This window comes from Carassius gibelio, chromosome A2, assembly GCF_023724105.1.
Source record: "Carassius gibelio isolate Cgi1373 ecotype wild population from Czech Republic chromosome A2, carGib1.2-hapl.c, whole genome shotgun sequence".
Classification (NCBI taxonomy): domain Eukaryota; kingdom Metazoa; phylum Chordata; class Actinopteri; order Cypriniformes; family Cyprinidae; genus Carassius; species Carassius gibelio.
This window is the reverse complement of record NC_068372.1, coordinates 8,587,148-8,648,095: the sequence shown is the minus strand read 5'-3', so window position 1 is coordinate 8,648,095 and position 60,948 is coordinate 8,587,148. Positions and strand designations below refer to the sequence as shown.

Below are 60,948 nucleotides of genomic sequence, written 5' to 3'. Positions count from 1 at the left end.
AGTTTGTCATTAGAAATTGTTATTTGAAAAAAACAAAAAAAAAACAGGACATTTTGGGGAAAGGTGTAAATCAAAAGAGATAACATCTTTAGATTATAATTTTTTTTAGCTCCTCCACAATTGTTCCCAAGCTGGTCACCATCTTTTTTTCAAAGGACCTTCTCCGCCTCTCCTTAAGTCGCCGCCATCTCTCCAGATCTGGCCTTACTAGGGACTCAAGCACAGCAGTCCTTCTCTCTGCATGCTCTTCATAAGCGTCCAGGAATTGTAAGGGTTGTGGTTGTCTTTGCCTTCTTGTGATGTTTGCATTTTGTATGGTAGCAGTTCCTGGCTGTTCATCCATACTAGCACCTACCAGCTGGTCTTGAAGAGAAGACGTTGTGGGCCTGCTTGTGGAAGAGGTCTCTTCCAAACCCAGAGGTGTGGAGTGAATGGTGCCAGGTGGTGCAGTACCGATCCCCGATGACCCAAATAACTCATCCATTAGCTGGTGGGGGTGGATGTAAAATAAAAATGACCAGTCTTTCAGTCTTGTAACATGACAATGTTATTTCAGAAACAAAGTAAAGCAGTCTTCAACTTACTGTATAGTACTCCCAGGTGATCTTCCCTTCCCAAGTTGCACGGCGCCTGGCTTTCACACTCTTATAAGTAGTTAACATGTTTGCTAGTTTTTTCTTCTTCGAATTTTCTCACTTGACAAGTTGTAGCCCTTTAGTGAGAATAAGTTTTGTATTTTTTTATAGAATGCCATTTTGGCACTGGCTGGTGGAGGTGGTACAAGGGGCCTAGTGGTAGTAATGGGACACTGGCTGGTGGCTGGTGTAGGTGATACAGGGAGCCTAGTGGTAGTAATGGGACACTGGCTAGTGGATGGTGGAGGTGGTACAATGGGCCTAGTGGTAGTAATGGGACACTGGCTGGTGGATGGTGGAGGTGGTACAGGGGGCCTAGTGGTAGTAATGGGGCACTGGCTGGTGGATGGTGGTTTCACAAAACTGAGGTTTAGGGGTGCCGGCGACCTAGTGGAAGTAGTGGGACATGGAATAGGAGGTTGGAGAAGCTTTGCAGCACAAGCTGGGCCACTGAGGAGAGCTGTTTGGAGAGAAGATTGTAGATGTGGTCAGTGTCACTCAAGAATTATTTCCTGTATATTCTTGTTCATTAAGTAAATGTGTACCTTTTGTTTCAACAGCTGATACTTTCTCCATGACAGAGGAAAGGAACATTTGATCTGGGGGAATAAATGATAAACAAAACACTTGCACAAATCATTGGTGACTTGTAATTATTTCACAGTCATGTGGTTTACTTACCATTTTGCATCCTTTCAGCGATGTCCTTGGAAATCGTTAGCATGACAACATTGCCTTTGCCGTCTAACACATTAATGGTTACGTTGTCCATTTTGTTTTGTGTTACACACACTGTAAAAAATCCAACTTACATTTTGTATTGCAAACTCAGTTTTTAAAGTTAATTCAACAACTTAACATAAAAAGTTGAGATAACACAGAAATGTAAGTTGAATAGAAATTTAGATCAATTTGTTACACCAAATTAATATTTCAAGTTAGAACAACTAACAACTTTAAGTTGGTTATTAGTATTGCCCATAAAAGGCTGATGAGCATGCGCAGTTCGAATGCTTTTTTATAAACAATGCCATTTTAATTTCTCCTGTTTAATTTTCGAGTCACCTTAAGCGGCCTCTGTTTATTCCCTCATTGTGATTGCTCTGGTAAGTGTAGTTCTATGTGTATCAATACACGATATGATTTAAATGAAGTTTATTCACAATATGCGCTTTTGTACAAATTTTCCCGCCTGGTCTTATTGTTGCCTCAGGTCAGACGTCGCCTATTTTTTCTGCCTGACAGTGTAAATTAATCTCTCCGGTAGGTGCTGTTCTCTATATAATATTTACCATAAGAGTTGAAATATGTTTGTTCAAAATATGTGCTTTTGTATGCCGTTTTAGAGTTGCCTCAGGCGGCGCCCAGTTAACGTTGGTCCGTCATTGTTATCACTCCGGTAAGTGGTGGTCCTTTGTGTATCAATTTAAGCGATGATTTAAATGAAATTTGTTCACAATATGCCCATCTTTACAACGGTGTAGGTGGCAGCAAGTTAGTCATTTCAGTTTTCCTGCTTCGTCTTCGAGTTGCATGAGAAGGGTCAGACGAGCGCGAGTTTTTTTTTTTTCTCGACAGTGCAATCGCTCCGGCAGGTAATGTTCTATGCAGGCTATGAGAATAATTAACAATAAGGTCTGAATGGTATCATGTCTTAGGTAAGCACTGTTTTATATATATTAAGTAAATGGATTTCATTATTGTTAAGGATATAGAGTTTTCTTTATTTGTTTATAATATGTACAGTTGTGTGGATGCCTTTGAGTTTTGAATAAGGTTATTTAAGTTATAAGTGTATTAATAAAAAAAGTTAAAACAAATGTAACCGAATAAGATAAGCTTGTGTGTTTTCATCTCAAAGATGTATTTTCTTCTTTTAACTTCTTTTAAATTTATGTGTTTATATTTGCTAGGCGTGCTATAATTTTTTTGTTTAGTTGACTTAGTCATAAGTTTGGCCAACTCCTGTTCCATTCATTATTACTTATAGTTAGCAACAATTGCAATTACCATTTTAAGTCCACTTTCAGTTTTGGCTCAACATTTGTATCAGTGATTTCCATTGTTTTCATGATTTAGTGATTAAGTAACTCTATGTATTAATGGTATTAACATTAAGATGTGTGTATAAGTGGTGTTTTGGAAGGGTGTCTTCCAAAAAAAGATAACATATTGGATATATACTTTAGCAGTATGATATGGGTGTTTCTGCTAATACAAAATGATAAAAGTAACCTATAAAAAAAATGTTTTTTAAGAAGGTTTCAGCAACAAGATTTACAGTACCCTCCAGCTGAGCTCTTTTTTTAAACATAACACCATTGATTTTCATATACAGAAAAGCACAATTCTGCTGGATTTATATTGTGATTTAGACCAACTATTTGAAAGTGAACAGAATGTTGTCAAGTTGTTAAGTTGAAGTTACAGCAAGTTGTTAGCAGTTTGCTAACCACATGCAGGTGAAGTATAAACACAGCAAAATAAACTAGAGCATATGAAGAAACCAAACAAATGGAGGAACATAATGTATTATGTATCATTTGTATAGGAGCATACATTTATGACCACATTAGATTGAATGTTTTTAAGATTAACATTTTAGTTATTAAAAATGCTTATTTGAATAGGTTATGCTGCTGAATACTGTAAAAGGTCTGTATAAAAAAGAAAGTCATGCAAGATAAACATACACAAACTCTATATTAACAATAAAGCAAATACAGTAAAACAATATTTAATAAATATGATTTAGAGAGATGAAGACGACATAAAAACGTATTGAACTGTTTTAAAAGTCCATATGAGAATTTCTGAAACTGAAGTCGCCGCAATAAACTTGAAACGCACATCATCGGTGTCATCAGTGAATCCAGCCAATCGTGGATCAGTTGTGTCGTCATCAAAACCTGTGCAGCCACTCTTCAGAAGCTGTGCTGGCTGAGTTCTCCGGCTACTCTCGAATTGCTCTCGCTGTACTTTGATGGCACATGTCACAGTCACGTGGCGTCAGCGCTGTATCAAGTCGGACAAAATTTCTAACCGGCATGCACTGCTTCAAGTCAGCCGACGATCGGTCTGCGCAGAGCTGCATGAAGTCGAACAAGCCTTGAGTTTTGAGGAAAACAGAACTATCATTTATGAGGAAAACAGAATATTCCAAAAGAAAAAAATGTAAGACTGATTTTATCCGGAACTGATAGGTAGATTTCAAATGAGAAATAGTCACACACTGTGAAATTTGTAAATGTAAAGTCACATTAAATATAAAGTAAGAAATATGAGAAATAGTCACCTTGTAAAAAACACTGACAGGCTGTGAAATATAAAGTCACAAAAATGAGAAATGGAACCATATTGAGAGATAAAAAGTCACATTGTTAGATATAAAGTTGAAATACAAGAAATAAAGTCACATTGTGAAAAAGTAAAGTAACAAATAAGAGAAAAAGCCTCCTTGCGAAATATACAGTAGTCACATTATTTATAAGCGATGTAAAAGACTATGCACGCTAAACATAACGTTACCGTAGTAAACATGGTAAATATGACCGGTTGGATAAATCAGACCTCAGCTTCTTATTCTTTATCACAATTGTGTATTCATTAAGTAACATTTTATCTGGTGTCTCGTTTTCGTGAGTTTAGCTCCACGTTGCATATCATCAAAATATAATGATTTTTGTTCGGGAGCTTTTATAAAAATAGAGAGTCTGCGCTGCGGATCATTTCAGAAAGATAAAAGCTTTAACACCAGCATTAAACACTTTTTTTTTTTATATAGGGCTTGGGCGTCGTGACGTCATTACTTGGCATGGCCGCCGTGTTGATGGCCTCCTTTACTGCCACTCAGACTACTGCTTAATGTTTAGACGTACTCCCTCACATCCGTGTGTCTTAATTTGATTAATTTTAAATCTATTTCAACCATGGTAAACCGTTGCTGTTTTGTGGGGTGTAACAGCGCAACATATAATCGCCATGGGGAAAATAAAATGAGAATGGCTTGGAGGCGCGACCACGAAGACCATTTTTTATCTGTATATTCATTTATATAGCTTAAGTCAACATTGAAAATAAGGGAAATTTCAACATTCATCTTTCTGTTGCTTTCCCTCTGCTGGCATAAAAAATTCATACTACAATACTGCTGAATTAACTAACGTTAAGCGATTTGTGAAGCTAGGTCTGACATGACTGCTTACAGATTGGCGTGAAATCGTGCTCTCACAACAACCACGCTATCTTAAAAAGCCCAACATCATGCTAAGGTTGCTTTCAAGTAAGCAAAACGATGCTTTGAAAACATTTGTTCACTGGAATGGCAAGGAGTAGCAACAGGACAACAGCACAGAGACTTGACAGGTCTGTCAAAAAATAGTAAAACAGGAAGACAACGGGAAAAAAGCTCAAACACATGAGAACCCTGGGAAAAAACGGGAGGGTTGACAGCTACTAACTACACTTTTGAAACACAGTTAAAAGTCCATGTGTGAATGGTTTTTAGCACTAAAAGTTGTCCAGATTACTGTATAGTGTTTGCTGGTATGATCTGCAGCTCCTGAACCCATCCATTTGTGAACTGTACATGAGACTCCAATGACTTATAGCTTCGGAACTATTCTGAAGTGTAGGTGCTCACAAAACAAACAAGGTAGCTGAAGTTATCTGTAATGCAAAAGTGCGGCAGCAAGTCTCCGTCGGTACTCCACTATTTGTTGGGAATTTCATATGGATCCAAACCGTTAATAGTGCCGATTTTGTCCACATACCGGTCTCTGGCATCCCTATTTAGCGTATCCCTATAAATCCCACAATTTTAACATCTTTTTACTTTCTCCCAACTCTGCTTCTTCTCGTTCAACTTGCTGTATGTTTACATTCGCGAGGCTATCAACATGGCTGCCACGTCCCAGAATGCAATGCGGCGACCAAGCCCTATTGCAGATGTAACATGTTTTGCGACCTGTATTTAATCTCTTAAGTCTCTGACATTAAACACGTTAAATAATTCTGACTTGTCCTTCAGTTTTTGAGAACTTACATTTACAATAAATCTATCTGACCAGACACTTGTTTAAAAACTAAATATCTTAATCAAATGTATTTTAATATTATATTGTTTTTTTCATATTTGAGTTGATTAATATACTAGGTATAACACCATGTAATTCAGTTCTGCATCTTTGAGGAAGAAACCCTCTTGCTCCTCTGGAGCCGGCTGTAAACTTCCAAGCTGGGAGAAATAGTGGTAACAGGGCTGTTGGATGTATTTGGTTTGATCAATAATGGAGGACTCATCTGCTGATGGAGGCGCTGAGAGACCTAGACAGCCTCTAATGAAAGGGCTTGATTGATGTTGTGCTCTGATGTTTCTGTGACAGCAGCCAAGGCCCTCACCTCATGCAACTCCAACTCACCACTGTTCACACTCACACACATAAACACACACACACACACACACAACAAGCCACAGTCCACTGTTCATAGGTGTCAGACACTTGTTTCTGTATCCTACCTCCATACGTTTAGAGCAACTGCTCCCTTAAAGTTAATTATTAAAGCATTGAGTTGGTGTAGTAGTTTAATATGCTGTGTCTCATCATTAGGATCTTCAATTTGTATCCTAGTGCTCACAGACTGAGGGGCACTAGGATACAAATTAATTGTGAGCTGCATCTTCTGATTAATCTTCTGATTCAAATTATAGGTCTATTATTGACTGTGGTGTAGCCTAGTAGTTCTTGGTTTGCAACCAAAAGGTTTCATTGGTGAACTATGACTTTCTTAATTCTGTATCTGAAGTTAATGAGGCCAATATATAAACATTAAAATGTATAACCACAAAATGTATACAATACCCATGTTAACATTTTAGTGTGAAAATTCGAAGAAGTAACATTTTATTGACAGTGTTTTATTATATAAAAAATTAAAGATTTAAGCAATGTCAGTGGAGCAGAGGTGTTATTTCCAGATAGCAGCAGATTTGGCCACAACATGATTGAGAAATTGAAAGGCAATAAACAACAGGAACAGAAGTTCACTAAATAAGGAGTTAATTCTGAGTTCTTACACTTTAGACAGTTGGCTATCCATGCTGAACCACACTGCTAGAGAGCATGTAGTGGTATCAGCACTCAGGATGGCCAAACATGCTATTTCTGTGAAATAAACTGACATATCTGATCATCTTGAATGACACATTTGCATTACGAACTCTGATATCAGACCTGCAGTGGAAAATGAAACTGTACCTGTACCAGTTCACATAATTACGAAATAGAATAGTTAAAAGAGCCACACAGATGGGAAATCAAAAATTACCTGTATTACAGTGTATGATGTAGCTGTCCATCAGTGTAAACAATGTGCAAAGTAATTAAACCAAAAAGTACACAATTTATAAAGTTATTAGCTTCTAAAGTAAGGAGTCGACTCTGAATCGCTGAAACGAGTCGAGGAACACTTTGCATAATAATCTCTGCCTACCGTCTTGGGAGAAACGGAACTCTGACCTGCCTCACCCCCCCCCCACACAGACGCTCTGGTTGGTGTGATAGCATCATGTCGAGGAGACAGTGTGTTTTTAATTGTAAAGGCAAGTTTGTTTTATTTTCACTGCCAAAGAATGAAGATCAGAAGAACCAATGGCTAAAATTCATTTTTACCACAATACCAGAGCAGTACAACACATCCCTTTTGTTGTGTTCACAACATTTCACTGATGACTGCTTTTCTAATCTCGTGAGTACAAGGCGGGATTTTCAAAGCGTTTGGCCATAAAAGAGGGTTCATTACCAACTTTATTTAGACCAACAAGCATTTCCGAATCACAACGCGAAGTATGATTATGAAGTTATGTGTTTGTTTTCTCCCGAGCATCTTATCAGTATGTGTGCTGTCTGCAGCCTGTCTGCGCTGATCTTCATTTACAAGCACGTCATTACAATGAAGTGTAACTCCGTGAATACTCAACGAAGATACATGAGAGAGATATTTATAGAAAGCTTGACATGTCTACTTTAAAACTAAACAAGTGCTGCCGAAAATATTCTGTGATAAAGTAATCCATATGAAAACAACGCGAAAAAAACTCCCTTCATTATATCTAATGTGACCAAGCACACGCGTGAACGCGCTATTCAGATTCAAACTGAAGCGCGCGGCTTGAATACACCCACACAGAAGAAAAAGCAGCGAGACTGTTCAAGTTTTTTATTTTACTGTTTGCTTCGCGATGAGAGGAATAAGACATAATTCACCCCAAAAAGATGCTAACGCATTGTTTACAATGAAGTTGTGTGCGGAACAACCAATCAAAACTATGTTAGTTGACCAATCAGAACACAGTATGCTAACGAAAGGTGGGGTTTAAGGAAACTGAATCTTTTGAACAGCTTCGCACGAACCGTTTGGGAATTTGTGAGAATTGAGGTAATTTTAAAATGATATTTTGACAAAATGACAATGTTTTTTAACCTCGGATGGATTTTAACCTATTGTACAGGACTCATAAACAGTGATAGGAAGCTTAGAATTTTCATCTTACTGGCTCTTTAAGCAACAAGAACAGTTTGGCTCGATGGTGGAAAAAGAGCTAATGACTCACTTATTAAAAAAAAAAAAAAAGTCACTTGTTGCCATCTACCAGCAAAACGATGTTAACTGCAAAAAAGAAGTCACTGAAAAATCCCCACCACCAATGCAAGCAGCCTGTCTGGAATGGGCAAACACAGACAAGAGAGTGATACAAACACTCAGGCACACGCTTATTATTAGTCACAGGTGAGTGACGTGACATACCTGACATCCTAACACTATATCGCATTTTATATAGAGAGAAGAAGACTATCCTTAACTAGTGTGCAGCTTCTACCTGGATGATGCAATGTCTGTCACAGTGCATCACACACCAGCTGCCAGTCGAGAGGGGACAGAATGATGTAGCCAGTTCATGGAGGGTGCTTGTGATAGAGGCCTTCTTATTTCGAGGAACACCCTGTGATTTCTAATGATTATAGAGTGAACAACAACATTTCCCCTTTTCAGTCTACTGATTTTACATACATTTAGCCAAATACCCTTGTCAAAAGAAGTGAGCGTAATTGTACTGAATGTGCATTTGTAGTGTACTTCAAATCTAAAAAGTATGTAAAAAAAAAATTAAATAAAAAAAAATCGTACTTGCAGTGCAGATAACATATTAAATTTAAGGTCATTTAGCTGTGCATATTCATGTTTCTTAACACTTTTTAAATTTTTTTATTAATCAGTTATTATAATGCACAAAAACGTACAGGTACAGTCTCAGCTATACAATGTAAAACAATGAGAGGCATACAATCAGGTAGAACGGTTAATACAGTCAGGTTAGAAGCTATGTACCGTGGAGAAGAAGACCAAGAGAGGTTGTTAATGTAGCACCAAAGAGGTATCCATATCTGCCAAAAATGGAAGCAATGTAGATATTTTAGACCACCACATTTTAAAACGTTTTTACCTGAGGAAATGACCACAGTAACAATAGCAATTTCTTTGCTGCCGAGAGAGCAGCTAACAGTAAAAATCTTTGTTGGATGGACAAGGTGAGGTCCCAAAAGTCATTTATAAAAAATAACTCAATGCTCAAGGAGAAAGAGATAACTGAAGAAGAGAAGAGACATTCCTCAGAGGGAAGGGTGTGTGCAAAGGATGAACAGGCAGTTGAGAGTTCAAAGGCACCCCAAATGCCAGATCTAATGCGCAAATACATAAAAAAGGAGGTGCCTGCAGATTATATTGAGTTTTTGGATTCTGAAATTATTTTAAACCAATATCATCATACATATCTTCCAGCGCGTTAATTATGAGTCCATTGAAGACAATGAAATGGGGTATTGCCTGACAAAAGATTATTATGGAAATAGGAGAGTACCAATGCCATATTGTAACTAGTTGTGAATATCTTTCAACATCCCTCCATGTGGAAAGTAGGTGGGTTACAATGGGACCAAACCAAGATTTACACCATCTAAACGGAAACACGAGGATGTTTCCCATCCCATATACAGTTGCAATCAAAATTACTCAACCCCCTAGAGACTGCAGTACTTTACAAATACAAGCTTTTCTGAAGATCCAGGATAAAATAAAAATTGTATCTATAACAGTTCACTGGCATATTAAAAGTCATATTGTCAATATATAATGTAATACTTTTGAGTTATAAGATTTGTTTATAATACTGCTATGTCATAATTATTCAACCCCTATTCAACATTGCTGTTTTTAATCACTTATTTGCATGGTGGAGAATAATACAGTCTCAAAACACAATTAAGCTTTTAGAAACTCTATTATAAACAGAATTATCTTGAGCCGTTACACATACAGTTAGCCCATGCATGTGTTGAAGTTGAGCAGCAAAAATGTCAACAGAGATCTCACAAAAGCTAAAGAGAGTAAATATCGTAGTACTTTAGAAAGGCTAAGACTATATGAAGATTTCCAAGACATTGAAAGTTCCTAGAGACACAGCTCTCAGCCTTATTCCTTGGCTTAAAGCAACACTCCGACTTTTTGGGACTTTAGCTTATTCACAGTATCCCCGAGAGTTAGATAAGTCCATACATGCCTTTTTCATTTCTGTGCATTCTGTAAGTGTTATTTGACGCACCCACCGCTAGCCTAGCTTAGCATAAAGACTGGATGTAAACGAATACTGCACTCTAAAAACTGCTGGGTTGAAAACAACCCAATTTGGGTTATTTTGACAACCCAGCGCTGGGTCAAAAAGGGACGAACCCAGCGCTGGGTTGTTTTAACCCAACGAGTTGGGTTATCATATTTAACCCAGCCTGCTGGGTTGCCTTTTTTATAGTTTAAAATGACTATATTGCAGGGTTTAAAAAAACAGAGCGGGTGTTTTTTATCAGTGTATTTCAGAAGGAAAACTACTGTATTTAGAAAATGTTCGATATCATTTCGCATGTGCTTGATAAGGCAGCGTTTGTGAGCTCAGCACCGCTCTGCAGCCGTTACCGGAGAAACCTACCTCTCCCGCTCTTAGCGCCTCCTGCTGGCAGAAAATAAACTCGCAGAGTGCAGCCATGTGGGGAAACGATGCATTTCTACGTTAAAATTAACCCAAATTGAGCTAGGCATTAAACCTACAAATGTTGTTCATTTTAAATATCACTTTTACACACAAATAATAATTACCAAAAGGAAAATATTTATTAAAAAACAAGAGAAAAGTCAAAAAGTAACATGTTAGAAGAAAGCATTGAACATTTGATGAATATAACTTAAAATCAAATTGGACTTTGTTCAATTGTATATATTGTATAAAAATATACGAAAACACATACAATAAATTTACAATTAGTTAGGTTTTTTTTCCAACTATTCTGGCATGACAGTACACAAATCACAACATTAACTTTGATATTATAACATTTAACAGACGCATGTGTGTGAAAGAATGTGAGCAGGTGTATGAATGACAGAGTGTAAACTCTTCTACTAAACAACACAGAAAAAGCATTTAACTTTTTTTTTTAAACAAATTATACACTTACAGTTTGTTTCATAGTCCATGAATACAGATCATGCATCACAGTCAATTTTCATGATCTCTTTAGCATAACTGATGTAATCATGAAGAAACCCCATCTGCACAGCATGTGACATCTACATCATCCAGGGCAGCGTCCTTCTTTAAAACCACTGCTGTTTAGGGGAAAGAAGATTCTCCTCTCTGACCAGGATTCATCCCAGTCACTGCCTGTTCTTCATCAGTGGCCTAAGAGAAACACATGTGAAAAAATTAAACATTTAATTAAACTATCCATTTTCAGGTAGAGGTGTATTCACATCCGTAAGGATAGGTAAATAATCGGTTTTAAAGTTTCAACACTTTGTGCGGTTGTTTAATGTCTCAGTCCACCACAGCGCTCCAGAATGCTTTCAGAAAGCTTCTTTACTGAAACATTAAAACAGACATGACATTCACATACCTCACAATATTCACGTACATGGAGGGCTGCTCTTCAAACCGTTAGTTCACCAAATAATTAAAATGTTTATAATTTACTCTCCTCATGTTTTTCCAGACTCATACAAAATCTGATCATTTTTTGGAAAAAATATGAATATATTTAATATTCTCTTTTTGTGTCCTCCATTGCTGGTCTGGGAGACCAGTATTTTATTTTGAACATACATGTTTGCTATCATATAATTTAAGATGTATTCATATATAAATATCAGAATTTACTTCTACAATAACTCTATATTTATGAAGCTTGAAAATACTGATTATCTAAACTATAAATGGATTAACAAATATTATGAGACAACTAAAAATATATTAATTTATGTTGTAAAGACAGACAAAAGTCTTATAGGTTTGGAATGACTTGAGGGCAAGTAAATGATTTTTTGTGTGAACTTTACCTCTAAGAGCGAAGACCAAGAATAATGACTCTCCAAATCAGACAACTCCAAAGTTGGTTTGAGTTCTGCAATAAAAAACACAGACATCAATGGTCTTAATGAAATGAGCACGTAATCACACTGTTGTTGCATCAAAATGTGAAGTAAACCGGCAGGAGTTTACAGAAAAATTTATTTTCTAAAAATAACTTACATAAAATCTCAAAGGAATGATGCTCTCCCATGTCTCTTGCTTTTAACATCTACAAAAACAAAAAACAAACATTATTTTACTCTTAGTAAAACACAACAACAACTGATAACATGAAATTATGAAGTTTACTTGCCTTATACGATCTTTCCCTCTCTTCAGAAGAAGCTGAGAAAACCACCTCCTCACACAAGCAGACTTGTGTGTCCTTAACTCCAGTTAGTTTGAGTTCTGCAAAGAGGGACATCAATGGTTTCAATAAAATATTAACATATACATACATACATATATAAAATCACACTGTTTTTGCATCAAAATGTGAAGTTAACAGGCAGGACACAACAGAAACATTAGTTTTCTAAAAAAAAAAGTAATAATAATTTAACTCACATCAGTCTCAAAAGAATGAAGTTATCTTGTCTCTGGATTTCAACATCTAAAAAAACCACACATTATTTTAGTCTTAGTAAAAATAAAGATAACTTGATGTTATTCTGAAGTTTACTCTCCTTAAACCGTCTGTCCCACTCTTCAGAAGAACACCTCCTCCTCATCCTCACACAGGTCTGTGACTCCTCACACAAACAGCTTCTGTGTCTTTAACTCTCAGCGCGAGGACAATGAAGACAGGAGCTGGACAAGTCTGAAATATTACATGTAAAACATACTTTTAACAGTTACCACTTCAACAGCCTCAAAATAATTATGCTAGTCTTTACTACACAATGCCGTTTCCTTTAGGAGACAAACATACATTCAGTTTAACCGCGAAAAAAAAAGACAAATTCACATGAGCGTAACCGTGACCATAACCGTCTGTTAACGCCTCAAAGAGAACAGATAATGTAAAATCTTATGTAAATATGACAAAATACATTCACAGACGTTATATTAAAAGTACATCCTCCGTTCAGTAACGTTACATGAGGCAGTTAAGACCTCCGTGTCCGAGGCGAAAACCGCGTCCGTTTTTTTTTATATATAACGTATATAACGTTAAGCTCCTTTGTTTCCGCCTTTCATACAAACGGGTAAACAATAAAAGATAACTTTACATTTTGAATATTCAACGTTACTTATCATAGTCTTTCACTCGCTTCTCGCTTCTATCACGCTGAGAAAATGGCGGCTGCTCGCACTGGAGACGTACGATTTTGACGTGACGTGCGTGCTCTCCTTCACGTCCGCGTCCTCAACCCACCCCGCTGGGTTAAAAAAGAAAGTTATTTTCAACCCAAACTTGGGTTAAAACATCCCAAAGTCCTATTAAACGGCCTCAACCCAGCAGTTGGGTTGAAAAAACAACCCAGCGTTTTTTAGAGTGTGTTAGCATAGTAATCCCAATAAGTGACAAAATAATGCAAACATTTTCCTATTTACATGTTGTGATCTGTATAGTCACAGCGTGTACAAATAACAAGGCTATATGAGACAGAGGCCATTTTTAATTGTATAAATACTGGGAACTATACCCTCACTAGGCGTAGGAGCAAAGCTAACGTTACTTGGGCGGAGTGGCTACTTGGGCAGTGTGTTGTCTTTATGTGATGTTAAGTTGGATAAGTGCTGGCTTCTTTTAGAACAGTGACTTGATGACATCATCAATGTTAGACCAGCTTCAGCCTGCCGCATGGAAGATAGCTGTCCTTTAGTGTACACTAATCCTTAGCAATCTGTTACATTTCTTGTCTTTCGGGAGTTATCGTTGGTATGTACATTTATGTTAAGGAATGATTCAACTATGTTTGATTGTATTGTATGTTAAAACTTCATTATGATCCTTATACATATGTGTTCTGTGCATTTACCATGCGTTAACTATCAGGCACACACATGTTATCTGTGCTGCTATGTTTATTTATTGTTAATCACTCATTTTGATATAATTGGAAGTGAGGTAGTATACAGTTTGAGATGTCAGTTTATTTCACATCCATGTATGCAGTCCTATTCACTGTTATTTCATATGTGCCATTGTATACTAGCAATTTGTGTTAAATTCCTGTATACTTAAATTCATACGTTTATTGTATCATATTTTCTTTTCAGTTTTACCTACTTCCAGTCATCCATTAAACGAAGTGAACTGGGTATCTGCTTCAGTGTGGTGATTGGCAGAGGAGTTATCTGTCTGTCAACATATGCAAGGTGCATTGGGGTGGCAGAACAGGCGGAGTGATTAGCGCAGCACACGAGACGTGCTGTTGATGGTTCTGTAAACAAAATAAGTGACTAGCTAGACGTGACTCGTGATCATGGCTGACTTTGAGGAATTGTCAGACTCAGAGGAATTTTACTGTGTATCAAACCAAGATCCAGAACCATATAGTTTTGAGCCAGAATACACAGACGAGGAGTTACAAACTTTGTAAGCTGTAAGACAATATGTCGAAGGGAGAATCAGAACGAACACAGACTGGTGCTGTAAATGTGGAACATGCCAACCTATACCGACAGAACCGAGTGCCTTTGTTGTAATGAATGGGACCGGGTATTGCCATCAATGTCAAGGCTTGATGACGATCAAAATATTTGCGTCACTACCATGGAAGATTTCTCTGCCCTAATACACCCGGCAGTTGTCGCTTTTTTCCCCATTGTGACAAGATCAACTGGAAGAAACGCCCCATGCCGAGTGAACCTAATGGTCAGCTGTCCACCAAGTAAGTGATTTGTTATAATGATCATGAGCAGTGTGTTCATGACAACACAATAATAACAATAAAGGGGATACACGGAGCCCTTATTCACGTAATAGTGTCACTACTAAGGTTACATTACATTAGCATGGCACTGTTACAGTATGGCTAATGTTAGTCATCTCAAAACATGACGGAACACTTACCGAAGCAACAGGTGATCCAATTTGTCCTGTCTTTATTATCGATGGGATGGCTGTGTCCTTTAGCACAGGTTTCATGGTCCGTGTGGCAACTTGCATTTTTTCAAAATAGTCGTCCACAGTAAAATGTTTAGAGCAAACGAAATACTTTGTGATGGTGTTTACAGGTGTGTTTGGATCTATTTCCAGAGCAAGTAACGTTAGCCATCGATTCATCAGGTCAGCGTTTTGGGTTGGAATTCTATGAAACATCATGGTATTACCTGGTCTCCCCTGTTTATTATCGCAGCTCTTTACAATACAGCGAACACCCATGATTGTACACTATAAATTTACTATCTAGTGATTGCTGACTCTATTACTCCAACTCTGAGCGAACACTCTGCTCATCACCACGGCGCGTCTTCTGTGCTGCACTATCGCTTCGCCCAAGTAACATTAGCTGTGCTCCTACGCCTAGTGAGAATATAGTTCCCAGTATTTATACGATTAAAAATGGTCTCTGTCTCATATAGCCTTGTTATTTGTACACGCTGTGACTATACAGATCACAACATGTAAATAGGAAAATGTTTGCATTATTGTCGTCACTTATTGGGATTACTATGCTAACAGTATCCATTTACATCCAGTCTTTGTGCTAAGCTAGGCTAGCGGTGGGTGCCTCAAATAACACTTACAGAACGCACAGAAATGAAAAAAGGTATGTATGGACTTATCTAACTCTGGGGGATAATGTGAATAAGCTAAAGTCCCAAAAAGGCGGAGTGTTCCTTTAAAGTGTGTTTTACCAGAAAATCTTTGAGGTTGTGGAAGAAAAAGCACAATATCATAAATTGTTTAATCAGAGCAACTGAGAAAAATCTGCAATGTTAAGCCAAAGACTTGCAAGATGACCCGATAAAAGGAGTATTAGACAAGTATTGCCTTTATGTTGAGACATCTTGTAGAATACCACTCTTGATCAAGAAGAACAAAGGACAACTTGAACTTGATAAAATACATTTGTGTAGACTTGTGGAGCTCTGGAGGAATGTTATATAGAGTGATGTGAACAAACTGGAACTTTTTGGACCCATGGATCAGCGGTATGTCTGCTGCAAAAAAGGCAAAGCTCATAAGCAGAAGAACACCATCTCCATCCTCAAACTTGGAGGTGATCAGTCCTGTTATGGGGTTTCTTTACTGTAGAAGGAAGTGGAAATCATGACTGTATGAAGGACATCATGGATTCTTTAAAGTGTCAGACCATTTTGACAAGAAATGTGATGCCTTTGGTGCAAAAACTGAAGCTGATGATCAATGGACTTTCCTGCAGGCCAGTCATACCAAAGTACACATCCAAATCTACTTCTGCTTGGTTCAGGGATCAGTCATAGAATGTACTTGAGTGACCTGCTCAGTCTCCAGGCTTAATTCTCATTTCAAATATCTGGTTGAAATTTTAAAAAGCAGTGGCAATGTGAAAACCAAAGATTATCAGTGATCTGAAAGCTTTTTCAGGTGTGGAATGGGCCAAAACTGTAGTAGAGAGGTGACAGAAGCTTCTAAACACTTACAGACAGCATTTATTGGGGATTTTTAAAGAATAAAAGATTGTGCACAAAGGGGGTTGAATAATTTTGAGCATGAATGTTTAGAGCCAATTCAAATTTTATCATGATTCATCAATGTTCCATTCTCAGAATCACTCAAAAGTGTATTTACAAACTTTCTCTAATACTTTCCCAACTTTAGGGAAGTCGTGGCCTAATGGTTAGAGAGTCGGACTCCCAATCGAAATGTTGTGAGTTCGAGTCCTGGGCCGGCAGGAATTGTGGGTGGGGGGAGTGCATGTACAGTTCTCTCTCCACCTTCAATACCACGACTTAGTTGCCCTTGAGCAAGGCATCGAACCCCCAACTGCTCCCTGGGCGCCGCAGCATAAATGGCTGCCCACTGCTCCGGGTGTGTGTTCACAGTGTGTGTGCACTTCAGATGGGTTTAATGCAGAGCACAAATTCTGAGTATGGGTCACCATACTTGGCTGAATGTCACGTCACTTTCACTGTCACTTTATTGATGCCTTTGTAAAATTGATTTCATAAAATGTTATCCTCCACAGCAAATTGTCTTGCAAGTTAAGGGGGTTGAATAATTTTGATTGCAACTGTATACCGTGAAACACATGCATCAAGTTTGTTCCAGTAGCCAACCAGTGGAGAAAGAGGAATCATGGAAGAAAAAAAATTTAAACATGGAAGAACAATCTTTTTAATCCCCGATATACAAGCCAGAACAGAAGTAGGAAGACAAGATACATTTTCCAAATCTGAAGATACTTTGGCTAGAATACTATTATAGTTTCCTGAAACGATTTCCTGAAGTGAAGGTAAAACATCTATCCCCAAGTACTTAAAGTTTTGAACCAATGAAATAGATATAGAAAGGGGCATGGGATCAATTTTAAAATTGAGGGGAAGTAAACATGACTTTCATTTTTTCATTTTAACCTGTTAACCAGACCCCCCATTATGGGACTCACAGTTAGTGCCCTACCTAACTTTAAATTGTAACAGTTCCTTACTTTAGTTTGTTACACACATAATTTTGGCCCTTTGGGCTTTTTAATCAACCAGAGTTGTTAAATGCTCAAAAATATTAAAAGTTACAGACACTGAACTGCTTTAAAAATATTTTTACCACACTGAATAGTTTTTTTATTTGATATGCAAATACATTAAATCAGTCCTGGAGCAATCTAGAAAAGTAATGGATTGAAAGTCACATGTCTCATGAGATTCTATTTCAAATCTGAAGAAGATATCATGAAAAATGAGATTCCTGCAACCATTTTTTCTGAGACTATGTCTAGTCCCCCCCCCCCCACCCCCAAATATAAAAAATATTTACCAACTCTATTGAAGGGTTCTACAAATTATTTTAGTCATTAAACATAACACTGCATATTTGTTTCAATTATTAAACTACAGACATAAATTTAGACATCATATAAGTGATTTATTTGAGCACTAGAAAATGCAATAAGAATAATTTGAGTAAGAAAAATAAATAAAATAAAAATATTTAACTTTGTATGCCAATTACAGTACATCATGAGATTGCTAGAAATGCAGTATTTACAATTATTTCTGTTCAGTCAATTTATTATAACATCTTGATGTGCTGATGGCCAGTTAAAGAAATGCTAATCATAGATTAGCATTATTTCATGCGCCATAAGTCACTCTTTTCATATAGACGGCGTTCACAAGTGCTGGGTTCAAAACCGCTCCCTATACACTATATAGTGCACTTTTTCGGGTGTCAGCCATTTTATAGTGCTGTCCGAATTCTGAGTGAATGACTTAATTCCCTACATTCGTTCACTACTTTTTACCCACAGTACATTCTGATTTCGAATTTACAAACGACGTACACTCGCTGAAGCACCATTTCCCACAATCCAATGCGGAAAAATAATACATAATTATGAAAGTGTTTGTGTTTATTTTTGTTCTCAGTATTTTAATAACATTTAATGATTATGAACATATTAAAGCATTACAAAAAAATCATTATACACACCATCGATGAAACCACAAAGCTGACGCGGAGGTATGTACAGTATAATTGCAATATAAAGTAATTTTGAGTATTATTGCCATTAATATTATTTTCTAAAATAATGTCCATGTAATATAAAAGTTCATTTGGCAATGTTTTTGCAACAGCTCCAAGTCTCACGCGCAGTGAATAGGCTGCGTCAGCGTCTGAATCCGTTCACAATAAGATATCACCAGCAAAGAGAGAAATATGATGAGTTTCCTGTATAATTATGGGAGAAATAATTTCAGATTGTCAGACCATTGAGCTAATGGTTCCAAAGATAACAAATAACATAGGAAAAAGCGGGCAACCCTGAGGAGTACCTCGATGTATGAAAAATGGGTTAGAGCAAACAGAACCTGCCAGAACAGTGTCTGCTGGATTGGCATACAGAACTTTTATCATGTTTATGAAACTTGATTCTAAACCCAGATGCTGTAGAACTGCCCATACATAGTTTCATTCTAGCTGAATAAAAGCTTTCTTTGCATCTACTGTAGAGATAATACTGCGCAAGGGGAGGACGACATATTCGTTGAATTAATAATATGATATAACCTGGTTAAGTTATCTGAAGCTGAGCGAGATTTAATAAATCCTGTTTGGTCATGATGATCTAGCCTATGCATAAATTTCTCTAGATGATGAGATTACTTCACCATATAATTTAACATCAGCCCCTATTAAAGAGAGTAGCTGGTAAATAGAACAGGAAGTTGGATCTTTATCTTTTTTTAACAGGAGAGAAATAACAGCTATATTGATAGATGGATTAAATGAGCCTTGAGTAACTGAGAAATGTATCATATCTAACATGAGGGGGCCTAAATCTGATCAAAAAGTAGTATACAATTCCATTGGAATACCATCTATGACTGGGGATTTCCCCTTGTTCATAGATTGGATTGCTGACTCCAGCTCCTGTAGAGTGATCGTTTCAGCCAGGTAATCCGAACCTGAATCTGACAGCCTTGGTAAATCGAGGTTGGACTGAAAAGATGCAAATGGGTCAGGGTCACCATCAGCAGTAGTAGTATAAAGGTTAGAGTAAAAAGAGTGGAAGGCGATATTAATGTCTTTTGGGTCTGTCATAGTGAGCCCAGATGGGGATTTCACTGCTGAAATATCAAACCTTTCACCTTTCATTCTTAAAGCTCAAACATCGCTCGGTCTACTACTTTGAAGATAGTAATTCTGGCTGAATCTTTGAATCTGGATTTCTGCCCTGGATCTCAGTAATAAGTTCAGACCTAACTGCCTTGATTTTGCTGAATGTATTGTCTGATAAACAACACTGATTATATCTACCCTTACGAAAAAAGTATTTTATTCAAGTGTGCTATTAGTAGACTTTTAAACAAAGGAAATTATACTTTACTTTTATGTACTTTTCTGAATTATTATTTTTTTTTATCTTCTGCATAGAATTTCAAAAAAAAAAAAAGACAAGTGAAGAAAGAAACACCAGATACTAACACATGTAATCTAACACTATCATCTGACATGCAACCGAATCAAAGTTGTAACATTATGGAATAAAATGTCAGGTAGGACACTGATGTAAGGTAAATTCAGAACTGTGCTCATTTAATAAAGATTCAAGCGCTCAGTGTGTTTTCGGTTCCTTAGTGCATGGTGAAGCTCCGTTCTTCTAGTGCAGGCTGTATGGGATTCACGTGATACAGGTGAGTTTGTTCAGAATATAGAGGTCAAAGACACAGTCATTGATCCTGTCACTAGTGTTCTCTTACTTCTTATAAGCCAAAGACAATACCAGCTTGGGGTAATCACAGGAGACTACAGCAATCGTCAAATCACTTGACATTGCACGGTGATCCACGGTGCTCAGAACAGCAGAACAAGGGCACAGGTTAGCGTAACACAAAGGTGAGTATACGATCTATTTCGACCTCACTCAGACCGTCACCACGGTCTTACCTTGAATGACGCTATTCTGCCAGCTCTCCTCGAGACCTAATGTAAACAATGTCAGGTGACTGACCCCTAGTGGTTGGTTCCCTATAAAACATCCGGATGAACCGAACACTTCCTCTTTGCCTTTCTCGCCTCTCTAGAGACCGGTTTGGAGGAAATCCGCGTGTATACGCTGTTATTTGGAAATCTGTACCCATTCAATCCGTCACTATAGTGCAGGCGCCTGGTGCCCCTGAGGATTGCGGTATTTCTTTCCTTTTTCTTCTATATTTTCAGGTGAGTGGTTGGTATTATTTACATTACAATTTAACGAATTTGATTCATGTTAAAATTGTTTTGTAGGGATTGTATTCTGACGCTTAAGAAGCGTACGGATGTGGTGAGTAACTTTTGCTCTATATCCACATCAGTTGAAAGGAGGTTTTTTTTTTTTTTTTTTTTTGTTTACCTGGTGATCTGCTGTTCGCAGCGGAGGGGACTCGGTCACCTGTCTTTATCTGTGCGTTCGCGCATAGATAGGTGTTGCATTAAAAAAAAAAAAAAAAAAAAAAAAAAAAAAAAAATTTTTGGAATCAAGGAATTTAGTTATCACACTGTCTCCACTGTTCGCAGCGGTGAAATTAAGTAGATATATATGTATAATTTTGATTGTGTATACACACATTTACATATCATTGGCAAACTCCTGTGCGCAGGAGTAGTCCTATGTGTTATCTGAGCTACAACTGTACGCAGCTGTCTAACAATCATGAGTCAACCTCTGTGCCATTATTGTCGTGCTACTATGCATCCTCGGGATGGACATCGCGAGTGTCCATCATGTCTGGGTATAGCCCATTTACTGGAGGACATTGGAAAACCATGCCCGGCCGCAGCTGAGTTCTCCCTACAAGAGAGGGTGCAGAGAGCTAGCCTTTTTGAATGGCCAGCTCATGACAGAGGTGCATCAAGATCAGTGGTTGATGCACGCTCTCTTAAACGGAGAAGGGAACATTCTCCTGTTGAAGTCCATGATGGACCTAGCTGCTCTGATGGAAGAAGGTCAAGGGCTTCAGAATCTCAAGTTGACACCCAGATGCAAATTCTAGCAACTTTACGGGATTTGGCTGGGAAAATGGATAATTTTAGACCCCACGATAGGGGGTTAGGTGGACAACAACATGCAGTTTCATCTGTTGTTTCTGAGGATGATATTCCTCCAAATCAGGGCGGAAGAGGTAACATTCCTGACACAATTTCTCTTCATGCTCATGACTCTCTTTTTGGTAGTAATGATCAGGATGTGAGTGAGGAAGATCAAGGAGATGAGTCCAGGTCTTCTGCTATTGATGGAGACAGTAACCAACCTGACATTTTTAACAGAATTCTTAGTGCTGCAAGAATTCTAGGTTTGGAAACCCAGGCTGAGGCATCAACGACACCAGTGGTGCAAGGTGTGTGGGCTGGGGTCTCCCAGTCTCAACCATCTGTTTCGATTCCTGTTACTGAGGACTATTCACAAATGCTAAGCAAAGCATGGAATCATCCCAGAGCTGCCCCCCAGTTCAATGCTGGTTGCAGACGCTTTGCTAATATGCAGTATGCTGCAGAAACCGGCATGGGCGGTATGCCAGCGGTGGAGCGTGAAATGGCATCTTTAACATCCTTGGGTCTAGACCGGGTGACTGATGACCCACGCTGTCCCCGGAAAGAGTGTGAGAAGACCGATAACCTAGTGTGTCGAACCTACAACTCAGCCACACGTGCAGCCCGATCTGGTAATGCCTTAGCCATAATTCTGGCTTCTTTACGGAAACTTATAAATCCGGAAGATCGGGACATTATGGGTTTGGTCGATGCAGCCCTGGTTACGCACGCCCAGCTCACTAGAGACATTGGGGCTTCTATGTCATCTGCAATCCTTTCTCGTAGACAGATTTGGTTAGCACAGACTTCCCTACCTGATACTATCAGGAAGGAACTGACATACATGCCCGTCACACCAGGCCGTGTGTTTCACCCAGACTCTCAGACGACACTTGATAAAGCTGAGCAAGCGCGGAAGAGAAGAGAATCAGTGCAACGCACATTTGGTCCCGCTAAGGCAGCTAGACAGTCATATCGAGGCTTTCAGCCCCCTCATCATCCCCATTTTAGTCGGGCAGGACCATGGGAGTTCAACAGAAGACAAAATACCCATTCTCAGAGGTTTGATAGCAGCCAAAGTGCCAGACAAGCGCCACGGCATTCCCAAATGGCTTGGTCTCGTACATCAGTTAGAGATGCACCACAAAAGAAGCGAAACCCCAGGGGCTCAGGCCCCTATGGGGGAACCGCGTAGCAATCCTGGAAGAGCTGCCGGAATCTGCTCCCAGCTATGCCTGGACAGCTGGGAGAGGAAAATCTCAGATCGTTGGGTACTCGCTACGATAAAAAGCGGATACAGAATCCAGTTCCGGCAACGACCTCCTTCGTTTTCAGGGATTCACTTAACTGTGGTCAAAGACGCAGTCCAGGCAGAAATTTTATCCAAAGAAATAACAACACTTCTTGGAAAGAAGGCAATTACTCCACTACAACCCTACGAACAGCACACTGGGTTTTATTCGAACTATTTCCTTGTGCCCAAAAAAGATGGTGGTCTCCGACCCATTTTAGACCTAAGACGTCTGAATGCATACATAAAAGTATTGCCATTCAAGATGCTGACCACCGCCCAAATCTTGGAGGTTATAGAGCCAAACGAGTGGTTTACAACACTAGACCTCAAAGATGCATACTTTCATGTGCCCATTCATCCAGATCACAGGAAGTTCCTTCGCTTTGCTTTTCAAGGCCAAGCATATCAATTCGAGGTCCTTCCCTTTGGCCTTTCCCTCTCTCCCCGTGTATTTACCAGGGTGGTGTCAGCCGTTCTTTACCCTCTTCAGGCAGTGGGTATAAAGATCCTCCCATACCTGGACGACTGGCTAATCTGTGCACCAAGCCGTCACAAGGTTCTAAGAGATACAGAGGCTGTTATCAACCATGTACAAGAGCTTGGGTTCCGCATGAATCTCAAAAAAAGCAATGTCGAACCACGGCAAGAGACCGTATTTGTAGGGTTAGTTTTGAACACCTTAACAATGACCGCATATCTGTCCCCACAGAGGGTAGCAAGGTTATCTGCCCTGGCACTATCTTTCCGCTTAGGCAAGCGGATGGAGTTGGCACAGTTCCAAAGATTACTGGGGATGATATCGGCAGCAATAAAGGTAGTGCCTCTGGGACTGCTCAAAGCACGACCATTGCAATGGTGGATCAACAAATTTCAACTCCACCCAAAATTACACAGGCGAGTGAAGTTGAAAGTCACACAGAAATGTGTTCAGGCTCTGCATCCATGGATAAGCAGCAGCAGGTTGGGTTAAGGTGTTCCTCTGGGAAATATACCAGCGAGGAGAATGGTGGTGACAACCGATGCTTCTCTGAAAGGTTGGGGGGCTGTCTGGCAAGGAAGATCAGTCAGAGGCTCATGGATGTTCCCATGGACTATGGAACACATCAATGTGCTGGAGCTGAGAGCAATCTATCTGTCTTTGAGACACTTGATTCCGTTCCTACAGGACAGGCATGTCCTTGTAAGAACCGACAATATGTCGGCAGTTTATTACATCAATCACCAAGGAGGCACCAGGTCATTGCGCTGCCTCCAGGAAACCAGGAGACTTCTGTTTTGGGCTCACCCAAGACTCGCCTCTCTCAGGGCAATTTACATACCCGGAAAAGTGAACCGGGCAGCGGATCTCCTCTCCCGAACTGGACCTCTCCCAGGGGAATGGCGATTACACCCGGAGGTGGTGCATCTCATTTGGACCCGGTTTGGGAGAGCCCACACCGACCTGTTTGCATCAGCCGAGACAACCCATTGCAAGATGTGGTTCTCTCTGAGTGGCCAAGGAGGGCCTTTGGGACTGGATGCACTGTCTCACGAGTGGCCGGGAGGTTTATTATATGCTTTTCCTCCCCTACCATTGATTCCTCATGTGCTCAAAAGGGTGGATCTGGGATGTTGCAAGATCTTACTGATCGCCCCGAAATGGCCAAAGAGACATTGGTTCCCACTTCTCCTACGTCTGGTACAGGGCCATCCATGGCCACTACCAACCAGAACAGACCTTCTCTCTCAAGTGGAGGGACAGATCTGGCACCCAAACCCAGCCACATTACAACTCTGGGTTTGGCCCCTACTGAGCCCCTCTCTTGTCAGCTAGAGGAGGCAGTAAGGAGAACCATAAACAATTCTAAAGCGCCTTCCACTTGGGATAACTACTCGAGTAAGTGGCGTGTGTTCTCTAACTGGTGTCAGGACAAAAACTTGGACCCCATGAATTGTGTTCTCGATTCCATTTTATGCTTTCTTCAGTCACTTTTAGACTCAGGAAAAAAAGTCAATACCGTACGAGTTTATGTGGCGGCTATTTCCCATTTCCACAGTATTGTGGAAGGTTTATCAGTTGGTAAACACATGTTGGTTACTCAATTTCTCAAAGGTGCACGTCGCCTCTATCCAGACAAAAGGCTGAGATCACCATCCTGGGATCTTCCCATGGTTCTTCAGTCATTGACTAGAGCCCCATTTGAACCATTGGCCCAGACGGATCTTAAATCACTGACGTGGAAAACAGTTTTTCTTCTTGCTATCTGTTCAGCAAAGAGAGTGGGTGAGTTACATTCGTTAGCAGTAAGTGAAGACTGTCTGAGATGGAAGGCAAACTATTCAGGGGTCTCTCTCTGGCCGAACCCGGCTTTCCTGCCTAAAGTTCTTAATACTTGCACGATCAATCAAGTAATCGAACTTGCAGCGTTTCAACCTGATCCTGATCTCTCTTGTACAGAACTTGATCTTGCTACCTTATGTCCAGTTCGAGCACTTCGCACATACATTGAGCGGACACAGTCGTTACGACATTTACACACTCAGTTGTTTTTGTGTTTCGATAAGAAAAGTATCGGAAAACCAGCCTCGAAACAGCGCCTATCACATTGGATAGTAGACACTATTGCACACACATACTCCAGTCAGAGCTTACCAGTCCCAGGGAACCTGGTAGCTCATTCTACCAGGAGTCTTGCCACATCCTGGGCAGCACTGAAGGGGGTGGCACTAACGGACATATGTGCAGCGGCATCATGGAGCTCACCTTGTACCTTTGCCCAGTATTACAGGGTCAATGTGGCGGACCCAGTTACGCTTGGGTCCACAATTCTGCTCTCGGCCGCTAAGCAGGGATGTAAAGAAGGAGAGGCTTACATTCCCTCGTGACCTTGATGGCACTAGTCATCCAAGGTAAGACCGTGGTGACGGTCTGAGTGAGGTCGAAATAGATCGTAAGTTATGACTATAACTATGGATCTATGAGACCGAATGATGACCGTCACCATTTCTTGTCACTCGGGATGAACTGAGGCGTTCCAGGCAAGAGGAAGTGTTCGGTTCATCCGGATGTTTTATAGGGAACCAACCACTAGGGGTCAGTCACCTGACATTGTTTACATTAGGTCTCGAGGAGAGCTGGCAGAATGGCGTCATTCAAGGTAAGACCGTGGTGACGGTCATCATTCGGTCTCATAGATCCATAGTTATAGTCATAACTTACGTTACATCTGGCTTGCCAACACAGTCTCACTCTCTACTCGTCAAATGTCTGACGCATGGTCAAGTGATCTGGCGTCACTTTTTTGACGCACTGGGTATACCTTTGGCGTTATTTTTCAACGTGCAGGTTAGTCCGATAGACTTCTATAGAACTCAGTAGCGTTTATATTTGACGTCTTGGTTCAGCACACCGCAACTACACTGAATAAATAAAAATAAATAATAGGCTACAAAAATATATATATATATATATATGACAGAGATCGTTTTTATCTGGCCCTCCAACTTGTTTTTGAGGTTTAAATATTCTCGCAATCTGATATTAAAGTGATCTCTGTGCCAAAGCTTAGCGCGTTCATCAGTGGTGAGTTTAACAACACTCAACTGCAGGTAAAACAGCACTCAGCGGTGAGTTTGACCAAAGCAACACTCAACTGCAGGGAAAACGGCATAAAAAGGTGAGTTTAACAACGCTCCAAGGCGCGTGCAAGTAAGCAGTTTAACCGTTTTCTTACACACCATTCTCGCTTATCGCTTATTCATAGTTCATCATCTCTATGAAATCACGTTCAAGAAGTCTCATTCAGCACACATCGCGATACTTGCCATCAGTTTCCATGTGCCACAGGGTCGGTGAGTAGATATAATTACGCTCTTTTAATGCCTGTTATAAAATGTATTCTGTCTTTATTAATCAGATTAGCGCCATATTGTTTACTCGCTGTATTATATCAGTCATCCGAGGCTGTCTTTGAGTTTCATTGCATTTAACTAAGTGAACACACCTGCTAACTAGTGTGATTAAACCCTGTCGGTCACGTGACGTGCCATAGACTTTCAATATATTCATTTCATGTCAAAGATGTAAATTTGTAGTAAAATCATGGTAACCACGACACGTACAATAGCAACAAATTAAATTTGAAGTTAAAACCCAGGAACGGGACATTTACCATGTTTTTACCTCAGTAACTGTAGTTCTACTATGGTATATTAATAATCAATACAACAATAAAATAATCATCAAACTAACTTTGGTTGTACAACTGTAATTGTCGTTTTTAATGTGCTTTTATATTACAGATATCACACATTTACTGTACCATGCTTTTGATACATTTTTATGTAAATCCAAAAAAAGTAAATGAATGAAAGGACACATTTTTCCCTTCCTGCAGTTCATTCATATCAGTTTATATTTTAAATATTTTGCTCACAAAACATTATTAAAATTCTGTTTATAATTCTATTTTATTCTACCCCTCCCCCTTTCTTATTTTTATTATTATGTTTTTTTTTTTTTGTTGAAAAGATGTAAAGGAAGCAGTCATCCCTGTGGTGTTTGTGGAGAGGTTTTCCTTCAGAAATGGAGAAGACTGAAAGCTGCGGAGGCAGACATTTGCAGCAGGAAGTCTGTGTTGGTTTTACCTTTTTATCAAACTGCTGTTATAAATTGCACAGCATTTGTTGTTTCTTAAACTTTTGCACTGTCCAAATACCCACACTTACCATCTTTGTACTTGACCAATCGATTATTTATTTGACGTATTTCCTATGTTTAGGCCAAGTGTTCGAGTGAGCATGGTGACCACAAGTGTGTGTCGAACTTTTCATCACCTGATGACAGTGGTTCCCAATCCTGATCCTGGAGAACCCAGCACTGCACGGTTTTGGCGTCTCTCTTATCTGACAAACACACTTTTGAGGTCTTGGAGTCTTCACTGATGAGCTGATGAGTTGAATCAGGTGTGTTTGATCAGGGAGACATCTCAAATGTGCAGTGTTGGGCTTCTCCAGGACCAGGATTGGGAGCCACTGCCTTACGGGACACACTTAAGTGTTTACAGAGATTTTTTTTTTTTTTTTTTTTGATTATTATTCAACTTTGCATTTTAAAAGAAATTCTAATTCTCTTTTCATTAGTCCCTATTACAGAGGACAATTAAATTTTTGGGGCTTCTAATTAAGTGAAAAAAAAAGCAGTTGCAAATGATGTACAAAATAAATATACTTTTCTGTACACCAAGAAAACATGCAACACTTTGTTTTACTTCCAAATTATTCTCAGTATCTAATTATTATTATTATTATTAATAATAATATTTCACATTCATTGGAAAGGTTTCCGTGAGCAGATCAATTACACTACTGATAACATTCCTTTAAGCATGTAATATATTTTTTTATAATTCATATGAATATAGCTTGCTATTATTGACTAGCTTTTAATAATAGATGCATTTAATATATAATTATACAGCATCTTTACAGAGGCTGGTTTTATGGTCTAAAAGTAGCATGTAATAATATTTCCTTCCTTTCTGTCTTTCAGGATTGTTCGCAGATAATGATGTTCTTCTCGATCATGCACAAGGACTCACCTCTTTAACTCTTTATCTTCCCAACACACACAGAAATGCTCCCTTTATCAGTGTTTAGACTTTGCAGTGCAGTTTTGTTTTAGTTCTAAGCTTATAATGAATACATTGTGACCTTCCAGCAACCCATATATTGTATACAGAACCAGTGATCAAAACAATGGTTGAAAATAGTATTTTTATATTGATAAAGCATTGTGTTCTCTTTTTCAAGCTTCATACAGTAAACTTTACTTCTGGTGCTTTTATCATAAAAAAACAAACATCAGTTCTCATCAGGAGTTTTCGTAAAGGACGTATTCATGCACAGCCATCCCCTAGTTCCAGTCATGAAGTGAATGATGTTATTGTCAGTTTTATTTCTGCATTTTTATGTAGCAGGTGTTTGTTTTCCTGAGCGTTATCTTTCTTCCATTGTTCGGACAATCAGTGTTTATTTGATGCTGTGCTGATGGAGGTTTATAGATGATATTGCACACTTGACATGCATGTCTTCATGGTCTTTATTTTCTGAGTTTGAAACAGTGTGTTGTATCACTTTTTGGTCAAATAAATTCTTCAGTGTTCTCTGAAAGACTGTCTGTATTTACTTTTTTTTTAAATAAAAGTATTTGCAAAGAATTTTTATTCTTCATAGTGGCAAAAACAACTTATTGACAGAGGATGCAGTGCAGTTATATGGGCAATTTGTCTTTGAATCAGTTTTTTTAACTCTGTTTTTATTGCTAGAGTTCAATTGGTAAAGAATGGCAAATCACAGAAAAACTAAAGTGAATAATTTTTATAGATTTAAAACAAAACCACATGCAATTTAAATGTTACAAGCTAATCATTTGATTAGAAAATGCACCTGTCTTTGAAAAAAAAAAAAAAGATTTAATGAGAGGAATCGGTTCGATAGAACTGCGAATGCTGGCCATGTGCTCATCAATATTGCCCAATTTTTGTCAAGCTGAAAACAATAATTAGCGCATTTGCATTATTGTTGGAGGAAGGTGTAGACGTTAATAAAACACAATCTAATAGGTAGCAAATGTTATTGATTGTTAACCAATCTATCCCTTCAGCCGAAAAACGAAAGTCATCGGTCATAAATGGATAAGGAAGCGTGACGCCGCTGCTCAGCTTTGATATCATTGGCTGTCAATGTCCCTTGTCATCGCAGGGTTGTCTGTGGTTGGACTATCCTTTAACCCATACTAAACAGCGCATCGTGTTACAGAAGAACGTTTTGCTACTATTATCACATTAGTAATATATTAACTCAACAATTAAGGGTTGCTATGTTGAGGAAAATTACCTCTTTAGCGAGATCCTAACCCTAACCCTAATCATAACTTCGATGAACTACAAAAAACAGCCCCTAGTTTCGCCTTTCAATATATAGAACGACGGAGGCTTGTGGGTAATGTAGTTTAAATCGTTTTATTGACGAAATGAAATAAATAATATATTTAATGGAAAACTGGATATATGAATAGTTTCATTGTGTAAACCTCTATGATATAATTGAAAGACAGAGTGAAATTTGGTATTTTAGAGGGAGCAATATTTAAAATGGCTTTATGAAACATTTCCATTTATTTCTGAAAACTGTGCCCGACATTATTTTATCAGCATAGCATAAGTAAAAATTCTTCTGGTTTTCTCTTTGATTCATTAATTGGACTCTGATTTACAGCCATTTCAAATGTACAGTTTTTGGCTCTTCCGGGGGGTGCTACTGGGCCCCTGGGGGTAGAAGGGCAGTAAAACCTACATGTATGTATTCTCCTCATAATGGACAACAAACTGAGCTGAGTCACATTTATATCTGACAGTTTTCATAGACTAACCTTTTCTTATTCTTATGTCATGAGCAGTAAAGCTTTTGACAGGACATGGTGAGGCCATCTGATGAAACATGGCAAAATTAGAAAGAAATGATTTAATAATAAAAATTATAGATTATTTATTTTATTTTTGAAGTTAACAGTAATAAATATAATGGATAAACCTGCAACAACATGCCATTATCTATTCCCCACTGTTAAGCAGTAATCAAGGACAATTTATACACATTGTGATACTTCACTTTTCCACAAGGAATAATTCATGGAGTACTCAGAATACTATATATATTAACTAATTAGCAACAATCAGTGTAAAAATGTCCTCCTCATCCCCTTATCTGGGTCCTCAGATGCTGAACATCAGTAATGTGCGTGCTCTTGGATTTAATGCAGTACAAGATCCATGTTGATCATTCCTGCTACATTCTCAGTTATCCCTCAAGTGTTTGTAACTATAAAGTAAATGGCTTTTCAAAATAATTCATCTAGTAAATCCCTTTATATAGATATATAGGCATATTTGTGATTAAATATATACAATAATAACTTTCTGGTGTATTGTTGTTCCAGATGTCATTAATGTTTAAGCAAAAAATAATCCTGGTAATTAATATGTAGTTTTTCAAGTGTAGAATAAACCCATAGTAGCCTACAGTATCTAGTAAAATTATGAATTTACCAAGAATTTTCAACACACAATATTCACCATATTAATTTTATTGAAGCATAGACTATGAAGTTGATAAAGTAGCTTCAAGACAAACACAATTCAAGGAAAATAATAAAGGATCAAAAATTCATTAATATCATAAATTAATCAGTTCACACAGATGAGTGATGAAATGTCCTTAAAAGTAAAAATAATCCATCCAGTCAACTGTGATACAGATCATGTGATGCATATAAGACATGTGATACTGTTCCAGAAAATAATGATTCCCATCATCACATCTAAACTGGTTTCATCTCCCCATCGTGATCTTCTTCTCTCGTGTCTGGAAACTGTTTGTGGTTGATATCCAGCACTGGTGTGGTGTAGCTTCTCTCAGTCAGAGGATCTCTCAGTCCTAACATCCCAGACCTGGTCAAAGTGAAACAAACAATACAGATTAAGTTGTTTAATTGACAGAGAGCTCAGCTTATGTTCTGTGTGATTTTAGCAGGGTGAGCAACTATGACCCTTGTAGTACTGTACACTTACCATTCTTCAAGCTGTTTTAAGACCTTTAGAGAAGGTTTTTCTCTGAAGACAATTTACCACATCCTCTTCTTTCAGTCCTTTCAAGAGCATCACTTGGTCAAAACCCCCCATTTGGCTGATGAGATCATCTGTACAAATTAAAATACTGCAATAAAAATTTCATTCTGCAAGAATTAAGGCAAAGGACTTGCTCATGAGACACCCCTTAGCATGTGACAGAATTTTTTGCCTCTATAATTCATCTATTGTTGCAGTAAATGTGTCTTTTTTTCCCTCTCTAATTTATCTTCAAAGTTCCTGACTTCTCTCACAAATGTGTTTTAGTGTAAGGCCTGGCTTCAAACCAATCAACTATCAATCCACAATTTATAATACAACATTTATGAAACAATGAAATAATGTAAACCACTTACATAAAACTTGTATTCTTTTATTTAAGACAAACAGTTGGTGTTTTTTTTTTTTTTTTTTTTTTACTTAAAGTTTAAAAATATTCCAGTCACACTTTGCCTACATGATTTAATTGTAATAGCTGTATATAATTTTTTTTTTTATTAAGAATAAAAACATAGAAAGAATAAATTACGGCTGAGATGAACAGTCCTGTGAGATAAAATCATAAAGTGCTGTAACACATAACACAGCATTGCACAGCATTGCTTCAACACACACATACCAGAGGACTTCTGTCTTTGTTTGGGCTCAAGATGGCCGTCTTCATTCCTCATGAGCAAATCATTTCCTTGGTCTTCCTTCTCTTCTGAAAAACAAGATAATCTTACTCTGTGTGCAATTAACATTGCTCATTAAACATATAATTAAGTTAATCTAAAATAAGATTCAGACCAGAGCATTTGATGAGTAAATGTTGATTCAAAAATATTTTAAACAAATGTACCTGGGAAGAGCTGATCATGGCAAGATTCGCTGAGACTCAGTAACAGCTCTTTTAGTTTTTAGGAAGGTTTGTGAGGGTTGGCTCTTAAAAGAGCTGTTGAGCTTGAACAGCATTATCTGCAAACAATCCTGTAAGACAGAAAGAAAGAAAAATATTACTACATTACATGCATCTTATACATTACTGTGCGTATGTGTGTGTGTAATTATACAGCTATATTCATATATATATATATATATAAAAAAAATATTACAAGCTAACAGGACTGTTATCAGTAGTGCGCAAGTCTTAATAATGCCAAAGCGCAGTGCCCTTAATGAACACTAAACCCACATTATCTCCAATACCGCTCCAGAGCTCTATACCAGGCTTAGTGTATCCCATCATGCATCAATTTTTGGAATAAATTGTGAGACCTTTTGTCGAGATCTCACAAGGGGTCACGGAAACCTTTACAATGCATGTAAAATATTAATAATAATAATAATAATAATAATAATAATTATTAGATATTGAAAATAATTTTTCAATTAATTTATTTTAAAATGCAAAGTTGAATGATCAAACTAAAAATCTCTGTAAACACTTAAGTGTGTCCCATAAGGCAGTGGCTCCCAATCCTGGTCCTGGAGAAGCCCAACACTGCACATTTAAGATGTCTCCCTGATCAAACACACCTGATTCAACTCATCAGCTCATCAGTGAAGACTCCAAGACCTCAAAAGTGTGTTTGTGAGATAAGAGAGACGCCAAAACCGTGCAGTGCTGGGGTTCTCCAGGATCAGGAACGGGAACCACTGTCATCAGGTCATGAAAAGTTCGACACACACTTGTGGTCACCATGCTCACTCGAACACTTGGCCTAAACATAGGAAATACGTCAAATAAATAATCGATTGGTCAAGTGCAAAGATGGTAAGTGTGGGTATTTGGACAGTGCAAAAGTTTAAGAAACAACAAATGCTGTGCAATTTATAACAGCAGTTTGATAAAAAGGTAAAACCAACACAGACTTCCTGCTGCAAATGTCTGCCTCCGCAGCTTTTTGTCTTCTCCATTTCTGAAGGAAAACCTCTCCACAAACACCACAGGGATGACTGCTTCCTTTACATCTTTTCAGCTAAAAAAAAAATACATAATAATAAAAATAAGAAAGGGGGAGGGGTAGAATAAAATAGAATTATAAACAGAATTTTAATAATGTTTTGTGAGCAAAATATTTAAAATATAAACTGATATGAATGAACTGCAGGAAGGGAAAATGTTTCCTTTTATTTATTTACTTTTTTTGGATTTACATAAAAAGGTATCAAAAGCATGATACAGTAAATGTGTGATATCTGTAATATAAAAGCACATCAAAAACGACCATTACAGTTGTACAACCAAAGTTAGTTTGATGATTATTGTATTGTTGTATTGGTTATTAATATACCATAGTAGAACTACAGTTACTGAGGTAAAAACATGGTAAATGTCCCGTTCCTGGGTTTTAACTTCAAATTTAATTTGTTGCTATTGTACGTGTCGTGGTTACCATGATTTTACTACAAATTTACATCTTTGACATGAAATGAATATATTGAAAGTCTATGGCACGTCACGTGACCGACAGGGTTTAATCACACTAGTTAGCAGGTGTGTTCATTTAGTTAAACGCAATGAAACTCAAAGACAGCCGCGGATGACTGATATAATACAGCGAGTAAACAATATGGCGCTAATCTGATTAATAAAGACAGAATAAATTTTATAACAGGCATTAAAAGAGCGTAATTATATCTACTCACCGACCCTGTGGCACATGGAAACTGATGGCAAGTATCGCGATGTGTGCTGAATGAGACTTCTTGAACGTGATTTCATAGAGATGATGAACTATGAATAAGCGATAAGCGAAATTGGTTGTAAGAAAACGGTTAAACTGCTTACTTGCACGCGCCTTGGAGCGTTGTTAAACTCACCTTTTATGTCGTTTTCCCTGCAGTTGAGCGTTGCTTTGGTCAAACTCACCGCTGAGTGCTGTTTTACCTGCAGTTGAGTTGTTAAACTCACCACTGATGAACGCGCTAAGCTTTGGCACAGAGATCACTTTGATATCAGATTGCGAGAATATTTAAACCCTTAAAAACAAGTTGGAGGGCCAGATAAAAACGATCTCTGTCATATATAATTTTTTTTGTAGCCTATTATTTATTTTTATTTATTCAGTGTAGTTGCGGTGTGCTGAACCAAGACGTCAAATTTAAACGCTGCTGAGTTCTATAGAAGTCTATTGGACTAACCTGCACGTTGAAAAATAACGCCAAAGGTATAACCAGTGCGTCAAAAAAGTGACGCCAGATCACTTGACCATGCGTCAGACATTTGACGAGTAGAGAGTGAGACTGTGTTGGGCTTGCAGGAGCTTAGGAGACAATTTCAAGGAAACTGTTCCTGTTGGAGGTGAGTGCTTTTATGGTTTCCTTGATTGGTTCTGTGATGTGGGGCAGGTGTGGCTGGTTAATAATCAGGTGACTGTGAGCATTGGTGATTGGTGGAGACCGAGATTGCCAGATTCCTGACATAAAATGTCGACCGATGAAGAGGTAATAATTACAGTCAAGCTTTGGGGTGTTGATCAACTCCATCTACGATTTGATTATTATTTTGAATCCAATTCATAGTCTTTTTTTCAGCTTTTCGTTCAAAATATTATTTCTTTATTATTTATGAAACTTACCAACATTAAAGTGTTTAAAAAATGAATGCATGAAGCTAGAATAAAATGTTTACAGATACCTGTTCTTTCTTTGGATGTTTTGTATGTTCAGATATTCATACAACAAAATATATACAAATTCAAACCTAAATAGGCATATAGTAGTATACATAAAGTATTATGTAAAGAAAAGATTACAGAAAAGATCAAAGATTTAAAGAAAACATATGAGTATACTTGCAGCATAAAACTAGCAGTTTACTGAGAGTATACTAAAGGATAGTCAGATTCTGAGCTGTGATTCCAGTTAAACTATCTTTTTGTGGCATATTAAATTGAGTCATTATGAATGGGATCTGAGAAAATCTCTTGCTCTTTCTGGGGAGCATAGCATTTTAGGTTCACCTTGATTGAGGATGACCTTGAGTATTGCAGGATAAAGAAGACATTTCTGTATGCCAGCCTCTCTTATTTCCTTCCTAACTGGCCTAAATGCATTTCTTCTTTTTGTGGTGACTGGAGAAAAATCTGGAAAGAAAGACAGTGTTGCTCCATTGGATGTTTTCTCAGGGGCAAGAAGTCTGGCAGCCCACAGAATGAGCTCCCTGTCCGTGTACTGCAAAAGTTTAAAGAGGAAAACCAGTGGTTTAGTGCGATCTGAGGAGAGCCTTTTGTACATGCAATGTGCTTGATCCACTTCAATCTCTTTGCCCGCCAGAGACAGGAGCCACGGCCTGGTTCCCCGATAACGCTCACTCTTGCGTTAATAAGACCTCGAAAGATATATCTTACCAAAGTCGTTTATGTTCCTAAGTGTGTTCCCTGAAGTGTCCCCTAGGAAGCTTCTTAACATACTGCCTCTTACGTCCGACGTTACAAGAGCGCTGTCCCGAGTGAGAGTGCTGAATTAGTTGGCATCGATTACTCAGGAATCGATTTTCCACTTCACGCGAAGGTGCATTACAGCGTAAAGAAAGACAACACGTTCTAAGCAAATGAAAATTATTCCAGTAACATAAAGTCAACTTCATAAATAGGCCTGTATCCATTGCAAACATATTTTATTATTAGTCTTAAAATATCCATAACATAAAACCATTTTAGAGGCACAATATTGTCAACATACCATAGTTTGACTTGTATTGCGCTGCACTGATTTCTAAAGACTGCTATACAGTGGCGGTGAGTCACCGCCGGTGACTAGCGTCTTGAGCTCAAATAACGCTAAGAGAGAGTTTACTAATGGTCCAGACCAACCTTACGAAAGTGTGACTTACAGAAAATATACTTAGCCTACGAACGTGTCGGGAATCGTGCCATAAGGCTAAGAGAGAGGTTAAGGAATAGGTTAAGAACTACTTAGCGATAAGAACTTTTTGAGAAACCGGGCCCATGTTGGTAGCAATCTTTTCAAAAAGCCCATAAGGTTGTTCTTTTCGGAACCTTCAGGCAATCCAACCAGACGTCGATTACTGAGCCTATTGCGATCCTCTAAGTCCATTACCTGTTGCTTGTGTGCGGTTACTCACCTTTCGTGATCTGCAGCAACTTTCTTTTGTTCTCTCATCTCCCCTGTAAGACGATCCAATTTAGAGCATAGCGACTGAACAACTGACATGTAACAAGCAAACTCTTTCTGCATCGCCGTGAATTCAGTTCTTAGAATGTTCTCGAAGTGTGCAACAATGTCTGCATCTTGTCCACCATATTTCCCATGGTTGGTGGCTTGGATTTCTTTTTAATCAGAAAAGCCGATGGAGACAACTCCTGCTGTTACTTCTGCTGTTTCTGATTGTATGCCATCTGGGAAAATATTATTAAAGGGTGGGTGAAATGCTCGTTTTCACTCAATATCCTGTTAATCTTGAGTACCTATAGAGTAGTACTGCATCCTTCATAACTCCAAAAAGTCTTTAGTTTTATTATATTTATAAGAGAAAGATAGTCTGTACCATTTTTTCTCTGAAAAACACGAGCGTCTGGAGGCGTGACGTGTGGGCGGAGCTAAAGAATCACGAGCGCGAGTAGGCTTTTGCGTTGAGAGCATCTGGAAACTCTGTTTTCATTACCGTGAGGAAAAAAACATCAACCATGGCTAACAGTCAGATTCAGCCGTATATTTATGATCCAGAATCAGATCCAGAGGCTGAAATTTAACAAGAGCAGCAGCAGGACGTCTCTATGTAGTATGTATTGAAACTGTATATATTTGCTTAGCGGTTTTGGAAAATGACTAAGCTCCACTTTATGTTGTGTTTTTTTTTGTTTTTTTTTTAAGTTGTACATGTGGAAAGTGCAGTTTGATGACAACATTGCATGTTGTTTACTTGATGTGCTTACGCGCCGATAGCTAAGTTAACAACACAGAGATATTTGAAGCAGTTTTACTCACCGCCTGCGGTTCCAACACACGATCGTGACCCTTTTTCGTTGGGACTGCATTATCCTTAAGCAATAAACAATATGCAAATCCGGCGTCAAACTGGGCCTTGTTTGTAAAACAAGCATCTTCGAAATGCAGGGAACAATCAAAAACACTTGCACAACTCCGTTGATGCTGTGTAAAAATAAACTCCATCCACTGGTCCCTTAATGCTGTTTTTTTTTTTTTTTTTTGGTAATCTGTGCAGGGTTGTCTTGTCCTGGCAACCAAAAACACACTTTTGTGACATTTCGGTCTCTCGCTCTGATCAGTGAATGTCTCTGCTCTGCTCTACGGGAGCGCGCGCTCTTCCGGGAGAAGTGCCCTTAGGACCCATATAAGGAAATTCCGCTCCATCTAACGTCACACAGACCCATACTTGAAAAAAAAAACTTTCCGAAACTTGTGACAAACCGGAAGGAGTATTTTTGGAACAAAAATACTCCTTCAAACGTACAACTTAATTTTTGAAACTTTGTCCATGTTTAGCATGGGAATCCAACTCTTTAACAGTGTAAAAAACTCAGTATGCATGAAATAGCATTTCACCCCCCCTTTAATGAATAATAAAAAAAATAAAAATAAAATCAGCAAAAAAGGGCCAGATGTACGGAGCTCTACTCAAGTGCTACTAGGTTCATGAGCATGTCACATGACTTTCCCTAAATATATTTGAGCTATACTCCTAGATTCTCATATTTTTGAATCTTCTGCCTGTTACCTATATATGTCGCTGCCTGCCCACAAAATACGAACACCCTGGCCTGCCCACAAACACTTCTGCTAGTTAGTGTGTTTACATCAGGTTGAGAAGACCCATGTTTTCAGCCTCACTGGGCATTCTAACACAGTTCCCAAACATAGAGAAACTAACCAAGTAGTCATTACTGTTTACTGAATCTATAGTAATGTGGCGGAGGGGAATATGCCACCGCCTTGTGGGGGAAATATTCAGCACTATACTAAGGATGACTGAGTGAGCAACAGGATCCTAGTCCCCCCACCCAATGCTTTTAGTCTTTGTACAACTGTTAGACTAGTTGTATGTAGTGTCTATCGTGTTGCAATGTGTAATGCTCAAGAATCAGCGAGGTGGGCTTCAGGATTTACTCAATACACGGCAGCCACCTGAAGTGTGTGTATGTAGAAAACTCAGGAGGTAAACCTAGTTAACTGCAAAACCCGCCCTCCCCTGAATCTAACAGGATAGGTAAGACGCCCCCACTCCTTAGTATAAGTGACTCAAAATTAGCATAAACAGTTTTCAGTTAACAAACAAATTTTACATTTATTTGTACTGCAAGATTTTAAATGATTACGTTTTCCTTGTTTTCACAAAGTTTACAAAACAATTTCAAGTGTAAACAAATCAAAGTGAAATAAAAGAAATGTGGAAAATAATAGAGATGAAAAATCAACAGATTTGTGTCAGTTACAGTTCAATCTGAGCAAAGTAAGAATCAGTGTCACTTATTATAAGTAACCTTAAACAAAACGTTTCACAGTTAACTCAACCTTTCAAACAAAGTACACTTTGAAGTTCACTTCAATCCGGCTCAAAAATCCAAGATCCAATTCAAAAATCCAGGAAAAAAAAGGTGAAAAGTTATACTCTATCCATATATGGAGTTCACAGTCCCAAAAAGTTCAGTTATGTACACAAAAGAAAGACTATGAATCCCTTCGCAGGAAAATTCACTGATCACAGTTCCATCAAAATATCTGTATGATTTAACAGTTCAGATGACTCACTTACAGAAAATGGCAGTTTGCTTACCAGTTTTCAGAAGGAAAAGAGGAAAATAATTTTTATCACCACTCTTGGTTCATGAATGAGGTGCTGAAAGATGTCCAATGGATGGCAGGGTACTGTTTCTTCACTCACTAACCCTCAGCGATTGTCCTCGCGATCCTGACGACGGCAGCTTGATTCAACGAGGCCCCAATCCCAGCTGATGGAGGCACAATGAGAAGACAAACAACGCACGACCCTATCCGATGACTCAGCGAACCTTAATTCACACGATCAGTAACAGCAATCACTGTTTCAAGTTCGTTTGAACAAATGAAACAAAAACAGTTTGAAGCAAAGAAAACACGAGACTGTTTAACTCCTACGTGACTGAGACTTAATGAAACTAACAGGCCTTTTGTCCAGCTTCATGCATGAACACGGCAGAAAACTCATTTTAACGCTTACTTCATTAAACTTGTTCATATACACGAAGACTCAGAAGCAACGTCATGCAGCTCTTATATATGTTGCGAGTCTAAACGGGACTTTTTCCCGCGATTGACTACCCAAGATCAACATTCAATTTCAGCTCACTGCTGCTCTTCTCCGCTCTCTCGCTCTCTCCGCGCAACTCGTCAAAACCTACAAAATGGCGGCGCCCACGACAAACATCAAAATAAAAGTCTCCACATATTAGAAAAATGTAAATCCCCTACATTCCCCCCTGCTAAACCCTGCCATGCCACCGGACTTCCATTCAGCAACTCAGTCCTGAAAAATAAATGACAGAGAATAGCAGGTAAATATTCTTTCCACACAAGAAAACATCAAGTACAGCAATTAAACACTTTCAATTAGCAAGATTGAAAAACCTTCATATTAAAAGAAACATACAAACCTTCAGGTTGACATAAGCTTATTTCAAGACATAGTCAGTCCTATACCTAACGGGTAAAGTACCTCTGTTCAAACGCTGTGAACGTCTAGGTTCAGTAATACTTTCATTTTCACTTTCAGCTTCGGAGCCACCTGAACTCATAGACTCAAGTACAGACTGTTCTACTGAATCATCAGCTGACATTTCATCGACATGGTCCCTGATACCTATCTCTGATTCATCCCCACCTGCCCTTCTACCTTGTGTGTCTGTGAGTGTAGCGGGTGCAAATGTAACAACAGGGACTGGAAGAACATCAGAATCTTCTGAATCAGTGTGTGCCTGACCTATGTGTGCTCTAGATTCACGTCTAGATGTGCAAGGTGGTAGTGATGACTGAAAAGTGCAAGGCTTGAGTTGATCCCTATGTACAACTTTACATGGGCCCCCTTTCTCTGGGCGAATGGTGTAAACTGGAGTGTCTGCGTGATTCTGTTTCACTACAGTGTAAGGCAAGGGTTCCCAATGGTCTTGTATCTTATTCCTTCCCCTATGTGAATGATTCCGTAACAGAACACGGTCACCAGGTCTCATAAGTGCGGCATGCGATTTCCGATCATAAGCTCTTTTTCTTCGCCTTGAAGCTTCCTGTGCTGCTGAGTTGGCTACTTCAACAGCGGTCTTTAATCTATCATGATGGTTTTTCACCCAATCATCAAGATTGTCAGCTCTACTGTCCTCCAAGTCTCTCCCATTAAGGATATCCATCGGCATTCTGGCATCCCTCCCAAACATTAAATAGAATGGCGAATAGCCAGTTGAAGTGTGGATTCGGCTATTGTATGCCATCGCCAACTCGGGCAGATACTGTTTCCAATTCCTTTTCTTTTCCGGGGGTAACGTCCTTAGCATATCATGCATGGTTCTATTAAATCTTTCGCACTGGGAGTTACCCTGTGGATGATACGGAGTGGTGCGACTCTTTCCGATTCCATAGACTTTACACAGTTCTTTGATGACATTTGCTTCAAAACATCGACCTTGGTCGGAATGTAGTCGTGCAGGACAGCCGTAGTGGACAAACCAATGCTGCACAAGGGCTTTTGCAGTGGTATGAGCGGTCTGATTTCTGGTTGGCACTGCTACCGTGAAACGAGTAAACATGTCAGTTAGGACGAGGACATTTTCATATCCTCCCAAAGATTCCTCCAAGACTGTATAATCCATAGCAAGGACTTCCAGCGGGGCAGATACATTAGTACATGTCATTGGGGCTCGTATTTTAGGAAAAACGTCTTTAGCAAGGGCACATCTCTTGCATTCCTGAATCCAGTTTTGAATATCCTTACTCATTGTCGGCCAGTAATAGCTCCGCCTCATGCGCTCCAGCGTGCTTCTTTCTCCAAAATGGCCACAATGATCATGCTGACTCTCGTACACTTTGTAACGCAAGGGTTCTGGAACCACTACTTGACAAATTTCTTCTCCGTCCCGGGGATCAAAGATGGAACGGAACATCACTCCTTTTTTAAGCTTGAGTCGTGTGAATTGTCTAGAAAGCTTTTTTAACTCAACATCCATATTGCGTTGCTCAACTGGACTCAGGTTCTTGTTGGTTAGTACAGCACGGTATATAGGAGCTATATGAGGGTCGATCTTTTGTTGCTCTTCTATATCACTCCAGCTATATCCGGGGACTTTCCTTGTCACTGATACCTGAACCGATGCTTGTACTATCTGATGCTTGTTGGCAACTGGCCATAAACATGCACGCACTTCATCTGAATTCATCCTAATGAAGTCTTTAGCAGAGTCCTCTTGCTCAGGCTCCTCACTGGATGGAATCCGTGATAACACATCGGCATTTGTGTTTTGCCGTCCTGGTTTGTAGTAGACTTCAAAATCAAATTCTGACAACTGAGCTATCCACCGTTGTTCAACAGCTCCTAAATTAGCGGTCGCCAAGTAGCGCAAAGGGTTGTGATCAGTTATCACAGAGAACTTGGAGTAGATCAGGTATTCTTTGAACTTTTCAGTTACAGCCCATTTCAAGGCAAGTAGCTCTAGCTTGAAAGCACTGTAATTTCTATCATTCTTTTCTGATCCACGAAGACCCCGACTTGCATACGCAATCACACGCTCAACCCCTCCTTGTCGTTGACTTAACACAGCTCCAAGACCATGCAGGCTTCCATCAGTTGTGAGTACAAAAGACTGACTGAAATCTGGGTACGCGAGAACTGGCGGAGACATTAAACACTGCTTGAGTTTGTCAAATGCAGTTTGACATTCTGTTGTCCAGTTAAGGGGTTCAATGATTTTCTCTTTCCCTCCTTTACCAACCAGGGCATGAAGGGGCCGGGCTAACTGAGCAAAACCAGGAACAAACCTCCTGTAGTAACTCATGAATCCAAGGATCTGTCTTAACTCTCTGACATTCGTGGGTGCAGGCCAGGATTCCAAAACCTGAGTTTTCTCTCCATCCACCTTTATTCCCTGGGAAGAAATAAGGTGACCCAAGAATTTCACTTCGGGTTTCAAAAGGAAACACTTGCTGGGTTTCAGTTTCAAACCATGCTGTCTCAATCGATTGAATACTATTTCCAGTCTTTGACAATGGGTTTCGAAGTCTTTCGAAAAAACAATGATGCCATCAAGGTAGATGAGCAGTATGTCAAACGTTAGATCACCGAGCACCACCCCCATCAGACGCTGGAATGTTGCAGGTGCATTGCAAAGTCCAAATGGCATCCTGGTCCATTCAAACAGTCCAAAGGGAGTGGTGACCGCCGTCTTTGTTCTATCCTCCTCACTCATCGCTACTTGGAAATACCCGGAGGTAAGATCAAGTGTGGAGAACAGCTGTGCATTTCCCAAGGCATCCAACGATTCCTCCACACGAGGGAGAGGATAAGCATCTTTGCAGGTCACTTTATTCAACCTTCTGTAATCACAGCAAAAGCGTACGCTGCCATCCTTCTTGATCACAATCACAGCTGGAGATGCCCATGGGCTACAGCTTTCTCTGAGAATACCTTGAGATACTAAATCTTGAACATGTTTTTTCACTTCCTGAAAAACCTGAGGTGGGATTCTGCGATGTCTTTGCTTAATGGGAGGAGCATCTCCTGTTGGAACACTATGTGTGACAGCAGTTGTATAACCGAAGTCACAATCGTTCTTTGAAAACACATCACTGTGCTTAGCCAGTAAGTTTTGGAGTTTGCAACGTTGTGTTTCTGTGAGGTTCTCTAGATTAATTTGCACTGGAACTGGCAGCTGTTCTGAAGTGCTTATCTCTGCCTTCACCTTATGTTGCTGCACAGCTTTAACATGCAAAGCATTCTCTTTTTCCTCAAACTCGACGAGCACCCTTGGCACAACTTCCTGGGGCTTGGACAGTGCTGCGATCCTACATCGTGGTGGGAGCTTTACAGGCTTTTCACTAGAATTTAACACTCTGACTGGAACTTTACCATCGGCAGTCTTAGCAAGCACATTAGCAATCAGAACACTCTTAGGCAAACTGACATTTGACGAGGCCTCAACCAACACTTGACAGCTCACTTTTGGTGGTATCCTGCAGCGGCCTTCTAAAACACGTTCACTGAATGGTGGAATAGTTACTGATTGCTTCCCAGCAACCTTCACAAAGCCAATCTTGTCACCACAACTCAGTGCCTCAGTCTGCATCTTTATGTTAGCTAAAACTCGCTGGACTTTTGCCTCCCTAAAACCATGGCTATACCTGTCCATCTTCTTCATGTCTTTAGTAGTCATAAATAGATCATTAACTTCACTCAACACATTCATCCCAATAATGCCAGGCAATCCTTTCAATTCTGTCCCATTAGAATCGCTCTCTTTGATCACAAACACGCACTTTTCATGCAACGTCTTCCCAAAACACTCTATGTCTGCTTCCAGACATCCAATGATGGGAATGTCTAGGCCATTTGCTGCTGTAAGTCGGACCCAGTTGGCAGACGACAGAACAACTTCTCCAAAGTGATTCTTAAAATGTGACTCGGTGATAGTAGTCACTTCTGACCCTGTGTCCAAGAGACAGATTGTTCTGATTCCCGCAATTTTCACCTCAATGGTTATACAATCACCAAAAGCACTTTCGGAAAGTGACTTGGAAACGTTCTCTGTATCACAGTCTGCAGTATGACTTCTTATAACGGATGGACCTGGACTCTCTAGTACTGAAGTGTCTCTGTCAGCTGTCTTTTCTATCTCTGCTGTGTTAGGTTGCATTCTACTAGAGTTTTCTCTGCTCTGAAGACAACGTCGGCTTGTGTGTCCTGGCTTACCACACGTATAACAGATGTACCTTCCTTCACTATCTTTCAAAGGTGCACTTTTTGCCTTGTTTTCCTTCACTGCAGGTTTCAATTTTTCTTTGCTGTTTACCATCTGAAACAGTTCTTCTTGTCGGGCAGCTATCTGTTGAATGGCTTCATGGAGTGACTCCAGGGTGAGAGGGGCTGAAGAGCTCTCTGTTGCAGTGGTAGCATGAACGACACCACGTGGACGAGTACTCGTTCTCGGATTGCTTGGAACCTGCACCTCCTCTTCTTCAGACCAAGTAATAACTTCCTGCATAAGCTGGATGAATGTCAGGTCCTTCTCAGTTTTAACTCTCCTCTTCATTTCACGCCGTAGCGAATCGTCTTTCAGGCCCAACACAAGCTGTTCCTTCAAAACTCCATCAGCATCAGGAACTCTAGACGGCTCTCGACTCTGGATGATACTTAGCTTCTCCTGCAAGTCATAAGCATAAGAACGGATTGTTTCTCCAGGCATTTGTTTGCGGTCATAAAACTCTTTCAGTCTGCTGCCAATGGGAAGTTTGTCCCCATAAGTCTGATCCAAAGCATCGAAAATCTCATCCACTGACTTCTCCTTTCCGTTGAGTGTGATCTTGACTGTCATCTTAGCCTCATCTTTTAAATACTGCTTAACAAACTCAATTCTGTCTTCTTCAGGAATTTTCATCACCTTGAAGGCGGACTTCATTGAACTTATCCATTCTTCTATACTCAACTCACCAGGCTTGGAACGACATCCGGTGAACTCTGGAAGCTTACGATCCCTAGGGATGTAAACAGTAGATGGTGCTCTCTGAGCGGCAGCCTGTTGTTCAATAACAGTTTTAGCGAGGGAAAGCGCCTCTCTCTGTTCGGCTCTGGCTTGCTCTAACATGCATGTCTGCTCACCGAAACGCCTTTGCATCTCTTCAAACTGTTTCTTTAACTCATCCAGTTCAGCCATAGTGTCGGCTCTAGGACCATGCACTTACACTGAATCAGGAACCAGGAATTGATCCTGTTCGTGACGCCAATATGTGGCGGAGGGGAATATGCCACCGCCTTGTGGGGGAAATATTCAGCACTATACTAAGGATGACTGAGTGAGCAACAGGATCCTAGTCCCCCCACCCAATGCTTTTAGTCTTTGTACAACTGTTAGACTAGTTGTATGTAGTGTCTATCGTGTTGCAATGTGTAATGCTCAAGAATCAGCGAGGTGGGCTTCAGGATTTACTCAATACACGGCAGCCACCTGAAGTGTGTGTATGTAGAAAACTCAGGAGGTAAACCTAGTTAACTGCAAAACCCGCCCTCCCCTGAATCTAACAGGATAGGTAAGACGCCCCCACTCCTTAGTATAAGTGACTCAAAATTAGCATAAACAGTTTTCAGTTAACAAACAAATTTTACATTTATTTGTACTGCAAGATTTTAAATGATTACGTTTTCCTTGTTTTCACAAAGTTTACAAAACAATTTCAAGTGTAAACAAATCAAAGTGAAATAAAAGAAATGTGGAAAATAATAGAGATGAAAAATCAACAGATTTGTGTCAGTTACAGTTCAATCTGAGGAAAGTAAGAATCAGTGTCACTTATTGTAAATAACCTTAAACAAAACGTTTCACAGTTAACTCAACCTTTCAAACAAAGTACACTTTGAAGTTCACTTCAATCCGGCTCAAAAATCCAAGATCCAATTCAAAAATCCAGGAAAAAAAAGGTGAAAAGTTATACTCTATCCATATATGGAGTTCACAGTCCCAAAAAGTTCAGTTATGTACACAAAAGAAAGACTATGAATCCCTTCGCAGGAAAATTCACTGATCACAGTTCCATCAAAATATCTGTATGATTTAACAGTTCAGATGACTCACTTACAGAAAATGGCAGTTTGCTTACCAGTTTTCAGAAGGAAAAGAGGAAAATAATTTTTATCACCACTCTTGGTTCATGAATGAGGTGCTGAAAGATGTCCAATGGATGGCAGGGTACTGTTTCTTCACTCACTAACCCTCAGCGATTGTCCTCGCGATCCTGACGACGGCAGCTTGATTCAACGAGGCCCCAATCCCAGCTGATGGAGGCACAATGAGAAGACAAACAACGCACGACCCTATCCGATGACTCAGCGAACCTTAATTCACACGATCAGTAACAGCAATCACTGTTTCAAGTTCGTTTGAACAAATGAAACAAAAACTGTTTGAAGCAAAGAAAACACGAGACTGTTTAACTCCTACGTGACTGAGACTTAATGAAACTAACAGGCCTTTTGTCCAGCTTCATGCATGAACACGGCAGAAAACTCATTTTAACGCTTACTTCGTTAAACTTGTTCATATACACGAAGACTCAGAAGCAACGTCATGCAGCTCTTATATATGTCGCGAGTCTAAACGGGACTTTTTCCCGCGATTGACTACCCAAGATCAACATTCAATTTCAGCTCACTGCTGCTCTTCTCCGCTCTCTCGCTCTCTCCGCGCAACTCGTCAAAACCTACAAAATGGCGGCGCCCACGACAAACATCAAAATAAAAGTCTCCACATATTAGAAAAATGTAAATCCCCTACAGTAACATTACTGCACCTCTGTTGTTTGAACCACATTCATTTGTACAATGTACAATGTACACATAACAATATAGGACTGTTGTTGACGTTAAATATAGGGATGTCCCGATCCATTCTATGTCATCGGTATCGTGCAGATACTGGCCCAGAACGTTACATCGGAGATTGGAGGGAAGTAAAAAATATGATGCGTTACCTATCCAACACAAACCATGGGAAAATCTAGCATCTCCTTTGCTGCGAGATCCAGTTTAGCGCGCAGCCTCTCATGTAATAACAGTAGTAGCCAATTATAGTTGCATGAGTATGAGATAAGGAAAAGAAAAAAATGCCAAGATGAGGCCAGTGCAACACTTTTAGGTAGACTACTTTTATAATCCTGTTAATCTTTTTTGGATTTTGATAACATTAAGTTAATAACGTGTTTTAATGTTGGTGATAATGTAACTACCGCATCTGCCTTAATATACTCTTAGAGTTTCAATGTTTTGTTTAATTCATTTAATTCAAATATCCACTTAATCTTTCTTAATCTGCTGTGACTGCTGACGTATGACGCTGCTGACATGTTTTCTGGTGCACCCAATAACAAAGATAACATGTCAGCAGTGTCATACGTCAGCAGTCACAGCAGTCGCGCTCACAACAGACCCGGAAGAGAAGACAATGCTGAATAAAGTCGTAATTTTTGTTATTTTCAATGCTGTAACAAATTCTAACTGACCCTGTGATGTCACATGGACTACTTTGATGATGTTTTTCTTACCTTTCTGGACATGGACAGTATACCGTACATACATTTTCAATGGAGGGACAGAAAGCTCTCTGACTAAATCTAAAATATCTTAAACTGTGTTCTGAAGATGAACGGAGATCTTATGGGTTTGGAACGACATGAGGGTGAGTCATTAATGACACAATTTTCATTTTTGAGTGAACTAACCCTGTGTTTCAAAGTGTTTGTAATACCTTCTCTCCAGCTCTGCTGTAAGCTCCCATCAGTCAAGAACCCCCCCCCCCCTTTTGCTCTGAGCACTCAAAAAGTCTCATAATATGCTGTCCACATAACCACGGAGTAAAGAAAAATGTGAAGAATGAGAGAGGGGAAAAGTTGCTTGGTGTTTATTTATTAATCGCATTGTGCCAACACAAAGCAGCTAGGCCTCCGTTCACTGTCCATTGTAGACATGCCCACGGCATGGATCTGAGCAATATTAAATATGTATAAGTATTCAAACTGAGACCTGCACTGCCAGTCAACCAATAAACTTTGGGTCCATCTCCACAAACCAGCCACCCACACACAGCTGTCCATTAAATCAGCAGAGCGGGTCAGGGGCTCTGTGGACTCATCATCCATATCAATGCAGAGCGAGAGATGACCAATATGAACAAAGGATGAGTGAATTTACTTAGCGGCCTGTCAAATGGAAATTGCAGATCTTGTCTAATCCCTGTAATCAGAAGCACATTTAAAACTGGAATATAATTTAATTTAATTCACAAGTGTTTCACTAACAAAATGTCTGAATAATCAAAAACTGGAAAAATATTTTCTGGAATATGTTGCTCAATGTTAATTACTTTGCATCTGGTAAAACATTTACTTTTCCTAAATAATCTACCTAAACATGGGTTTAATTTGGTTGTTCTACAGGTAACCTTTTAAGGTGTTTGGGGTCAAAATGACCCCATATTGAAAATGTGAAAAAATTACTTATTTTCATTTTGTTTGTCAAAAAAATAAAACTACATAGATTATAAATCGGAAAATTTCTTCATACAAACCAAGGTCTGGTCCTGGAGCATGAATAAAACATGGAACAAACTTTCCATTTCATACACACACACATGTATGTGTCCCCAACAGAGAGCATTTTTACAGAAATTGGTGAATAAAATAAACAAAACTGGCATAAATCTAAAATAAAATTACATTTAAATCAAGGTCTGGTCCTAGAAAATATACACAAAGTGGAACAAACTTTCTATCTCTCACACACACACACACACACACACACACAACAAACACACACAAATGTATGTGACTGCAACAGAGAGCATTTTTACAGAAACTGGCAAATAAACAAAACAGGCATAAATCTAGAAGAAATTACATTTAAATCAAGGTCTGGTCCTGGAGCATAAATAAATAGTGGAATGAACTTTCTATCTCACACACACACACACACACACACGCGTATATGTGACTGCAACAGAGAGCATTTTCATAGAAATTAGCAAATAAAATCAACTAAACTGGCATAAATCTAAAAAATTTAACAAATGCAACATGGAACAAGCATGTTTCTTCTCTCTCTCTCTCTCTCTCTCTCTCTCTCTCTCTCTCTCTCTCACACACACACACACAGAGAGAGGGAGAGAGAGAAAGAGAGAGAAAAGGTATGTCTAAATTTATGTATAATAATTAGCAAAAGCAGATAATTCAAAATATATCAGACAACAACAATGTATTCTAAATTTGGCAAAAATACAGATTTTTCAGAATGTTTAAATATATATTCACAAAAGTAACATAAAGTTGTAATTCACATAAAGTTGTGAGGAGGAGTTGATTCATCAAGAAAAATTAAGTGAAAATGAAATGAGTCCCTATGGACCTCTCTTGGATATTTGTGGTCTTGTCACTTTCTTTCTTTAATTATAATTTCTAAATTATTCTAAATAATTTCCACAAACCAGCAGATGTCAATATTCTATCCCTAACACATAGAGTAATGTCCAAAAACAATTTAAGTTTAATTAAGATCAACATTTAAGTGATTTTCTTTCTTTAAAAAAATATTTTTCATGAGCAAATGTATGGCCTAGTTAAGTATTTGTATAGTAAATAGGTTAAGAACTCCCAAATTTCCACAAAAACACAGCATAAATGTATAGTTGAGAAGTAAAAAAAAAAAAAAAATGATATGAAAATGATATAGTTGATAGTTTTCCATATAAAAAAATATATTTCCTTATGCAATCAACAAATGCAGAAGTAGTGTCTAGCGTCCAGCAAACCACTAGCTTGCTTCAAGCAGGTCCTTATTTACTTCTTCTTGCACGTTTAATGTGGACTGTGTTACTTATTTATGGAACATAATTACTGTTTACCGTCTGCCGCTGGTTCTGTCGACAAGGACAGCTCCCGTAAACGTAAGCGTACGGGACAACCAAACGACACGAGAAGAGTTTGGGACAAGAGGAGAGAAAGAGCGAGGATTAATATCGATGTTGCATTTTCTAAATGGAGAGAGCTTCGCGACAAACTTCAACTAGAAAGAGATGCCGATCTCGCTTGTATTTTACTCGACAGGTGAGTTGTTTTGATTCGTATCTTTACAGAAAATGTATGCTATTATAGTGGCAGGTCCTATAACCTGTACCTTTAAGGGTTAACCATACAGCCTATGAATGAATGAATGTAAATTTTTAATTAAAGAGAACTCCGAGACAGTGGGATGCTTTTGGTGGTTGAATTAGTTTTTCAAAAATGAGGTCCAAGTTAAAGAACACGCTAGAAATTAAAATATATAAACAAATTTTAAATGTTATTACAATAGTGAAAGACTTCTTCCCTCAGGTCGATTGTATGTTTTCTTGCCTAGCTGGATCTTGTGCTCATGATCAGTAATAACATTGTTTGCATTCACCCAAACTGATTTGCAGAAATGAAAATGTGTACAGTGAAGTCAAGTGAATTGATTAACGCTTCTTTGATGCCTTAAATATGGGACGATTCAGTTTTATTTGGAATATTTGGCAACCCTACCTGTTGATGGCGTGCCAGAGAGGTTGAAACTTCCTCATCGTCACCAGGCCTTGTTTCCGGCTGTCCACCACAGCACAAGATGGCCGCCGGCCCAGCACCACTGCCCAGGATGGCCGCAGGTCCAGCGACACTGCACAAGATGGCCGTCAACCCAGCGCTACGAGGCAAATGGATGCCAGCACAGCGCCACAGCACAAAGTGGTCACCAGCCCAGCGCCACGGTGCAAGATGGCCGCCAGCTCAGCGACAACGCCCAAGATGGCCCCTGAGACGTTTTTGGATTATTTCTCCATGCTGTCAAAGATCCTAGAGATTCCCAGGAGTGTTCACGTCACGTCTGTCAATCCAGAGACTGTTCACGTCATGTCTGCTGAGCCCGCACCACAGTACAAGATGGCCACCAACCCAGCGCCAGTGCACAAGATGGCCGCCAGCCCGGAGCCACTGCAGAGGATGGCAGCTACAGAGGGTTTTCTGGAGTTGAGTCAGGTTCCTGTTGACCCTCCAGAGTTGAGTCAGGTTCCGGTTGACCTTCCAGAGTCGAGTCAAATTCCAGTTGACTATCTAGAGTCGGGTCATGTTCCAGTTAATCCTCCTGAATTAAGTCAGATTCCTCTTGACCTTCCAGAGTCGAGTCAGGTGCCCGTTGACTTTCCAGAGTTGAGTTAGGGTTCCGGTTGACCCTCCTGAATCAAGTCAGATTCCTCTTGACCTTCCAGAGTCGAGTTAGGTGCTCATGGACCCTCCAGAGTCAGGGTTAGTAACTGTCGACCTTCCAGAGTCAGGGTTAGTCACTGTCGACCTTCCAGAGTCAGGGTTAGTCACCCTTGACCTTCCAGAGTCAGGGCTATTTCCTGTTGACCTTCCAGAGTCGAGTCAGGTGCCTGTTGATTTTCCAGAGTTGAGTCAGGTGCCGGTGGACCCTCCAGAGTCGAGTCAGGTGCTCATGGACCCTCCAGAGTCGAGTCAGGTGCTCGTGGACCCTCCAGAGTCAGTGTTAGTCTCCGTTGACCTTTCTGAGTCAGGACTAGTCACCATTGACCTTCCAGAGTCAGGGCTAGTTACCATGGACTTTCCAGAGTCAAGGCTAGTCACCGTTGACCTTTCAGAGTCAAGTCAAGTCACTGGTGATCTTCAAGCACTAAGTCAAGTCACTGGTGATCTTCAAGGACAGAGTCAAGGGACTGGTGATCTGGTAGTTCAGAGATCAGACAGAGTCAAGTCACTGGTGATCTTCAAGGACAGAGTCAAGTCACTGGTGATCTTCAAGGACAGAGTCAAGTCACTGGTGATCTTCAAGGACAGACTCAAGTCACCAGTGATCTTCATGAACAAAGGCAAGTCACCAGTGATCTTCATGAAAAAAAGGCAAGTCACCATTGATCTTCATGAACAAATACAAGTCACCAGTGATCTTCATGAACAAATGCAAGTCACCAATAGTCTTCATGAGAAGAGTTAAGTCAGCACCGATCTTCTGAAATCCAGTATAAACACCATGGGATTGATTACCAGAGTTTCGTCACTTCTCTGTGGAACTACTTGAGCCTCTCCATGGCTCTGATGAACTACCAGAGTCTCTCCTCTCCTCTGCAGAACTTCCAGAGACTCATCATGTCTCAGTCGAACTCTCAGAGCACCCGACTGTTCCTGTTGTGGCCACGGAGGCTACCCCTAACATGTCCATGTTCTATGTTATAGACTTGCCCAACCAGACTTGTCCTCACGTTGGTCCGGCCGCACGGATGTGGTGGTCTTCTGCTCCACCCTGGGGGCTTTCTGCCTCAATCACAAGGATGTGGTGGTCTTCTGCTCCGGCCTGGGGGGCTTCCGCCCTGACCACACGGTTCTGGTGGTCTTCTGCTCCGCCCTGGGGGGCTTATGTTTTTTTTTGTCTGTATTCCTCCTAAGGACCTGGCCCTCCCCCTGATCCTCTGCTGCTCCACCTCCTTCCTGATCTCTTTGTCTGTTGGTTTTCCCTTGGGTTCGGGTGGAGCATCTGGCAGCTGCTCCGTAGAGGAGGGGGTAATGTCACGCTGTCTAGTCTCTGTTTCCCTGGGTGTCCACTAGTGGGCTCACTTCCCCTTAGGCACTTCACTATAGGCACTAGAATTCCTCTAGTCTGGTCCTGTCTTCACAGTAATTGCACTCCAGTTAATTGCACCAGGCGCAGGTACTCTAGTGTCATTAGTCTCCTTATATATTCCAGTCCTTTCCTGTTGTTTGTATGGAGTCCTTACCCTTCGTGTTACCAGCGTTCTCATCTCCTGAGATTTACCCTTGCCTTCTCGTCCTCCGAGTTCCCGTTCCTTTCCTTCCTGTTCCCTCTTTTGTTTTGTTTGTTTTCTTGGACTGTTTATTTGGATTACCCTTTATTGATTAACAAATCTTACGTGCAATTGGATCTCTCCCTCTCCCTGTGTCTCTCTGGTGCACGATCGTCACACCCGGGTGCGCCAACCGTTTTTCCGATGTTAAAATAACAAAAGTGGATTTGGACACGCCCTGAGTGCACCTGCGCCGTGCGCTTTACACTTTGCTTTTAAAATATGGCCCTATGCCAAAAACACTAACATGTTGTCAAAAATCTGATCTACTACGAACTTCCATTTTTTTCACCACAAGAGGTCATTATCTACCACATGGACTCTCACACCCATCACGATCTCTAGCTGGAGTGCCTGTGAGCTTCATTAGAGGGCACTCCATTCCAGACTCTACGCCACTTCACCCTGGACTCCATTTCCCATAATCCTTTGCCAGGACTCATCAGTTGCAATCACCTGCCTCTCATCACCTCATCAATCTCTCACTATAAAGGTTGCACACATCCACACACACTTTGCTGATTATTGTTTAGCCTGTACCCTGTTCCCTGTATCAGTGTTCCTTTGCTTAGCCTTGCCTCCTTGTTTTTTACCTTGGACTTTTTATCTGGTTTATGATTGTTTTGCTGCCTGCCCTGACCTCTGCTTTGGACTGTGTCTGATTTTGGATATGTCACAGTTTTTTGATTACTGCCTGTTTGACGATTCTCTACAATAAAGCCTGCATTTGGATCCGACCTTGTCTACATGACCCTGATTATAACAACACCACACAGACTGTTTTACATCTCCCTGGACTACATTTCCCATCATCTTTTGCACTGATTGTACACAACTGAAACCTATCACACACCCACCTGAATGCTATTACACACACTATATAACACCCACTCAGACCCTGCTCAAGTGGCAGAGTATTGTTTAGTGTATAATAGGGTTGTCAAAATGTTTGAAAAACTAAATTTGAATTTTAAATCGAATTATATTCAAATTTAAAATGCATAATTTCAGGTAGGGTGAAGAAAAGCTTTTGGCTTCTCTACTGAGGCCACAAGAGGGTGCATTGGGCAAAATGCATGTTTATTCAAAGCATAAGAAAATATGACTAAAAATATGAAATATGAAAATATGACTAAAACAATGTTTATAAACCAATTATAAATAAGTATCTTAAAGATCTATAAACAAAATAGCATAATTTGTGCATGCATAGTTTAATACAAAGGGGTGAAAGCCAATCACACAGAGTACATTTTTCATTTAAACATGAGATGCAGTAGGATGGGGAAAACCCCACCATAAAGTCAAGTCTCAAGATATGTTTTTGAAAAAAATTGAACCCACCTAAATTTTACATGGCTTCCTAAACATATGGCTCTCTTGTGCGAGATGCGAGTGCAATGGTGATAGAAAATATCCCTCTCTAGAAATGCGTGAAATGTGTGAATGGCTTGGTTTCAGTATTGACGTAAATAAGATCTTCTCCACATTGATGTTCTCTTTTTCCGCAATACTTTGAATGAACATCGCAGTGGTGCTGCATCTAATTGCTTCAACTGTATATGTTAACAAAAACATTATAATGCAATGACACTTATATTGTCATTGCATCTCGTTTGCCACTGATAAAGTATAATTTGACCATCCACATCCACGCGCCATCCGCATTATGTAATTTTCGTCATCAAGACGTCATATGCGGACAGCCGCGCATCCGTCCACACGGCTTTCAACAGTGCATACATGAGGTGAATGATGACAGAAGTGGTGCTCGTCAAGCTCGTCTGCCTTTTGAAAGCTGTGCAGATGAGGCTGTGTGTGTGACGGAATTAAACACTGAATGTGAAGTATACCCGGGGCGGGTCTTAAAGCAGCATCCTTAATGGACACCTAAAATTCAAATGCAACATTTTTGCATTCGAATGTGGATTTTTATTTTAAATTCAACGAATATTTGTAATTTGAAATTTGTTTTGACAGCCCTAGTGTATATCTTTCTTCTAGCGATGGCTATATCCTTCTGCCTGTGTTTTTTGGATTAACCCTTTGCCTTGCTGTTTTTGGACTGTGTTTGCACCTCGCCTGGACTTTTGCTTGTGTTATTGGATTACCCCTCTTGTCAAGCCCTCTGGATACTGTTCGCTGATCAAAGACCCACGCTAGCCCTAGGAATATTCTGTCTTGCCTGTGATTTCTTTGTTATCTGACCCTTGCCTGTTTTTGACCACACCAATTAAATAAAGCCTTGGGCATGGATCTGCATGTCTCACATCTCGTTCACCCCGTAACACGTTAAAAACATCTTTACTGCTCATATACGTGATATTAATGTTAATAAATAGTGCATTCATAAAATTTTAAGCTTTACATTTCTGTTTTTATCTTCCAGAAATTGGCCCTGTCAATTTACATTATCAGCACTGTAACCTCAAACAAAAGGGAAAATCAAATGCTGTTGTCTGAGCTGAACTTCAGCTGAATCCAGAATATAACATGTAAATAAATAAATAGTCATCACCGCTTTTGTACATTGACAGGCTTTCTATTTTTTTTTTTTTTTTTTTTTTTTTTTACCTTTGCTGATGTGATGTGTTTGTTAAATAAAGGTTTGATCAGTACAGTGTTTTTATTTTTGTTTATTATTATTAATATTTATAGTAGAAGGTGATGCTAATGAAAACCTCCTCCATATTTCAGCCTCATAAAAGCAAAACGCTTTTGTTATTTTTATTTATTTATTTAGTACAGTCGAATATTCCATGAAGATCACTGAAGGACATGCAGTCTGACTGCATTTATCAGTGTCATCTTTCATGGTCCTGTTTATTTAATTTAATTTAATTTAATTTTTTATTTTTTTAATTATTTTATTTTATTTTATTTGTGATGTCGGGCATGTTATCTCATTAACTAAATTAACTATTTTTTTAGAGGGGTTTGTGTCATTTCGAGCACAGGAAAAAACAGCCGGACTTTCTTGGAAACACTTCTGACTCTGCGCGCACCAGATGTTTCTCCCGCACTTAGATATCTCAGCCTGTTTGAACTCTGTGAGTGTGAGAATCCAAAAGGGAGAATATGAAAGGCACAAATCCTATGTTTGAAATATCAAAGTGTAAATATTATCAATGTTCCACTCTTAATGCCGTTGCACATTCAGTTAAGTCTATGCAACATGAACTTGCAAAAACTGTTTAATCCAACACTCTTCTAAAAGTACAAATGACTAAATGAATGCAAGGCGTTAATCTGTTTATAAAAAAAAAAAAAAAACTATAAATGTGTATAAATTATCCTTGATGTGTTGCACATGTAATTTTTGTGCATTTACTCAATGTAAACATTAAACAGTACCTTTATGCTGTCTTTGCTGAGTTTGCACGTAATAACATATAGCACAAAAACTAATGTTAAATTCTCTAGCTTTAAATGGTCAAAAGAGGATGCTTTACTCAGCAATTTAGAGACAGGAATAAATGATTGTTTCTCTTAACATACCACAAATTGCTTTTAATATTTGTGTTGCAATATTCAAGAGAAGTGTTATCATCGCTGAAGGAATGGCAAATGTTAATCTTCAGACACCTGTGAACACCGTGCAATGCTTGGAGTCCTTCTCTGACTGGACTAGAGGCAATGAGGAAGTAAGTTCAAGTGAATGTCTGCACTGACCATTACACCGTAAAAACTGGGGCAATCTTAGTTGAGGAGACAAACTGACTTATAGGAAGCTATTGGTCTGCTGAATGTGTAGTTTTCAAACATTTTATTGCAGTATTCGCATTTTTTTTTCTGCACAGTGACGACTAGTGAAGTGTTTCTACTAATTTACTTAAAGTATAGTTAACTCAGTATTCTTTCAATGTACCTTATTACAGAATTTCCCCCTCGTGTTTTTCAAACCCCTGACTTGGTTTTTCTGCAGCACTCAAAAGATGATACTATTAAGAATGCAGGTAATCAAAGCCAACACGTTGGTCATGTGTGGACAACAAGAGGAAGAGTAATTGTGTTATTTTTTGGCAGTGGTTAGAAGATTTTTTAGATGAATACATGGCAGCGGTTTAAACTGGTTTTGACGAGATTTCAAACAACCTGTCAACGCAACTCACACCTTATTCTATACCCAGACAAGATTTTTATCTAGACAATGTATATTTATACACACTTTTAGACTTTGAAATATCTGGTTCTCCTAAAACGACAACTAATCAGCTGTGCTAAAAGTGCTTTTCAGTTCTGTGCCACACATGCTCATGAGTGGGGCTGTTAATGATGCAGTGGAGGTGGATGAGCAGGATATAATCTTACTCTTGCATGAAAACACACTGAAAACCTCTACTTACCTGCAAGCAGATTTTGTTGTGTACTACAACAGTAAAATGCCATCTGTCTCATAATGGGTATAAGAAAGGCTATACTGGAGTTTTTCTTCAGGTTTCTATGTTTTACACTCAGATGAAATGGCCAATTTTGCTATCAAGTAATAAATAATTTACTGGTGAAATAAATCACACATTAAGGTAATAAATGTTCATCATTGCTGGCAGTATTGACAGTTTCCTACGTCTGCCGATAGGATGTGTGTGAAACAAAGGTTTGCTTTTTCAGTTTAATAAAGGCACAAAAGCTTATTCAGTTTATAGTTGATGGTGTTGGTGCTAATGAAAACAATCTCCATATTTCAGCCCCCTAAAAACTGGCATAACAGCACATTTTTGTTTTTAAACAGACCAATGTCCCATCAAGATCACTGAAGGACATACAGTCTGATTTCATTAATCAGTGTCATGTTTCCATAAATCTCTTATTAAGTGTATTTAAGTTTAATACCCAAGTCTGGCTATTTTCTTGCAAGTGGTAAACTGAATGAGTGCATTGGTTTTACATGTTTGGAGGTTTACTGAATAATGATGGACATACTGTAGGCTGTCCCCTTTTACTTCTGAAAAAAATATCACAACGGAAGTAGCGAGTCATCATGGCAACCTTGACCCAAAGTTTTATTTCTTTATTGTATTGTAATGCTGCATTTTGTTTAAAAATACAGAGGAACGACAATGATAGATAAAGAATAAAAACTACAATATTAATACAGTAAAATAAAATTAAAACTATATTGTATGGGCCGTTACATGCATTTGTTTTAGATGTTTTTTTATCTCATCTTTAAAATCTTAAGATCAGTGTTACAGAAGTTAATATATTATGTTTTTTTTTGTTATTGTCTTGAGAATTAAAAACAATGCTTGTATAATTAGAAGATTAATTTATAAGTTATTATACAACAACAACAAACAAAAAAAATCTGAAAAGGTTTTGTTTTGTAAGTAAAATAAAATATTGAGGTTAAATGTAAAGCTTTTCTTTATTATTATATCATGTCCATTTTAAATCAATCCAAACTGAGAGAGAGAAAGTGCAATAAAAAAATAGATGTTCAATATCTTCATGACATTCATTAGTTGTTCAGAAAAATGTTGGATATGCCAAGCTGCACATTAGGACAATGTATTTTTGATGTATTTTTATTTTATTTGGTGTAACAAGTGAGATAAAATTCAACCTGATGTCACAAAATAATCCCTTTTAGGTTGATAGGTAAAAAGATAAAATAAGATTGACAAGATTGATTAGATTGCTGACATTTTAAAACTTAATTTAAAATACAAATGAGTAAATCAGTAATTCTTTTGAAAAAAAAAAAAAAAAAAAAAATATATACATATATATATATATATATATATATATATATATATTTTTTTTTTTTTTTTTTTTTTTAATTTGGTGCGCACAAACACCTACACACACATTCATCCATTTTTTCTGTTCAATATCAGCATGCACTCACACGTCTTTTTTCCCCCAACACACATAGTTATCATTTTGTGAGGGATCAACTGTTTTGATCCTTCTATATTGCATAGCCTTTATGAAAGTCAATGAGTATCCAATAGAGGAATAGGAATAGAAATGGTGTTTTCAGGAAATCTGTCATGAATTACAATGGACAGCATGTCTACCTATGCATCGATAGCTCTTAGAATGCTGTTTATATGCAAATGAACAATAAAGGCCAGAACAGCACAGTCACACTGTCACTGAGTCCTTCAACAAAATGCTGCGGGACAAATAAACAGCCACTGGAGATCTGATCTTTTGAAATGACACACAAGTTGTGAGCCTTAAAATGGACACGGACAGCTACTGTTCCACATTAATCTAACTTTATAACAAATGAAAAAGAAGATCAGAAAAATGCAATGTGCAGGTTAATGTTCAGCATGCTGAGAGAATATGGCGCATTGAACAGAAAATGAATCCAGATTCACGGAGCATCCAGGTGTAAGAGTCCCAGCAGGTGATGGAATGGATTCTGAGACCACAAAACAACAGAAAAAAATGTGTGATTGTGTGTGTGTGTTTATACATACATGTGAAAATATGTTTCACAACACTGAAAATATGTCATATTCTAGGTTCTTAAAAGTAGCCACCTTTTGCTTTGATTACTGCTTTGCACACTCTTGGCATTCTCTTGATGAGCTTCAAGAGGTAGTCACCTGAAATGGTCTTCCAACAGTCTTGAAGGAGTTCCCCGAGAGATGCTTAGCACTTGTTGGCCCTTTTGCCTTCTGTCTGCGGTCCAGCTCAGCCCTAAACCATCTCGACTGGGTTCAGGTCCGGTGACTGTGGAGGCCAGGTCATCTGGCGCAGCACCCCATCACTCTCCTTCTTGGTCAAATAGCCCTTGATGCCTTCATTGTGACTCTACAATTTTCATAGTCATGAAAATAAAGAAAACTCTTTGAATGACCGCAGACTGAAGGCAAAAGGGCCAAAAAGTGCTAAGCATCTCTCGGGGAACTCCTTCTAGACTGTTGGAAGACCATTTCGGGTGACTACCTCTTGAAGCACATCAAGAGAATGCCAAGAGTGTGCAAAGCAGTAATCAAAGCAAAAGGTGGCTACTTTGAAGAACCTAGAATATGACATATTTTCAGTTGTTTCACACTTTTTTGTTATGTATATAATTCCAAATATAATTCCACATGTGCTAATTCATAGTTTTGATGCCTTCAATGTGAATCAACAATTTTCATAGTCATGAAAATAAATAAAACTCTTTGAATGAGAAGGTGTGTCCAAACTTTTGGTCTGTACTATATATATATATATATATATATATATATATATATATATATAATTTTTTTTGAACCTTTAGATTACCATTTCTACATTTCTGTCAGTTTGTGTCAAATATAGCAAATATTTTTGATGTTTATACTTTCATATAATGTCAAATTATTATTCTGAAACCTCTGGACTCTGGCCTGAAGCATAATCAATGCTCAATCAATTTGTCTTTGTGTATTTGAATGATATTTTTATTTTCCCCCCCTCTCTCCAATTACACAGCCATCATGTCAGACGGGTTCTCCAGCGGTTGTTAGAGAACCAGTTGTTTGTCAAGGCGGAGAAGTGCGAATTCCACGCTGAGTATGTTACGTTCCTTGGTCACATAATTTCTACGAGAGGGACTAAACCTGATCCCGCTAAGGTAGAAGCAGTCGCCCAGTGGCCGGTCCCTGATTCCTGTAAGGCTCTGCAGCATTTCCTGGGTTTTGCCAACTTCTACTAGCGATACATCAGGAATTTTGGTAA

The 60,948-nt window shown here is 39.1% G+C and overlaps 1 protein-coding gene and 4 long non-coding RNA genes across 7 annotated transcripts; 1 reads left to right on the top strand and 4 right to left on the bottom strand.

The window, feature by feature from the left end:
- Window positions 1–10,933: 10,933 nt before the first annotated feature.
- On the bottom strand, window positions 10,934–12,319 carry LOC128026071 (uncharacterized). The gene is made up of 3 exons (XR_008186334.1): window positions 12,268–12,319; window positions 12,075–12,139; window positions 10,934–11,421 (listed from the first exon to the last, which is right to left on the bottom strand). It is a non-coding gene; the product is annotated as an uncharacterized LOC128026071 (long non-coding RNA).
- Window positions 12,320–26,268: 13,949 nt separating this feature from the next.
- LOC128026079 (uncharacterized) lies at window positions 26,269–29,198 on the top strand. The gene is made up of 3 exons (XR_008186335.1): window positions 26,269–26,879; window positions 27,559–27,657; window positions 28,579–29,198. It is a non-coding gene; the product is annotated as an uncharacterized LOC128026079 (long non-coding RNA).
- A 1,959-nt stretch (window positions 29,199–31,157) lies between these two features.
- Window positions 31,158–32,776, bottom strand: LOC128026102 (uncharacterized). Of its 3 annotated transcripts, none has more exons than XR_008186343.1 (4): window positions 32,556–32,776; window positions 32,334–32,417; window positions 31,658–31,785; window positions 31,158–31,537 (listed from the first exon to the last, which is right to left on the bottom strand). It is a non-coding gene; the product is annotated as an uncharacterized LOC128026102 (long non-coding RNA). The 3 variants fall into 3 exon arrangements; XR_008186344.1 differs by having other exon boundaries at window positions 32,334–32,414; XR_008186346.1 differs by having other exon boundaries at window positions 32,334–32,409.
- Window positions 32,777–33,107: 331 nt separating this feature from the next.
- On the bottom strand, window positions 33,108–34,586 carry LOC128026134 (uncharacterized). Its single transcript, XR_008186357.1, has 3 exons — window positions 34,520–34,586; window positions 34,346–34,433; window positions 33,108–33,675 (listed from the first exon to the last, which is right to left on the bottom strand). It is a non-coding gene; the product is annotated as an uncharacterized LOC128026134 (long non-coding RNA).
- A 5,428-nt stretch (window positions 34,587–40,014) lies between these two features.
- On the bottom strand, window positions 40,015–45,567 carry LOC127939541 (uncharacterized). The gene has a single exon (XM_052536126.1). It carries the CDS (start codon window positions 45,565–45,567, stop codon window positions 40,330–40,332), a length of 5,238 nt encoding a protein of 1,745 aa, XP_052392086.1. The 3' UTR covers window positions 40,015–40,329.
- Between the last annotated feature and the right edge of the window lie 15,381 nt (window positions 45,568–60,948).

What these genes read in the sequence shown, in the direction of transcription:
- LOC127939541 (XM_052536126.1), bottom strand. Translation starts at nt 45,567, where the DNA reads ATGGCTGAACTGGATGAGTTAAAGAAACAGTTTGAAGAGATGCAAAGG.